At 40.1% G+C, this 72,089-nt stretch overlaps 1 long non-coding RNA gene across 1 annotated transcript; it reads right to left on the reverse strand.

The window, feature by feature from the left end:
• Positions 1-19,078: 19,078 nt before the first annotated feature.
• On the reverse strand, positions 19,079-47,468 carry LOC129205350 (uncharacterized). The gene is made up of 6 exons (XR_008576702.1): positions 47,428-47,468; positions 47,165-47,346; positions 33,728-33,814; positions 33,339-33,486; positions 30,050-30,167; positions 19,079-22,033 (listed from the first exon to the last, which is right to left on the reverse strand). It is a non-coding gene; the product is annotated as an uncharacterized LOC129205350 (long non-coding RNA).
• Between the last annotated feature and the right edge of the window lie 24,621 nt (positions 47,469-72,089).

Genomic DNA, 72,089 nt, shown 5'->3' on the forward strand with positions numbered 1-72,089 from the left:
TATAACCCAGCTGCTTTCTGCATAAGAGCTCTGTAGCAACAACAGTTTGAGGCTCCAAGTGCTCCTGCCTGGATTGTGGATTTACTTGAGGAGCGCTAGAAAAGAGAACATAAGTTGAGCCTGGTCAGACCAAAGGTTCCCTCAAGCCCCCAAGTTCAACTCCAACAGCGACCAGCAGTGGTGGCCTGGGGAAGAGTATAAGAGCAGAGCAAGCACATGGTGGTTCGTGCCTGTGGTGGCCATATAGCTCGTTGGCATACCGTCGCTGCAAGAGAACATTGCGGTTTCCCCTGTATTCTGCCTGGGAAGGAAAATTATCTCTATTCTTTTCAGGACCCATAAAAATGTCAGTCCGTCACTTCTGGATTCATTCCTATGAGAACTTCCTTTTTTTGCTTCAGCTTTGAATAGCCTGTGGCACCTGATAGAAACTTTTGTGGACCCAGATATTTACATGAGAGCAATCTTTCTCAGTGAAATTTTCCAAATCATAGAATCATAGAATCTTTAAGCTTGGAAAAGACCTCTAAGATCTTAAAGTCCAACTGTCAAAATGTGGAGGATGATTTCATTCACACATATCTAACTTTTCAAGAACACACTTAGAGTTTTAACTACCATGCTTTGTTTCAAGGCAAGCCATACTGTATTTTTGAGACTAGTGTGGATATACATTTCTGAAGTAGCCATGCAATGCTTGGCTGTCAAACTGAATTTTTCCATATTTTATGTACTGAGCCAATGTAACTTACATAGGGCAATATGCTATCTCCATATGTATTCGTATCTGGATAACATCCTTTGAGAAACACAAAGTCCAACCCTCAAGTGCTACCAGAGGACTCGATTTGAATACTGACTATACAGTGAACTGCTAACTATTCCGGAATGTACAGTCACAGATGAGCTTGTGTGTAACTGAGACCAAATCATTCTAGTTTTATGAATCATGTTCAGATTGAACTATTTTTTAAGATTTTTGATACCTTTCTGTTCTTCTCTCAGACAATCCCCACAGAGATAGTGTGTGATATTTTTCAGTGATTCAATGAGTCAGTCTCACGTGGTTTTATTCTTTCTTTATTGCAAGTCTGGATTATGAATTCAAATGTTTTGAAAAGTGTCTTTTAAGATATAACTCTTAGATAAATAAGTCATGACTCTGCTTTTGTTATATACAAATGCCTAGAGATCCTATATAGCTTTGTAGAGAAGTCATTAGTTTGTTAAATGTCTTTTTATGTGGGAAATACAGATAATTATTAGTGCAGTATTCAAAATCCAATTGATTTTATGCATCATTTCAAATTTTCTGCTGTGGGCTATATAAATATCTCTTCCAAAACAAAAAGGAAAGGAAGATTAGGTGAGTGTTGTTTAGCGGCAAGGAAGGAAGTAGTAAATAAAGAAGTAGCAAGTAAAGAAGCAAGAAGTGGGTAATAGGTTGCATATCCAAACAGTGTGCATACCCAAAGCATCTCATACTATCTTCATCCTGTGAGGCAGAAGTGATACAGAATGAACGCTATAGGATTGACAAGCAATTTAGAAGTCATACCTGAATAATTCATCAAGCAACAGCAACAAAAACATTCTGAACATGCAAATTTTGAAATTCTATTGTGTTTCTCTCTGTCACTATAGATACTCTGTGTGCATATATGTATATTATATATATAAGTAAAAAAATAAATATGTTATAAAAGTCACAGAAAGCATAACTGAGGACATACTGATATTTCTTTTTCACAAACTATTTTTCCATCTAATATTTTAACAGGGCCACATGTTCCTCTAACTCTAAGAGGTACAGTCAACATGTCTAATTTTAATTTTACAGAAAAAAACTTGATAATATTTAATATTTCATTAATTTGTACTTCAGGATCTTTCCTGGAATGACCCTTTTTCAAATCCCATGTGAAATGTGGGATTCACATACAGAAGAATGCTAACACAAAAGAATGCTAAAGACAGCCATTAGCTAGTACCAAAACATATGTAAAGCATTTTGAGTCCCAGAAGAAAGACTTATGTCATCAATTTTACTTTATTTCTTTTTAAATTGTTCAGCCAGCTGAACTGTAAAATATTGTGCTTAACTCTGTGTAAACAGATGATGAGTTAATACAGAACACTGGGATTCACAACCTCATTGAAAGAGGTTTGTTAAGTAAATACTAATGTGTGTTATAATTTTCAATTTTGTGGTTTTTGTTTATAAATATATATTTAATTCATATATATATATTCTATAATGTCAAAATAGCAATCACACACAACATCTAATTTTGCCCCAGATCCTTTGTTAAAAGTGCTGTGAATTTAAATTCCTATTGAAATTAAAGGCCTCTCAAGAAACCAAACTGTATTCCATGCAAATTACTGCAAAACCCAAAATCCCATTTTGGAGGCATCTGAAATTATCACAAATGGCTGTATACATGATACTTATACTTTACATATCATCATTCAAAACAAGGGCTTATATTTTCTATTACAGGCACATGCGTAAGTAGCTTGCAGCCTAAACTTTTGCAACAGAAAGGACAGAATTTTTTTAGGAAGTAACAGCCACCAGAAGGAACAACATTACAAAAAAAGATGAGAAGGGTCATGAATCTCATTATGGACAAATAAGGGGCAAATTACTGAAAAGAATGCAGCAATATAGATAGCAATAGCTGTCTCTCAGGAAAGACACCAAAAAGGCAGATTCCTTTCAAGGTAGCTAATAGCTGTAATATTTCATTAAAAGAATAGTAAAACAACTTCTCATGGAAACTGATTGAAAAAGGTCAATTTCTGCCACCTCATTGTTAATAAGAAATGGATGTTGATTTACGTCTATAGAGCAGTGATGCATTTCCTCCATCTCTCTAGAGTATGTGCTTCTGGAAAGAAAAACAAGGATAGCGTCATATGAAAACACATGTGGGACCTCTCTATGGTAGCTTTGTTTCATTTCTCCTTCTTAAAAAACAGTAAGAATATATGATAAGTAACTGAGAAAAATTAAAAGAGAAGGAGAAGTCCAGAACATGTCCAACTGGGGTTCAAGGAAGAGAAGCTATTTCTTATTTTTAAAATCTGCTTCTATGTGCATCTACACCTGTCTTACCATCCACAAAAGCATAGAGTAACCAGAAACTTTCAAGCAGGAGAAAAATAAAAAAAATAAGGAAGTACAGCAAAGGAATTTACATTTATATCAGATTTATATTCTCTTTGTGGTGTCACATTCAGACAACACACGTGGCTTCATTCCTTTAATTTAGCAGTGTAGTTTTTTCATTGTAGTTTCCCCTAGACTTACTAAGTTAAAACAAAATGCAATTACATTTTTTACTGGGGGCACAAATCACTCCCGATTTAAACTGTCTTGAAATGAGTGTGAAGAAAATATGACTGGTGGAGCTGTCTCAAAACTTAGGACCATACTATTTTACCTTGCACAACACTCAGTTATTTTACCAGTTAATGTTGGGACTTTGGCTACTAGCATGATACCGTCCTCAGTTAACCTGTCTTGTTCATACAAAGCCAGGTGGTCAACGGACAGCATAGTGGTGCATGGTGATAACCATTCTGCTGTTTCTTTCCTCTAGTGAATGAAAATTCTTTGAACGTTAACAGTCTTATAGGAAGCAAGGCGAGGAAGGCAAGGGTATATTAAAAACTGTGTGAAGACAGTTCCATTTTACTAAAATTTAATTTTTATAAGTCTCCACCTTTACTGTCAAATTACCATATTCTCACTTCTATGTGTTTCAGTTCTCATTTGAGGGGCACATATTTATAAAAACAAAACAAAATGAAACTCATAGTCATATAATTGCCTGGCAGCAAAACATGAAGAACCTCATCCAAGACTAATGTGGGCTTGAAATGTGAATTTTCATGGAGGTGCTGGAACAGCTCGTTTCAGTGATTGCAGGACTATGTGAACTTACACGTCTCACAGGGAAAATTGCCTGTAATACCACTCTTCTCTTCTTCTCTTCTCCTGTTTTTCAGGATCACACATTTCAGCACTGCCATATGTTACTTAACCACAATAAATCCTCCTCACTCAGGGGTTTATCTGTTCTGGGTACTTTGGACTCCTCAGTCACTGTGAAAGCCAAGGCGCCCACACCAAAGATCGAAGAGAAGGGAGCTTTAAATTGCACTGTACAGCCCAAATCTACCATAAAGCTTTCACAGTCTCCAGGCCATTAATTTGGTGTGGACAAGTGGGATATTAATATACTACACTTGCTCTGTTTAACTATAAAGCCATTAGCTGAGTCCCTGTGTCCTAACAAGCTAATAAAAGTAAAATGTTTGCAGTCTGTCAGTAAGAGACAAGGTCAGTTGCACATCTCCTTTCCTTTCCAGCATTTTCCAGAAGATCATGATATCAAGTAAACTCATAATCCTTCACACATATCCACACAAGCATCTTCTGAGGAGTTCAGCTATCCAATGTCAAAGCCAGGTTGCATCTGTACTATATACTTTGTCTGCCAGATTAGGGTAATTGTAAAGGAGAAAACATTTATACAACTGCTGCTGAATATTTGTGCATTATTTCTCCCCAATAGTGAAAACTTGCATAATTTGTGGAGACATTAACGGCAACTAAGATTGTAAAGAAAACTCCAATGATGAAGAACATTCTCAGGATATGAAATATTACTGAAAAAGAAAAGCAAAAACTGTCATAATATAAGAACAGGAGGCTGCTTGATAAAATTTAAAAGCAGTGACTTGAGGCAGAGTTCAAATGCAGGCAGGAAACCTCCCCATGCCTTGATTCCCAGACATTTGCAGAACTGACAAAGGTTCAAAGATAGAAGAACATCAACACTTGCAAAAGTTAAACTAAACAGGAGGATTATAAACTCCCAGGCTCACAACATTAGTCATTATGAATTCTGAGTTTGTTTCCCCATAGGCAGGCTGTCCTTTCATCCTGAAGACCACGTTAACTTGATCTGGGGGGGACATCTGATGCTGGCCAGTTTCAGAGATGAGGCAGAACAGCCTGAGCTCCTCTGGCACGACTTTGTGTCCCAGTGCCAGCGGAAGGTCCCAGATGGACGTATTGTTATTGCTCAGCCACTGTTATGGCCCCAAATGGTGTGAACTGGATCCTGCACCGAGATCCTTCAACCACGAGCAAAGCAGTAACCCAGCTCCTCAGTACCTTTGCTGTGGTGTGAAAAGCTTCATATTGCACATAAGGAAGGGGGGGAAAAAAAGAGGAAGAAAAGAAAGAGGGAAAAGGGAGGAAAACAGAACAAGATGTCAAACTGCAGAAAAGGGAATTGTTAATAAATAAATCATTCTTGAATTATTTCCTTTTTTCTTCTTTCCCTCTAGGTCACCAGACTTCATCACATAAATAACTACTGTTTTCCATCTTATTCATTTATTATTATAGTGAAGTGGTGCCCAAGTATATTAGTTTTTTCCAAGTCTTCCAAAGCTTTTACCTGTGCTTAACTTTATGGTACATGAAAAGTCATAGCCCCTTCAGTGGTACGGGCCCATGGAAAGTCCACCACAGACCAAGGTAAACTGCAGTTCATATTTTTCACTGTGAAAAAACTATTGACATGAGTTGAGCATCTTTTTCACTTAGCAATCTTGCATAATCAGTTTGGTTTATATTCATTATTTCTTAATTTTTTACAAGTATGCTGTGAAGACAAATTTTAGGCTGTGATTTGTTCTTAAAGCAGTCACAGTGGCTATTTGTAATTCATAATTAAAGACTGATAATTAGTTACCTAAATGGCATGGCATTATTTCTGCTTCCAGCTTGGAGGACTAAATCATAATAACTGGAGGGAAATCCTTTTTTGGGTCCAAGTAATTTCCATACAAGCATGCTTACCGGTACAATGACTATTTTGTGCTAATAATAAAATCAGTGTTTTCTAGCTTAACCGTGAGTGCACCTCACAACGTTATTCATGTCAGCATGCAGCGCCTGTTTGTTCACAGTAAGCTTTCCTGTGACTACAGCACTCCTGCAAAAAGAAGCTGTAAACACCAGAGAAGCGACTTTGTGGCTTATTGGCAAAATATTTGTTCTCGCTGGGCAAACAGTGCTACATCATTCACACGAGAGAAGCTGGGAGCGAGGAGCAGATTTACTTTCAGGAGAGCAGGCAGATGTCCCCGCCACCCCTTCCCCAGTCCCCAGAGCGGGGTCTGCCGCTGCACCGAGTGTACACGGGGACGGGGAGCAGAGCTCCGTCCTGCCGCCATGACAGGGTCTTGGGAACAACCCCAAACAACATTCCCCCCTCCTCCCGGGCCAGGCACAGCTTGTGGCTTTACCAAATCTACCCCCAGGACTCCTGGCAGAATTTCTAGCACTGGGGCCATTTTGATGGAGCCGTAGGACCATAGACACAGTTATAACCAAGTCAGTCTGTACGAGACCTTTATGTGTTACTACTGCATTTTGTCAATGGTGTCAGGGCACTCATAGGCCTCCCTGACAGCCTCCCCCCACCTGCCCACAGCCCAGGACCCCATCTCAGCCCCCCAGGGCCATCGGTCCTGGCCCCAGCAATGCTGCAGCATGGCTGGTCTCCAGCTCCCCACACCTCTGCCTTGCCTGGTCCCGGGCCCTGCTGAGCCCATGTCCCGGCCTGGTCCCCAGGAAGGTGCCCAGTGCCCAGGGCTGGTGCTGCCCCAGTGCTCCCCAGCTGCCCTGCTCCCGGCTGAGAGGTATGACCGGCCCGGGCTCCATCGCTGTGGTCCCACGGCACCATGACAGGCGGGGACATTAAAGTGCCTTGTTGTAAGGCCACAGAAAAGGAGTTGGCTTGGAACAGAGCTCAGCTTTTGTTAGCATTCAGTCACATATTTAAACAAGCTTAAAATCTAATGTTGACAGAAAAAAAAAAAAAGAGAACAAAAATCAAGGAAGCAGGGGTGAACTAATATGCACACCAATGGTGTCGGGAGCACTGGGCAGCGCATGCTGGATCCCAGGGTAAGGCAGCGCCACACCGCCCCAGTCAGCAGCAAAGGGGACCTGGCAGATCCCCTTCCCCTCCCGCCTGCCTCCTTCTGCTGCCCTCTGAGCTGTGCGGTGGGCTGCCCACAGCCATCCACATGTGCATGGACAAGGGGTCTGAAATAGTTGAGAAGCACATAACCAGAAAGCAAATTTCACTGCTTCAAGTGAACATGTGTTTCTCTGCATCTCCTTCCTCCTTTCCCTCCCCTTTGTAGAAAGCAATTCAGTGGGAAAATAACCAAATCTTCTTTTCGCAATCTCCCTGAAGAACAAAAAATGGAAGTATTTCTAACTTCTGCCTGAGACAGATGTGGAGAGAAGACAAACACCTCTAGAAATGGGAGATGAAGCAAATACTCCATACCCACATGCATGACAAACGACCACAAAACTCACCTGAGACTCAACCTGATTTTGAGATAGCTTGTCAGTGACGTGTGGGTGGATGGAGGAAGAAGATTATTTCTTTATAATTCATATTGAACCTGCAAAAAGTACACTCTTGCATTATGCTTTTCTGAACAAAGCCCATCATTAAGGCAGTAGCTAAAAAATAGTACGAGAACAAGAAAGACTCCTCACAAATCAATCCTAAAACTAGTTGCTCCCACACTTGAAAAGGCAGCTTCTGGCAATGACTAATACATACATATATTCTAAGGACACTTATAACATATGACAGCTGTCCTGTCCTGACATTTAGAAGCAGATGCTCAAACAACCCACAACAGGGAAACTTCCAGTGAATCATTAACTTCCTCAGGAAGCCCTGTATGATAAAGATCATTCAGGATCACTTTATTCCATTACCACGGAAACTTCTGCAAAAGTGTTATTAGCAACTCAATACTCTGTTCTTAATACTTCACCTACATCAGTCCACCGTCTCTCATATGAAGCAACACTCATAAGGACCCTCACCATCTTTTTCCTTCAGCTATTTGCACTCAGTAGCCATCAGACTGTCATGTTTAGCCCACTGTGTAAAGGGGGTGATGTATCATTGCAGGTACACTCCTGTGGTTTTCCTGAGATTTTAAGAAAAAGCCTAGTAGAACCAAAAAATATGACCCAGACTCACCTGAAGTTATGCCTCAACACAATGAAAAAAATGCTGATAGAGTTTTCTGAGGAAGATCACTTTATGCAATGGCGTACTCCAAATGCCAGTTTATACTCATCCCTGTAGATCCACTTCATACTCCCCTTAACAGGAAAATATGGTTCATTTTCAATTTGGCTTACCTTAATTTAACTTTCTTTTAAATTAAGATAATGGGCAAAAACATTAATGAAAGAAGATGGAAGTGAAGAAAATATACCACAGCAGATCAGGTCATTTCACAGAGAGTGGCTTGATCCTGATTTCATGAGAGACGTTATATTGGGAGAGAAAAGTGCACAAGAGCAAGATAAATTCCATTAAAAATAGTTCATCTCACCATCTGGACAGAGATTTGTTCCCTGATTCACTGGTCTCCAATTCTGAAAACTATGCTATCAAACTCCCTTCCCAGAACTTCCCAAACTCCTTGAGTAACAGTTTGCTTAAGACCTGTTCAGGTTTCAGTGTCAATATCAAGGATTAGGTTAGAGGAAAGAGAAAAACTTCAAGGGCACAGACTGAAAGGGGAATCAAATCCAAAAAAAACCAGGTACATGACAGCAGAAGCCACCAATGATACTGAGACGTGGTGTCGCTACTGGAGTAAGTACGTGGATGTGTTGGGTAGCTAGGAATAAAGAGGTATCACACATTGTTTCATTCTTCCTATTAGAAAAACATGTCAAAGCTTTGAACGCAGATACTTGCAAAGCTTGAATTTATCATTATTTGACTAGTAACTTGTACAACTCTGACAAGTAACGGGCAATTTTGAACCTCCCCCACCTCCTAAGCCCACCCCAGTTTGGGCCATCTTTCATGGCATAAGTGCATTTGGGACATAAACATGCCAAGAGATTAGCTAAACAAAAATGAACTGAAAATTAATTGAATCAAACACAATAACTGCAAAACCCTTTTTACCCTGCCAGATTTCTTTGCCTTACATTGCTGGGCAACGAAGAAACACAAGAAAAGTGGAGAGCATAATTTCAAATTTTTGTATGATCATCTCAAACTCTGATCTGAGGAAGCAGACAAGCTGGGACCGCTCCTGGAGCTGCAAACTCCTTGTCCGCTTTCACCTCATGCTTTCAGAGTGTCCATCTACAGAAATGGAGTTAAGAAAATGTGATCTTTGGAAAGGTATACTCTGTTATGGAAACTGGTGTGCTTCTTTTCAGAGATATTCTCATATCATTGTTACGATGCCTTAGTTGTTCACAGTATGGTGTCTTGCTATATATTTTTTCATTAACATCCCTAGGATTCCTGTGAAAGAGTCAGGCAAGGGTTGTAAATACTATTATCCTTGTTTTACAGAGGGGAAATGAAGACCAAAGGGTAAAATAATTTGATCCTGACTGTATACGGAGGTGGTGCTAAAGCCAGGATTTAAAACTCAGAGTCTTATAACAGCAAGATTCTTTCTTCAGCCTCATTGCTTCCCAGTGCCTCTCCTGAAGATACGAGAAGTGTAGCAACAAGAGTGTTCAAGAAATATTTTCTTCCCTCAGCTCCTTGCAACTCAACTATCTTCTAATATGTAAAAATTACATACACTCTTTGAAGACAATATACCTGCCAACTGAAAGGAATTTGAGTGGTCTAATCACAAAATTTGCAGTTATTTGATTATTTCTCTGAAACCGATGAAGCATGCTTTGATTAACCATGTTTGAGGATAGATCAAAAATGGCTAAGAGATTTTTGACAGATTTTTATCCAATTCAATTATATCATATACAGGGATAAAACTAAACCAATGTCAGACCTAAAGAGAATTATTCTGAGCTATACTTAACTGAAAAAAATGAAGCTTGGAATGAAAATGTAAAGCTATGATGCTATAATAGGGTGTTAAATGCTGCTTAATTACTGCCTCTTTAATGCTACCATACAGCAACATAGCATAAGGCTCTGTACATGTGTTGTAATAATCATTTTTTCACTTGGCAGCCATATAGATTAATAAACTTTTCAGCGTGCTATAAGCCTGTCTATCATATCAGGAAAAAAGGAAAACGGTCATGAAGAAAGAGGGTGGGACACAGTGAGATGGTAGGTGGGGGGAGCAGCTGTGTGTTTCTGGTGGGAAAGCTGAGCATAGGCTGCAGGAGGCCCCTCCAGTTTCAGGTCAACTTCTCCACAGTCGCCAACAAACTTACCATATAACCAAGACTGCAAAGAAGCAGGCACAAGAATTGTTTCAGGTGTTCTTTTTCAGTTCAGATTCCAGTCCCATAATACCTTCCTTTTGTCTTTACAGTACTACATGCTAGATCCATAGCATTTAGTAGTGCAATCCCATTGATTGTGTTGTACATTTGCCTCAGCCTAAATGATCACTCCTTCTCCTTTATTTAGCATTAATATTCTTTTTCCTTTTTCTCTGTAGAAGGAGGAATGTGACTGGGTATGCATCTTAGCATATCTTCTATGCCGTTCAGGTGCTAGTACTGCTCTCATCAATAGAGTACTTGAACTTCTTCCAGAACTGCCCCCTGCCCTTCTTCTGAGTCACTCAATAGTCATTAATGTTTAATGGCTAGAGGAATGGGTGCGAGATAAAAGGCAGAGAAGCATGCGCAGCAGATTTTGCTCTGCAGAGAAACCTGGTGACCCTTACTGTGTCTCTGTTTTTTTCACAGTGCAACCAGGAAGCTGGCTAAATCCTACTTAATGCAAGTGATGATGATTTAGGATAAAGCAAAACAAAACTGAAAAAATTATATGGAATTCCCTAACGGTATTTGCTCCCAAATGTATTATCATTTAGGCACTAAAGTTTTCTCTAAAGAAGATTAAACTTATAATGAGTTCCTTTTCAACACAGTGATACAGTATAACAGTCCAAATTTTAGGCAAATATATTTTATTAGGTTTCCCCCAAGATGGCCAGAATAGCATGCCTTCAGGACTTTTATACCGATTTTCAGGTTGCCCTTGCTTGCTAGGGAAACCTTTAAAATTTAAAGAAAAAAAATCATTTGTACGTTCTGCAAGCTGAGGAAAGAAATCCTACTTGGTGTGATTTGCTATAATGATAAATTTATCAGAAGCTGTTCATTTTACCTGCTGCAGAACTGCTCTTTGATGGCATTAATCTGCAGTAATGATTACAGGAAAGTAATTCAAAGCTGTTCAAAGGCAAAGGTGACATGATGCTTTCCATCTCTTTTCTGAATGCTGCCTCAGATTCTTCAATAAATTACAGATGTAGAGAGAGAAAAGATGGGCTATATGCAGCTGAATATTTTGGGGAATCTGGAAACATGGAGCAATAAGAGCAATACTTAGACTACATTTGCAATAAAATATGTGTTGCAGATTCCAGGTAGACCTTTTACAGTGAAAGGCACCGGAGTCAAAAGTTTTGGGGATGTTCAATATTATGTTTTACCTTAACTGTCAGTGATGATGAACCACAAATTAACAGTAAGTTAATGCATCATAATATTTCAGGTGAGGTGGACTTTTGAAAAGGTGGTACCTTTTCAAAATAAGAAGAGATTGTCTGAATGGTTGCAAGAGACCTCTGGAGCTCATCTAGTCAGATCTTTGAACAAGACTTCTTGGCTGCCAAGAGGCCAAGTTCCATAGGCTTTGCCTAGTTGTGTATGAAAATACCCATGGATAGAGAGTCTATGACTTCTCTGGTGACCTGGCCCAAAGCTGCACTTCATATTTCCAGAACGCTTTTCCTTCTATCCAGATTGAGTCTTCCAAGCTGCAGCCTGTGGTCATTGCCTTTTGTTTTACTGTCTCTTCTTGTTTTACCAAATGACTTCCCAAGTTATTAGAAACCAATGCAATATTGGTCCCTGCCTCCCACCTCTACCTTGTTGAGGAAGACTCCTAAATTGTGCGAGATCATAGGATTACTTACAAGGTTATCAGTCACTCAAACTGCCATTTTATGGTCTAGCTCAGGTGCAGTGTTCTAGAAGGAGTGAAAAACAACTGTGAAAATTAGGTTTCAAGTAAATATTACACCCATGTGAAAATCCATTTGCAACACCTTTAGCAGGGTCAAAAAGCCAGTTGTTTTGTCTACAGAGGCATTTGAGAAGTACTGAGGCTCTGCCCTGAGACACTGCACTGTCTGCACCCACACCACCAGCCCTTGAAACAGCTCTAGGAGGACCTGCTCATGTTCATGCTCTTTCTAGTGCTGAGAGGGATGCCATGATCCCACAGGCCACCCAACTCATGACTCAGCAAGGCCACAGAGAAACTCACACTCTGCTCATCTCCCAAGATTTGACACACTACTCCTATCCACCTCATAGCAGTGGTCACACTCGCCTCACCATCTGGTCCCAAGCATCCATCTCATGGCCTGAGTATATGCTGATCAGCTACAGATAGCCAGGCAGAGACTTCAGGAAGGAGAGTCACCTGAGGTCCACACATACCTTGAAAGCCCCAAGCCCACTATGAAGCCTGGCAGTGATACTTACACTGATACTGCTATTAACTGAAGTCATCTCCTGCTGTCACATCTCAGATATCACTATGGCCTGCCATCTGCCCAGCACCACATGAGGGATGGCACCCATGATCACTGACAACAGCAGCCAGCCCTCCAGCTTACACCATTTCTGGCCCTTGGCTAAGAGTTCGTATTGCGTTTCCTCCTCTGCAGGACAGGCCTATGCTTGCATGGAGACCTGAGGCGTAGGAAATGGTTGCACCTACCCACATCGAGTCCTCAGTCTGCTCTGATTTTCTGTGGGACTTGGGAGGATGGAAAGTAGAAATGAAGGGTCTAGCCCCTGTTAACAAGACATATGATCAAGTGAAGGAAATTTGATTTTCTTTTTAATGTAGTTCAGCCCAAAGCTCCTCTGGCCTTTTCCCCAGGTAAGGCCACATGAAGGAGGATCCTTTGCCACAACCACAGTAAGGACAGTACTGTCACGGCCTCACGGCCACAGTTCTAGAAAAAAACACTAATGCCCTTTGCATAGAGGAATTTATTTTCTGGGCGACTGTAGCATGCTCTGCAACAGTCAGTTAACTCCTGGATGAAACACAGATCAAAACTGGCTGCTTGCAGAGCCAAGAACACCAATAAAACCCATTGCAGCTGTGCTTCTTAAAATTAAACCTCAGACTAGCATTCTTCTGTGGCATCTGTATCTGGCCCTGTGAAAGCAGAACTTCACAATGCTGAACAGATTGTGATTCAGGTCAAGTAGGAAATCAGGATTTATCTTTCAGTTACTCATTAAACTGTCTGATTCCAAAAATATCTGGAGAAAACCATGCTGTACAATTAATATTTTCATTCACATAAATGATAGATACTGTAGGAGTGATCTCAACTTTTTTCTGCCATCTTCCCTCTGAGTCCTGATCCTGTATCTGAAGACTAAATGCAGGTTGAGAATCATCAACTCCCAGAAAAGGATCTGTAGAGAATAAAAAATGCGGCAACGTCAACTGCCTGCCATGTAAGCTCTCCTGCGTATTTGTTTGAAATTATTGCCTCCCGTCTTCCTCTCCTGACAAGGCCAAATTTTAGTCTTCTTCCTGTATTTATTGGCCAAAGAAAGTGCGGGGCAATGGTGACAAGACAGGACTCCCTTTGCAGAGGGATGAAGCAACTGTCAGGAACATTCAGGCATCCCAGAGCTGGGGAGATTGATACGGAGTTTGTAAAACATCCTTCAAAACTTTCTAACACGCACCTTGAGAAATAGAGGGAGAAAACAGTTTCTGGGGCAGAAGAAGTGTGGGGGTAGGAAAACTGCTGAGAAGCTAAAGTTTCTCTTCCTTACTGTGTTTCTACCTTAGACAACCTGGAGAAGTTGACCAGCTTTCTTGGACACCTTAGTCAAGGCATTGTCCAGCTCACCGCATATGCAGCAGAATGGTAATGGATATGTGGTGAAGTTCCTGCCAGAGTTAAAAAGAGAGAGATGTGTATTCAGCTCGTGATCATTACTCATCTGTCTCCATCTGTCTCAGGAGTTTCTGACAAAAGCGCCCACCAGCCCAGTGACATCTGACCAAGAATTCTCATGGAACAATCAAAACAGAAGTGCGTATGTGAAGATGCATATTGCTTTGCAGAAAGGTGTCACCTTTTGCAGGTGGATGCTGTTTCTGGTCCATCTGGATGTCTCTCCACTTGCAGTTGCCTCATTAAGTAGGTTTCAGTGACACTCTTGGATATACACACAGTGCCTTATCCTATTATTTAGTGATGTAGGGGTACCCTTTCAGAGGCACCAAGTTGCTCTTGTGATACACAGAAGCTTAGTAATGAGGCTGTGTATGTTGCCCAGGGAGGTTGGAATTATATGATCTTGAAAGTCCCTTCCAACCCAAGGAATTCTATGATTTGTGAAATACACACTTGGTATAGTAGCTTCTTGGTGTTGGTACATGGCAGGAGGGAGTGCTGACAGGGATTATCTTTAATGTCCGTCTAGAATAAGTGCAGGTAGATGTGGCACCTTCTGGTACAGGTGAACATGGAGCACCCTTGGAGGGGTGATTACTAAGTGAGCATCATTTCTTTTTGGCTATGTGCAAGCAGCCTGGGTGCTGTAACACAGCTGTGACTGACATTTACTTGTATGACACACCAGCTGGAATAACATCATCTTGCTCCTGAAGGCACTCTTGGAGTTCAAAGTTGCAAGTAGCCAGCGCATTTGGCTTTGAGTATGCTTAGACCATCTTGACCAATACCGACACAGCGAATGAGAATATGGGATTTGATTATTTCATTACTGAGTGTTGTCCTTTGTTTCAGGTGAAGTAGTCTGGGAAAAAAAAAACCAACCACAAACAAAAAAAAAAAACCCCTGCAAGGTCTTATCTGCAGTGGCACTGAACAAGCACAGTTAAAAATGAATCCAAGGGGAGGAATATTTACCAGTGTTCATCAATGGTAAAAATCTTCTCTGCTATAAACATCAGAGAAGGCAAGCGTAAGTAAATGCCAAATGTTTTTGAAAATCATGTCCTAAAGATTTTCTTTCAGTGCATAAGAAAATATATTCTTCCAATAACTACACCACTGACGATAGGATTGTAAAGCAGCAAAGACCTGAGGGAAAAAAAAAAAAGAAAAAGAATTTTCCTAATTAAACCACAAAGAATTAAAAGGTAAAATACCCACTTTTATACAATAGACACATGAACTGTTTCCAGTAATGACTAGAAGGGAAAATGTGAAGCCTATGTTCAGAGATTAGAACAGTTTTGCTAGGAAGATGGTGGCAAAAGAAAACTTAAGTTCTTTTTTTTTTTCCTAATCCATGTTGAGAATTTACAGTACTTGGAGAACAATGTGTCTGTTTTGCTACACAGCTACCTACAAGCATGCCAGAAAACTGTAGAAAGAAGGAAACAGAGGCATTTGGAGGATATGTGTGTTGACTGGAGCCAGTGTTTAAAATATAGAACAATTACTATCACACCATCACAGTTTGACAGTGCACATTTCTTCATAGAGCTAAAACTAGTAATAATGTCTAGGTTTTCTGCAGTATTTCTCATCAGAAGATCTCAACGTATCATTGACAGCAGCTATTACAGCTCAGCCACAGGCATCCCTGACAGCGTGTCCCTGACTGTCCATACTATCCTGGCCTAGGAGAAGTGCTGAGGCACTGTGCAGCCCTACATGCAGCTGCTGCTCACTCCCCTGGCAAATCACACTCCAACACACCCAAGGCAAAGCATGTCCTGAAGAAAATGGTGTCAAAATGTCATCAGGCCCACATCACTGCAGGTTTTATCAGACTGCAGGCACACCAGGGCTGGAGACCTCCCTTACTCAGGGGCACACTCGATGATAATGTTATGCTGATTCTGAGGGTACATTATGATCCCATCCTAGTAAGGAAAGGCAGCTGCAGTGGCTTGATAATCAGCGGTAGATCCATGTAGTCCCAGAAGTTTGATATGACTGTAGTATACCACAGGGACAAGTGAGAAGCTGAAAATGGAAGCCATTAGGAGATTTTTTTTTTTTTTTTTTAATGAGTAAAGCCCACAGGATTGGGTGGAAAGGAGGAGTAGTATTTTCTTTCAGGTTTTGATTTTGTCTTCTGTACAGCTGGATAGTTGGTGCTTTTACATCTAATGAAAATGGACAATTTTTAATAAACTCAGAGGCAGGCATGGCCCAAAGTCCAGGCTCAAGAAACCATAGAGCAGAGATGCAAGGAGCCCTTACATTTGTTTATTGCAGTTCTTCAGATACATGTTCATGCTGAAAGAACACTTTTCTTTCCTGCTTTGAAGGTATAGGCCAGACCATAGCAGTTCTTTCTCTTCTTTCTCTTAGCAACCAGTCAGTAAAAACCTTCTAGGCATATCTAATCTCAAAAGACACCAAGATTACAACTTTACAATACTGAAACATGACTATTCGTATTGCATAATTGCTCATATGCTCCCCTGCAAGCCGGGTCCTGCCAGTCCTCCATGCAGCACCCAGGAACCATTCAGGCGGTTGCATGTGGCATGACCATTCCCAGTGGGGCGGGGTGCACGATGAAGTCTTTTTGAGTATTTTGGGAGAGAAGATAGTTTAGGTTCTGCAGATGGGAGCTGTGCCAGGCCATTTGCCCTATGAGCCAGAGAATAGGCCTATTTTATCTGCAGCAGCAAACATAGCCCAAAAGCCTGAAATGACCACATTAAACGGGTGACCCATCTCTCAGAAGAGGCCTGTTGCACATGAGTATCAATGACATTAAAGAGAAAGAAGAGTGTCCATGTATGTAAATGTTTTCCCTGGTTTTCTATACCCCCAATGGGAAAGAAATAAAGGGAATAATTGTTGGCTGTCTTGCGGAGCAACCTCCTTACCGTTGACTAAAACAGCTGAAAACGAAAAGCTGTTTGCGTTATAGGCACAGCAGGGTATTACTGTACAGCAACTTGAAACTCGATGACTGGATGCTGTTATGATTCCAAGCAGACTTAGTAGTTTGGAATAGAAATTAGTTTTAACAGCAAAAGAATCACAAAGTAGGCTCCCAGAATCAACATTCTCATTCATGGATGTGGTAGGGTTCACATTCCTCACTGGCATATCCATAGAGATGCTTCTGATTTTGTTTATTCATACAGAAATGATAGCAAAACATCAGAGAAGGTTCTTTTCTAGAGAATCATGAAAAAGGTAGAGAGAAGTCAGTACACAAGACCTACGAGACTTCAGAAATGCAGGAGGCTTGCACATCTGTTTTGCCAATAGTACTAAATATATATATATAATACTTGATGCTAGTAAAAGGTGCAAAAATGTGGTTACATCTGTTCCCTTCTACATTTACCTCTTCTATCTGATCTTTATAACACAGGACACAGAATTTCCCCAAGTAGTTCTTCCACTGAGCTTATATGCTTTAGATGAACAAAAGAAGTGGTTTTTTGGATAAGACATCCTATCTTGATTTAAGGGTACTGAGGGAATGAGATCAAATTTCTCACTTAACCTTCTCTGTATTAAGCTAAACACACAGAACTTCTTTAGCATCCAGCTGGAAGACCCACCTTCCAGAAACAGAAAACTACTTGTAAACACTCTCCTGTGTTGTATTTATACATGCTCCTGTTTACTAACTTATTTTCCAAAGTGTGGACTCCGTAGGGTACACAGTATACCACAGACTGCAATGGTCTCATTATTGCAATAACTTTTCCACTTCTACCCACAGACTCCTGTTTGAGCATCCACAGGCACCTTCTCTGCTCTTAGCCACCACGAACCCATGTTCAGCTACAACCCCCTACAACCACCAGGTTCTTTTCTAACTCATCTTCCAAAACACTGTATCACACCCTATAAAATATTGATTACAAACAACAGGAATCTATGTTAGCTTACATCGCTTATCACTAAAAGTGTCCAGGTTGCTTTGTAGAACCAGCTTGTTATTCACAAGTTTTGTGCTTAAAGCAAGAGTTTTCAGGCTCTCCCCCCAAGTACAAGTCAGGAAAAGCTCTTTTGATACCCATATTGTTGGCTGATACAGATCTAGTATAAGCGAATCAGGATTTAGTATCCTGGAGTCAGGCATCTTGAGCCAAATTGCAATACATACTACATAAATATATTATGAGAATTAATTTTATCTCATTAATTACCATTCAGATGGTGTTATTTATATTTGAATCACACACTTTTTTGGGTTTAGCCTTGTGCAATAATAGACTTTCTTATCTGCATTAATGGCTGCTCTGCTGGATATCTTTACACTACATCAGGTTTTTTTCAATTTACTTTCACACATAAAATCAGCACCAAACCAGATATTTGTGTGTTTGCCCAAGCCATCATGAGGCATTCTGAAACTGAGTGGGAAATAAAAGAAAATGTTTTCCGTGAGTGTTTCCATATTTTGTTGGTTATTTAAGAGTGGGCCTTTTTAAAGAACACGAAAAAGCCACAACAAAAGAATGACAAAATGAGATATTTAGAAATGCTGATCTTTGCCAATATATTATCAATGAGTGAATAATATTAATGCTCTGTTAAAAAGCTATTGATTCTGTGGGAAAATATTGGTTCCCTGGAACTCCAGCTTCTCTCGGCTATCAGCTACTTTTATCAGTCTTGAAAATAATTAGGAAGTAAAAATCGAACCCATTTTTCCTCAAAGTGTTTGTAGCTGGGGCATCCATCCAGCAAAATTATCATGACAATAAATTCGAGTTGTCAAGAAAAAATTGTATGGACTGAGAGTAAGAAGACACAGAATTCCAAAAGGCAGTGACTGAGTGGTTTAGCAGTCCCACCACAGTAAAGTCACATTTATATGTTCATTGAATAACCAAACCAAAAATAAATACCGTTCAGGACCATCTTCAAGTATCTTTATTCTGCTTTACAATTTCAGAAAGTAGAAAAAATTGCAAATTTCAAATCTGCATAGAATGTTAAGTAATAAAAAGTACATTTATTTTTGCAAGAAAAATACAGGTTTTATTTCAGATAATATAAATTTGCATTGGAATAAAGGAAGGCAAAAAAGATGACCTGTAAAGCATATGCATCACTAGATCTGTAAAAGGAATGTACTGTGGAAAGATTACTGAGATTTCATAATTTGCCTTGGCACCAGAAGAGAGGAAATCGTGCCTGTTTTGAAATATCTAGAAATGAAAATTTAAATAAAACTGCAGCAGGTTACTCAAAATTTTAAAAGTTTGAAAGGGTGCTTGACTACAGTTTTCTAAATACTGTATTGCAGTATAGAATTAAAAAAATAAAAGGAGCAATAATTTCAGAAGGGGAATTTTTGAAATTTCAAAACAGTTTTGGTAATTTTTTTTAAGTTGCTGAATTTTTGTTAAATAAACCCAATTTCACAATGAATTTTGTATTCTTCAGAATCTGACAGATTGGGTTACCTAACTTTGAAATTTTTCTACCACTTTTGGAGAAGTTACAAAGTGGAAAGATTGCCACCTTTATTTTTCCTCTGGGTAACTTTTAAAACTTATCAGCATTTTCAAAATTACACAGAGGTTGGAAAAAGAGGGACAAACCTGATCATTCTCCTGTTTACATTCAGTGACAAAGAAAATTCAAAATAAAAAACCAAACCAAAACAAAACAAAAACAACAGAGAGCAAAACATCATTGCTTTCAATTTTCTATTTTAGTGCAAAAGCAAAAGCTGCTTGTTTTGCAGACCAGGTGCAAAAGGGTATCTTGACAAGTTTAAAATGATCTATTCATCATCTCTAGTAATTAGCTTTTGCTTTGCTTTTCTGTATATTATTACTAGAGTTTCATATACTTTTATTTACTTCTTATCCTCCAGCTCTTCTGCTTCATACAAATGCTATTCCAGTCCAGGTTTAATAATTAAGCTGTATTGTACAGTTGCTGCCGGTCACATTGCAAACTTTCCAACCTGTGCTGTGGATCGGTGACAATTACAAGTATCAAAACCCTATATTTAAAGTGTAAGTACAAGTATAATTTATGTAATTGCATTGTCTTTATATATGGTGATGACAAATAATGGGCAGATACAAGGAGGGGAAGGACTGCTTTGGGTGGCAAAATGGTAGTCAAGGGTGTGGTGTGGTACGGGTAGTCAAAGGGAGAAAATGAAAAGACAGTACGAATGACAGATGACATGAAAGAAAGTATGGGAAAGGAAGGACCAAGGAGAAGGGGGACAGAGAGTAACAGAAAGGAAAATTGTTACAGGGGTGATGAGAGGAGAGCAAATGTACGGGGTAGTGAGTTTGCAGGGTGAGACTCAAGCAGTCAAGAGCATAGTTTAGCAGCTGACCAAAAGAAACCAACAATTAAATGAAATTATTAACTGAGGAAGCAGAGTTGGCAACAATGTCTGTTTAAAAGGAAGGGAATCAGTAAAGTTACCATCTAAGTCAGCTACCTAGAGGAACCAAAAAGCAAGTAGCAATGAATTGATTCAGCAGATAAGTAGCAGAGAGCAGCATATCAGTGAAAGAGTTAGCTAAGTTATTTAATACGTCAGGTATCAATGGGAAAAGAGATGAGTCAGCAAATGGACAAATAAATAGATCAAGCAGTAGATTAGCGGTGAGACATAATGTAATTGGTGAGCATTAGCTGTCAGAAGCCAGGTACCTGAAGCAGTTTCCCAAACATGCCAGGTAACCGCAGCAGGACAGCCTGATGCCTGCAGGGATGCTGCTGCCCTGGCAGGGTGCCTGGTGAGCGCTGCTGTGGGGCTGAGAGCAGAAGTGGGATCAGACAGCAGCAGTGAGTATTCGCTTGCTTCTGGTAAGACAGGGGGAAGGAAGGGGCAGCAAAAGTGCTCAACAGGGGTTTTCTGGGTCTCTTAGTTTGCACGTGCCCAGCTTCGTGCCTAAAGATATGTAACAATTCAGAGCCCCCACACTGCGATGAAAGGGTGACAAATGGGAAACAAATTAATCTTGCTAGCACAACCTTGCGTGCTTACTGTACAAAGAAAGGGCCACTCAGTTGTTAGCCTCATATCCTGTGATGTTTTATCAAGCAAAATGGAGAGCTATAATTCAAGCTGCACTTCCTTTTTACCAGTGCTCCTTCCTCCCCATAGGCTTAGCAGAGGGGCTGAGCTCATTTCTGAGCTATTTGTGGCTTCTGCACTAGCAGATACATGCACAAATGTCATGAATTAGGATGCCTCTTTGGCGCATGGGGCAGCAGAGAGGAGAAGCAAAAATGATGTTTACCAAGCAAAGATAAAATAAATATAGTTTGATGTACTGGTCCACATGTTGTGCCCTTGCTTCTTGGCTAATGGTTGTTCTGCCTTGGGCAAAGATGAAGAGTTGAAGGACAAGAGAAAGTAAGTTTTTGTCAATATATTGTTATTGGGAAAGCAGAGAGACCTGATGAAGGACAGCTGGGATGTGAGGCCATTCCAGACAAGTACAGGGAAACTAGAGGAGAGAATGCAAGAAGCTAGCAAGGCTAGTTTCTAAGAGATCCAGTTTATGTATTCATACAAACACATAAAACTACTCTCCTCTGATTATATTTCTTTATGCATAAATAAGACTACACCCCCTATTGGAATGAAATATCCAACAGATCCAGCAGTCCAGTTTCTCTGACATTTTAAACACATTCATTTTAAAGCCTTGAAAGTCTTTTCATCATGTCTTGAAAAGGGGTGAAGCAGAGGGAAGCTTTGCATGTTCCTAGAAATTACTGTCACCCTTGTTACTTATTGGCTGTTTGCACGCACTGAATCTTCCAAGGCCTCCCAGACCAGACTTCTGAGCACTTGTTAATAGAAATGGCAAATGACGGATGCCAGTGCTTGTTTTGCATAGTTGCATACTCATACTTGTGCGCAAGATCCTCTAGCTTTGCCCACACTTTCGAAAGAAAACTTTTGCCTTTGAAGTCTCATAAATTCATTCAGTCGTACCTTCAATATACAAAAGGAAGTTAAATGAATGAATGGATAAATAGATGAATCTTCCATTGCTCCTATCTGTGATAATTCATTTTCCTTAGTTTAAAATTGTTTAGGCTTAACACCTCATTTATTGGCATATTTTTCTACTCGCTTTTGCTTTAACTATACCTTATAGTCAGTAATTGCTCAAATTTTAGTAGGGCACTTGTACAGTGAGGCAGTAGTCTTGGTATGGAAAGCTGTTACAAATTAGTTCACTCTTGTGCAAAAGATAAACATCAAGTCCACTTCTTTATATTTGCAAATGTCAGCTCTCCCTTTTTTAAAAACTGGAAGGAGGCTGGTACTTCTCCTTTGCTTTGGAAATTTCCTGGTTTTTTTCCTGCCATTAGCAGTCCAGAGAGGCCATTTGCTCAAGATGCTAAGGTGTAAGTTTATTAGGTTTATGAGGACTAAAATTTAGCATATGCGTCCTTTTATTTTTTTGAAATTTGGAGGTTTGGGGTTTTTTTAAGTTCTGAAATTTTAGAATTTCTCTATTCCATCTGCAGTGGGTAGGTACTTTCTCTGCCTTCAGAGAATCAAGAAGGACTGCATGAATAACCATGGAGGGGAGGAGGCTGACATCTCCCTGTCTGGCTGACCACTAACGACAAGAGTCCCTGATCGAATAAGAAGAGTAATTGAATGAGATGGTTTTGATGAACTTCAACAGCATTTGAAAAATTAAGTACAATAAGATTTAATATAGAGCAACAATAAAATAAACACAACAATAAAAACTGCCATTAAATATAAAAACGTATACCTATAAAATTTGAGGTTGGCTAGGATTTGCAGACCAGAGCACGGTGAAGTAAGACAGTAGAGAATTTTAGGAGAGCTATGAGAGAGTGGCAATATAATTCATAAGCATCTCAGGAGCATGACTCACACAGTCTACAAGAACTACATTTTTATGAATTTCTATAAATGACCATATTTAGTATTGTTTAAAGATGAAAAATAAAGCTTTCCAAAGTTATATGGGTAAATGTAGATATATTTTACACATTACTAGCTATATGTACAATGTTCCTAAAGATTTTAAAAAACACGAATTCTGGGAAAAAAATAAAGACAAAAAATCTGCTTCTACAATTTATTGCAGAAATAAGCTACAATAGGATCACAGTGCATTATTCTTCATCATGACTGCAATCACATGAAAACTGCATTCACTTGCTAATGCATTCCTTGGATGTAAATTCTTTGTTGTTGCAGCATGGTTACACTTTAGCTTGTTTTCATTTAGCTTCAGAAAACAAAAGAAAATTGGAGTTTTAAATTTATGTGTCCTTACTCTAGGAGGAAAAGTTCTTGTTGGAAGATAGGAATTTATATGCACTTACTTCTGTAATTTTTGAAAGATATGTCTATGCTTACGTACGTATTTTAAGTCTGAACTTTCTGAATACCTTCTCTCTCTCTTACTGAGTCTCAGACCCTGGTGCTTCTCCTGTCACAGTAAGGAAGGATGATCCAAGAGGAAGAGGGTCTGGATATCCTGGAATATCTCAGTTCTATCCATCCTCCATCTCCAGCTCCCCCCATAAATTTGGGAAAGTTCACTGGTCTTTCGGGTTTTGCCCGTGCTGCCAATCTGAGTGGTCCAATCCCATTCCCAAGCCCAGACGCACCTCCTACCCATGCTGCAGACACAGGCTTCTTAGGGGATGTGTTGTTCCTCACATGGTCTGGATGAAGACAACCATATTAAAGCTGCCTCTGCCACCCACACACACTTTTGCCTTCCAAAGCACAGTGTAAACACATGAAGCATGAAGAAAGCCAGGCTCCCACATAGAAAAAGATAGGAAAAAGGCAGAAAATAAGAGCCATGGGGCTACGCATGTTTATCTGCACTGTAGTCTCCTTCTACTACCATGGAGTCGATATGATTTCTCCACTTGGCAGTGCCCTGTAAGGAGTTCTTCTTGCAGTGGCATAAGAACTTCAGGCACTTCAGCAGTAATGACTTTGTCTGCGCACCTAAGCTAGATCATAGCTGTGTCGGAACTTTTCAAGCTTACTTGCATATAAATAAAGAAAGAGTGCTTCTCCTTTCAGAATTCAGGCCTCAAACCAAACAGCTATTGTGCATGCACTTAGTTTCAATCGCATGAGAAAAACCTCTAAAACCACAAAGAAAGGTCCCAGTCTGAAAAGGGACTAAAGTTGAATGTGTTTCTTGTGCATGAGCTCTCTGTTGACGCTATGGAGAATATGTTGAAGGTGGTAAGAGGACCATCCATGGTTGCTGGTAAAGCAAGTGCCTCACCTTGCAGGGAGGTTCAATTTACTTTTTTTTTCCGCCAGGCCCCTCTCTTTTATCTCCTGTATTTTCACTCCTCCTATCTGCCCCCTAATCTTTCCCTCAAGGTCTTGACTGCTCTGTGGGTTGCTCTTTCCCCCCCCCACACCTCATATTGTTATTTTCACCTGCTGATTTGCTTTTCAGTGATGAAGTGTAACCTCTGAAGCAACAGAAGACCAAGAAACCCAGTAAACTATGTTCATTTAAAAACCAAAAAAGCCCCCATCATTGCATATACTTACATGGGTGAAAAATAAAGTACTATATCACTCTACAATAGACAAAGCTAAAAGTTGAATAATATCCCCCTCTCAAGAAGGGCCCATTAGTGAAATAAAACCCAAAGCCTTGAATGCACTGCAGGGCAGTAGAAATTCCTAATGCTAATATGAAAAATAGGAAGTGTTATAAAAGCAAAGCAGTAGAAGGCCTAGCGGGCAAAACGCAAGTGATAAGATTAATACTGAAATAGGTGCCGGAGTAACTGCAAGATCTTAAGGGACACAGATCTAACTGGTAAATTAATATATACAAATTTCCCTACTTAAGGGAACAAGAATTCCCTTCCCAATGCTGGATGAAAATAGACTGGTTTGACTCACAGTGTTATGTAAAGATCTTTTTTTACCTTTGGAGAAATGCAAACAGGGAAATTTAAACCTAAAACGTTGCTCAACCTAAGAGAATTGAGTTCTGGGTGAATGGATGGTTGGATATAGATAATGTATTATTCAGAATATTATAAACTTGATTTTTGGCTAAAGCAGAAATAAAGATGCTTTTTGTTGAGCTGGAATGCCGATGCACTTGCTGAAACTGTTTCTGACTTAGAAATAAATCAAGTGAAACAATTTGGCCATGGTAAATATGCTAATAAATGTCTGTACAAGTTTGATAAAAGTCCTCTATGTTGCCAGTGTTTTAATTTATTAACTAATGTGGCTATGATGACTAGAAAATGAGTATGTGAAGTAGTTAAACAAGAAATACAGAAAGCATGTTCAAGGAGCTGGCTCTTCAGAACACTTTTCTCAGGCATGCTTCCAGATGATGTGCTACCATGCTTTTTCCAGGCTCTGTAAGAGTAAATAGCAGTTTTAACAATAAAAATATTAACTGCATTTCTTGATTTCTTTCCAAGAAATTCTATGATTTTCAGTAATAGTTTTGATGCGACTAAGAGACAAGCCTAGCACATAAAGCAAACTCGGTCTGACACTTTGACGCAGGGCTACTTCTGGGACAGAGCAATTCAGGGCATTTCTTCCTCGTTGCTTGAGCTCAAATCTAGCCCAGAGTGACTTTATCTGAACTGGTGCATACGAAGGGTATACCTTATTTATCCAAACTAGCCTTACCATGGCTTGCCTGACTGCCAGGGGCGAGGTAATAAAGCTCAGAAATCCTGCCTCGACCTCTCTGTAGGCATTTGGGCTGTTGGCCTTTGTTGGCATGGGCTCCACGGCAGCCATAACATCAGAGCAAAACTTGAGCTAGTTTCAGGTTAAATGGACTGCGTTTAATATTTTTCACTACAGAGTAGTAAAGATATAAATATACCCTAGGAAAAAACATACAAGTGTTCAAAAAAAAAAAAAAAAGTAATCCAAAACATTTTAATTAACTCCTGTTTACAGATGCCAGTTGTAATCCACACTGCCATTTTGTTTTCACTGATACACAGAGAAAGAATTATTTGTGTAAACTGCTGCAATCTGAAAATTGTTTCAAATCATAAATGCTTTTTAGAATTCATATATTTGTGGCAATTCATGGTCAGCAGATAAAAGACCAGCAAAATTCATGAAATTAATTACTCATTGTGGATTATTTCACCCACTGCTCCCAAAATATGAATCAAGAAATAAACTTATTTTCATAGCAACCTGAAACAAAACAGTGTAAGCAGATGAACTATTTCTGCTTGCAAGCACATTTCCGTGGTAAAATATCACCTCATTTAGAATTAATTTATAATATAATTTCAACTACGACAAGTCATTTCAGTTGAAAGTCTATATCTGTGCTCAAAGCACAAAACACACATCTGTCTTTAATAAATATCAGTAAAGCCCTAGTTGCACTTAGACTGCGTGTACAGTTTTCTTCAATGACAAGCAATAGGGTAGAAGATCTGGCTGGCTTACAGATGGCAAAGCTTGCTTGCATAATTAACTTCCATCTCTTCCCCTTCTTTTTTTTTTTTTCACTCTATGTACTGCAAACATTAATGGATAGGAATTTCAGTGTTAACCTTACCTTTTAGAGTTGGCAGAATATTTAAGCAACAAAAACTATAAAAGGCGTTTTAGTGGGAGATTTTTGCTTTCATTGTGAGACAGGATTTCATAGAGAACTGATGTTTTTTCCCAGTCCCAAAATCTTGCCTTTGATCATGCCTGTCTAATACTTCTGATGCATTTTCCCTGCATTTTTTTTAGCCTTCAAAATGTGTTACTCCAGCAAGACATCATTACAGTCTTTGAACTTGGTGTCTTCCCTGCAATTCTTCTTTATCAATTTCCATCTTCTTTATCAATTTCCATCTTCTCTCTTTTCTGTTATATGTCTCTCATATGTTGAGATATCTGGAATTTTATTTAATAATTTCTTCATGGTGGAAGCCATTCACTTCTTCAATCACTCATGTGTGTGTGTGTTTCCACGAATAACTAACTATAGTAAAAATTAAAGGGATAAATAAAAAGATGAATTGATGAAGACATGTGGATTATTAAAGGGCTTAGATAGTTGGAATAACCCAGTAATAATGAAATGGCAAAGAATAAAATCAATGCATAGACTGGAAGATCTCCTCTAACTATAGTGGTAAAGAGTGTTAATGAAAGGGTGACTTGCACTATTGCTAGCAAAGAAAATGTCCGTGCTAGAACAGGTCATTAACCTGCTACAGAGTTTGTTGTGCTGACTGTCCTGTTTTCTCTCATGGAGTCTGATGGACATGCCATCACTTGGTGAATTTGCATCAACACTAGAAAACAGAGTTGCGACCAGCCAGAAGTGGGCTGACAGAGGACTTACAAAACTGAAGTATATTGCTGATTGTCTTGCTTTGAATATTCTATCAAAGTAGCATGTGATGCTGCTTTGCTGGCTGTTTTTATTGTTTGCAGGTGTAAGATGTAAAGGTCATTGTTCTGAATTCATAGAACTCTTTCTGCATGACACATACTGCAATGTCCTGGCAGTTGTCACAGTGTAATTATGTCTTGAAAAAACAGGTAAAAGCTCTGCTTGAAAACATTCTTAAAAAGAAATCATATAACACCCCCACAATAGTAACTGAGGGGTAGGCACCTAAGAAATACAGTTATATCCAGGAAACCTTACATAAACCATGATCAAAACCAAATAAAACAGACATAACTATGAAGAGAACATTCAATGCATAATATCACCTAAATGTGTCATGCTGGAGAGTTTCTGAAATGAAAAGGGTTTTAAATCTAATTTAAACTTGGCTAACTCCAAGGACCTTCCAAGGTCATAAGAAAAGCCCCAAAATGAAAGTAATGAAACTCTTGTGTGAAATTCAACATTGAAATATAAACTAGAATATGAACTTAGACTTATTTTAACGTCTAATTAATGTATTTCTCCATTTCTGTTCCTTTATGATAGCTGAGGCTATGCTCTGACTCCTGTTCCCATAATTCTTGGTCCATTAAATAACTGTCTTTCAGCATTGTTCGCTCACTTGGAGCTGGAAACTTAAAGCTGCACTAATTTTATATTAAGGAAACAGAATCAGTCTTCAGTATTTCTGACTCTTGCTTTACAAAGAGCATGTTCTTTGGCCGTGCTTAAAACCTTCCTTGAGGTCTTCAAAGAGCCTTGCACCTATTATTTTTCAAAATTTAAACCAAAAAAAAAGAGACAATTTTAATAGCCAAGCTAAAAGCAAGTTTACTGTATTGTGAGGACCCTATCTTCTCAGCTGTGAGGATTTGCCTTAGATTTACTTGGTTGCAGTTCTTGTTTTTTTCCCGTTTAACTTCTTAGAACTCTTCCTTAATATGAGGGCTTAGACAAGAGGGGAGCTGCAGTCATGCAGCTTTATTTACATAATGTGATATACAGCAGTAAGATCTTGAGTTTATTTCTCATTTTGGAAAGGAAGTTAATATATTTTGTTCTTTCCTCTGGACCTTCTCAACATAGCACCACTGAGTGATCAAACAGAGCTAGTTCTGCCCTGGCTTGTCTACATGGTCATAGCAAAAGGGGAAGGAACAAGGAGCTTTCCCCTGTGGTGCGTGGATCGGATGGACTCGCAGCCCAGGTGCTTGGGGGAACACAAGCACTGCACCCTAATTGCTCTACTGGAAGCCAGGGTGGTCTGAGGAGGGAGGGTGCAGCCAGAAGCGTGATGCAGCAGCCTTCATAGCCCCTTCCCTGTCACCGTGCATGAAGTATCAGAGTACATCCAATTCATGCCAGGAAAACTCTTTCAAATACAAGTCCATGCCTTGAGGGCATGATCTATCTCTATATAATGTTTTCTTTATAGCTATATTATCAGCAAGTTTCCTTATCCTGACTGGCCACTCAGCCCTGAATGGTGCTTGTGCTCTAAGTTCCCACATGACCAGGTAACAGGGAAATGCAAACCACGCTTAGAGAAAGAGCCAAAAGAAGATAAACTTAGACCCTTTTCCAAGAGCCTCCCTCTCATCCATGAAGTGACTGGGATACAGAGAAGTTCAGCAACTTCCGCAAAGAGGGAGAGGGAGGGCTTGCTAGTGTCGCGCAGTCTCATGTGGATTGCCCCAGGCTAGCCCCGGGCAAACAATACGTCTACACAGCACTGTGTGGCAGAGCTCAGAAATGCAACTGCAAACCTGAAATCAGCCTTGGCAGAACTATGCTCAGGCTTATTAGCATAGCCGGTCTGCAAGGCTAGTTAGCCAAGACACTGTGCTGTGGCTAGACTGCTCCTTCTGCCAGGGCTGGCCTGTTCGGGATGGGTAAGGGGTGCATCTGGCTTCGTCTCATAGCACAGACTCCCCCTGTCATTCACACCGAGTTTTGATGAGGACTCAGGTTCCCCGAATGCTATCCATTTACTCCAAGTACCACCAAGACCTCTCTATGGTGACAAGAAGGCAATTAATAATCAAAGTATCTCTATGCTGCAGGCTTCAGAAGAGTAGAGAAATTAGCAAGCGAGCTGTAAAGAGTTTAGCTCAAGTATCAGAAAGAGTCTTGTCAAGCACTGCAGATTTCAGCGCAGGCTCACTTGGAGATCAGGTGCTCTAGCAGGTCGTGGTGCAAAGGCAAACAAGGTTCAGGCACATGAGCTGCTCAGCTTTCCTCTGCGCTGCTCTGTACCCTCCAGCTGAGGTTATGCCCCAAAGATCAGATGCCTGAGAGCAGGGAGCCACCCAACGCTGCCTCTCCACTGAGAGGATGCACACACAACTCACAACATAACCTTAAAATCTCTGTCACAACTTCCAATTTGTTACCATTAAGGATCTGGGAAGGAAACAGAAAATGTTGTGGTAGATTAAGGAGATTGTGAATGCATAACCATAAACTCACACCAGCCTGTTTCATCCCACACTTAGTGAAGCATCAATGTTCTTGCTATTTTTCTTAATGTGTAGAATATAATCAGTTTTCAGTGCTGGTGTTAACTTACGTACTTGTGCTAGGATAGGAAACATCATCAGTCTTTGAGAGCATCAGCATGCAATGGCCTCTTTTTGGTCTTACTTTTCCCTTTGATTGTCTTGGATTTCTTTCCTCTTGTGTGAACTTGACCTGGAAAAAAATATGAACTCTTCCATAACTCAAACACTTGACATCATCATCATTCACTTCTAAAAATTTCTGCCTTGAGGAATTCTAATTTCTTTGTAGAATAAGCACATTTTGTCTTTGACTGTTTCTTACAGAATATTTATGCATTATTTTAGGGCTAAATCTACGAAAGTGCCTAATTCCCAGCTGACTGTCCATTCTGCATCTTATATTGAGCCCCTCTTTCCCCTTATGCAATAGCTCAATTATTAGTAAACAGATTGAGGTTCAGGTCTTTGTGACCTCTGCTTGCAGTGTTAACCTGTGGGCTATAGCTCACTCTGAAGCTACCGTATGGAATGGTATCTCACAGTACCTCCTGCTGAATTATTCCACTCCTCATGGTATGGTGAAATGCGGCCGAGGAGAGGCTCTGAGCTCCATTCTGCATAGCTGGAAAAGTCACACAGGAAAATGAAGGCCAGCTGGACCTTCAATGAATGTTTGCCACCTTAGGGACTCTGACACAGTGGGGCTGGGCCAGCTCTGGCAGGGAAAGGGTGCAGAGCTGAACAGGGCTGCTTGGACAAAAAGGTCTTAAAGGTACTTCCCTGCAGGCTTCCTTCTTCTGCACAGCCACCGAAAGCTCAGCATCAGTCTCATCCCTGCCTTCAGTCTCCCAGACTAATGCCACAGCAAGGCTGAGCAAGAGGAAAATCTATAGAAGCGAGCATGTGGCTGTCATCACAGCAGTGATGGTCATGGTCAATGGCAGTTAATCGTAGTCTGACAAACAACTGCACTTCTTATAACTTTCAGCTGTTTTTCTACAGAATTGTACTGATTTTTCTTAAAGTAATTAAAACAATAATTATATTATGAAAACACTTTACAAGATAATCTCCTCTTCAATTTTCTTTAATATTTTCTGGGGAATTACCATGGGTAACATAGAAAATAGGTAATTGAATTTCATTTCTATTACCATTTTGACAGCCTGAACTCTTTCCCAGGGTGACAGATTTAATTTCTCACACATGGCTTATATTGTTTTTAAATGGAATAATAAGTGGCATGATATTGTTTCTTGCTGTGGCATCTAAGCCATTATTTAGCAATATATCCAAAGTATTTCATCTGAATTGATAGCCATTAAAATTTTCAAAGCAGAACCTCAGCAGGGATAGATTGATACAGCATCACTGGAATCAGCTGTGCCATACTGACTCGCACAACTCAGGATTTAGCCTGCAGTATCGCTATCGCTTTTTCTTTCCTCTCACCAAAATTTAGCATATTTTTCTTATTGATGGTCTGGACCAAGGCATGGAAAAAGCCCTTGGGGGGGCTGTAAGCCCAGCCCTGCAACCCAGTGAGCTACACGAGGGGTGAGGCATCATTGTCACTTTGTGCTGAAGACAACGGGAGCAGAAGGTGTTCTGCCTCTTTCCAGCAGCGCTCAGCAACTCATACGATTTGGGCTGCAGGAGCAACCTTTGTTAGCGTAGCTGCCAAGGACATATTTACAGCTAATTCCAGAGGCACCAATGTTAGAGTAAATCAGAGCAGGGAAAAGGGAGATAGCTCTCATGAATGCCTCTTTCCAACACAAATTTGAAGGCTAATAAGCATTACATAATACTGCTGCTTTCAGTTCAAAATCAAGTGGTTTAATTCACCTCTGAAGTAATAGACCTGTATTAAAATCCTCAACTGTGGATATAAATACTTGCTTTCTGCGCAAGTTAATAGGTTTTCTGCATGCAAGGGTAGAGGAAGTTTAAGAAGGTCATAATTTCCTACTAGCTATATTAAGAGAGGGTCACTTGGAGGTGCTGTGCATCCCAAAATGAGTTGCAAAAGTTCACAGGAATCCCTTGATAATGACATTGCCTTTTGCACTTCCATGATTCTGAATTTTAGTTCTGTTTTCCAGAAAGGAAGTTTCTGGCCTATCTACTACAAAATAGATGTAAAAATACAGGTTAACACAGAGCAGAGTGTCTGATAACCAAGTTTGAAAGGAGCAAGCTGCTATAGCAGAAAACAGGCAAAGCCTAAAATAAATATATAGACTTAATGACAACAAGTGTAAAGTCAGCTCTTGTGTTGCATTCTTTTTGGCTCAGTTCCTGAAAATAATTTTGTGATAACAAAATACGGACTTCAGCTTTTTGGTTTTGGGGCAGACAAGGTTATTTTCACACTATCCCAACCTTGCTAAGGTGAAATTAAGGAGCTATAATTTTTAACCCTTTAATTATTGCAGACACAGCAGCTACAGCAGGAACTGCACTTCTGTACCCTCCAACCCTTCCTCTTGCAGCCTTCAACCCATACCTCACAAGGACCTAACAGTAGCACTGAATGAAAACAGAAGTGAGGGCCAGCCTGTGATGTTCTGTTGGAGCTGTTGTGATCTTTTCTCAACCTGGTAAAGCAGAAGACAGTAGGTATAGAGGTTATAGATGGGGAAGCTGCTGGAAGGATGATGATATGTCAAGTGGGAGAATAATACTGTGGGGCTGGTGATGGAATTAAAGTATTTATCTCTTCGAGATGATAGTAATAACATCCATTGTTTCTGCTTATCCGTATCATTGAGAATATGCCTCATGTGAGAAACTGCCTGTCCTTCTTTAATAGAAGGTAAGAAAATGCTTTAATATTTCACCAGAGTTAGTACAGCATTTTGGAAAATTTTGTATAGTCAGTGTGGACAAGGTGAGAAACATTTTGGAGGTTATATTGAGGAATGCTGGCAGGATTTAAGGAAGTGGTTACTAAAGGATGTAGAGTGACTGTAGAAATGTTCCAGAATGTGTAATTGCAGCACAAGCCCCCTGGCATTTTGATGACCCCTAAAGGTACCGACACACTTACATAAAATCTACTGGAAGAGAATGAAAATGTGTACATATTAATAGTTAGCTGCATTTTGGGGAGCAAATTAATCTCCAGCAGCATTGGTAGGTTAATCAATGCTGTTCCACAAAGCTAAACCAGTTCTTGCCAGGAACAGACCTCATCTGCCCACACAGGTGGTCTACCTTGACTGTGGCAAATAGGACAGGGAGCTAATCAGGTTTTAGAGCTCACAGTAGCATATTTACTTTGGCCTGAGGTTATGCAGATGTCAAGCAAAACAGCCATTTCCAAACCAAAGGAAGTGCGATAGAACTTCATGGCTACCTTGGCTTGTCTCAGACAGAAGTTTTGCATAGCTGGCCTCAGTTTATCACTGTTGAATTCAGGGGGATTTGTAGAGGTCTTTTCTTGCAGCTGGCAGAACGTGTCACATTTGTAATCAGCGTCTAGTACTGCTGCAGAGGAGTTGGCGCTGAATGGCAAAAAAAATATTTTGAAAGAGAAAAATCGGGATGAAATACATAAATGATGAAATATAAATGCAATATCTTTGTGCTTTTGTATTTGCTGGGTTATAAGAATGCATCCAGCCTAAACTGTAATGAAGCTCCTCCCCCGAACTATTATTAAGAAGTCCAGCATATAAACAAGTATGCTATTCATAAGCCAAATTTCATAAAGCAAATGAACAAATGTAAAATAGACAGATTTACCCTGAAGAGTCTGCAGTCAGTGACCTGAGTACTTATCAGAAATTACTGGCTTTCCTTCTTCAGCGCATTCAAACTCCAAGAACACATCTACAAGAAAGCATAGGGGAAAACTTGAGCATGCAGCGAATCAATAGGAAGTAAGCAAGAAATGGCTGTGAAGTAACTAGGAGATAAGTGGATTAATCTGGCACAAAAGTTGGCAAGGTTTTTTCTGCTTGAGGTTTACTAGCTGAGATTTGAACTGAACATGGAGTCTCCTGTGGGGCGTTTAACCTCCTGGAATCCCGTTTATCTCGGGGAGTAAAATGGTCAGTTGCTTCTAAAGGAAGATCAGTAGCCCAGAAGATTTGCTACAAGCTGCCATGATTCATTAATTGTGGAGGAAAATATGCCAGTTTGATATTTATCTGATTTTTAATTATGGTTATTTTTACATACAGCCAAAGTAAACCTCAAAACTAAAACGTCACTTGAACCAAGAAATCAAAACCTAGGAAATCTCAAAATGAAACATGGACTTTTTTTCATATATTTTTGATGTTGTATTTAGTGATTTTGTTTTATTCCCAAAGGAAGAATTTGATAAAATCAAAACAAAATCACAAAGGGTTACAATGTTGATGAGTCTATGTTTTAAATGTAAACTTTGACCATGTTAAAAACCACAGTAGTTGTAAGAGTTACTAATGCACAAAGAGTTATCGCCAGAGTTAAGAGCAAGCCTGTCTGACGTGTGACTGAGGAGGTCCATGTACACCCTTGGCACATTAAAGCCTGCCACACGCTACACCAGAATCCTTGCTATGCAGTGCCTGTCCACCTCCTCTGACTAACTGGTTGGAGCATGGTTACTAACCAGAGATTGCTCTTCTCTTCATCCCTTGCAGGTGGCACAGCACACAAAGGAGAAAACCATTATACTCTCCTGAGTCCGGGGGCAACAACTGCGTTTTGCTGAACAGAGGACCTTTTCTTCCTTCTGAGCTCATGAGACAATGAGCTACAAAGCACAATCTGGTCCTCTTTGTGGAAGCAAAGTAAGATACAGAGGAAAGAATTTACAATGCTGTTACACTCAGATCTTTTTTTTTTTTTTTTCTTAAATTTGATGAGAAGATCCTAGGAAATTATGTGCTTATGTTAATGTAACATTAAGGTTGATAAATCAAGTTCTCAAATGTCATGAAATGCAGAAGTCAGGCTATAGGCTCAACCTTTCCTCTGGCTCTTTGCCTCTTTCTTTATATAGAGTCAGTCTTTATGCTCTTATAAATTATTTCTCAGACTACAGAGGAGTCAGAATAACACAAACTGGAATTCTCTACAAAGCTTTATAAATAGTACACGCATGAAAGAAAACACTGTGCAGCTGGGCTATATAAGGAAAGGAGTAATTTACTCACAAACACTTTCGTATGTTCTTCCTTGCATTTCAGTTTGGCATGATCATCTCTCTGTCTTGATCATTTCTCTGCCATTATTCATGCACGGAGATTTTGGCTATCATTGGTATTGTGGAGGTGCTGTCCCTCCCAAAGATACTGATATTCATGTGCAAATGAAAGTATTCATATGTGAATACAAGTATTCATTTTTTCCTGCCAAGACTGCCGGCTACTGAAGATAAGCCGTTCTGGCCTCAAAGGAAAGAAGAGGAAAACCGTAGAGGTAACAAAGTCTTTAAGGCCTTCTGCTTCCTGGATAGCCCTGACTGAACAGCTGTCAGCAGTAGCAGGGCAGAACTCTGTGCAAGGTTGGATTTGTCTAGGATCCCCCTTACAGACACAATAAACAGTGATTGCTGGATGGCAGCCATCCTCCAGTGTGGCCAAGGAAGACAATACTGACCGTTTGCCTTACTGCCCTTTCCTTAGGCACCAGTCACCCCACATGACATCTTTCTTCTTCTTGCACTGAGTAAACCCCTCGCAGATCAGCAGAGGAGGTGTACTGTAAATGTGGCTGTTTCATACGCACAAGTGTACAGCAGTTCCATAGGAGGAGGGTGGCTTGCAGAGTTCCATCTTCTGTCAGAATCCCAGCCCAGCATTGACACTGTTTTCCCCATAATCTGCCTCAAGCTAGGGAAAGTGCCATGATGAAGAGCAGACTGTGTGGCTGCTCATGTGTGTGTGCAAAATATCTCTTCCACATGTGTAACAAAAACTGTGTTGAAACATGAAGATTTATTTTTCAAAGCAGGATATTATTTGCTGGATGAATGGCAAAGAACCTGGAAGAAGACATCCCCCGTGATGACAGTCTTATGCAAACAGTATTCTCCAGACTCCTTTAGAAATGTAAGTCTCCTACAAGAGGGAGACAGACTAAAGATTGTGAATATATGGATAGATATAGACTGTCGTATATGGACTTTCTAAAGATTGCTTTCGAATTATCATTGTTATATGATTAATTTAAATACAGTGTTTCAGCAAAGCCACCTACTTTGTCATGTAGCAACTATAGAATAAAATTTCCAGGTATGATTATATATTAGTCCTTTTCTTACAGTGTGCAAATGCTTCTGCCTTTAAATGGTGCAGCTCGGAACTTCTGGTATCTACTGGGGGAACGCAGAGTGCACAGAAGCAAAGTATTTTAGCTTCCACCACTTTAAAAAATATAAATGGGAACACTTGAGACACAGTGATTCACCAAGGTAACTGCATTATAAGATTGCCACAAAACCAGCTTTGTAACGCAGTGTTAAAAGGGAGATTATATAGAGGACACCAGAGGACATGATTCCTCCCTCAGCACTGATCCACTGACACAAAGCCTAAGAGATTGGGTGGGCTGCAGTCCTTAACTTCTCCCTCCCTGCACACCAGGAGCTCCACACCTGGGGCCAAGAAGTCCCGTTCCTGCCATTCACCCAGGTCAGCCCACTCACGCAGTGCTGTGCCATGGTGGAAACTGGCCTTATGTCTGGAACACAGTCAGAAAGAAGAAAGAGAGAAGGAGAGGCTTAGATGCTTGTAGCAATCAGATCTGGTTTGCGTACCACCAGGCTTCCCAAGATGATTGTCCATGAAGCTGTCAGGAGATAAATAGCACCTGAGCAGGCTGTACTTTTATTTCTCAGTATGTCAAGGAATATAGTCCAAAGGATATCCTGGATATACCCCATGTAAATATGAATGTACCAGATTAGAAAGAAGTCAACTGGTCAAGGTTATTACCCTGGTTAACATCCACTGAGATTTATCAGGCTCCCGACAGCAATTTTCATCACACAAGTAAGTGCAGTATTATTATGTCTGTGACTGAGCACTCTTGAAATTTTGATAGCTTTCAGTCAGATACTTATCTCTGGACACAAAGAGAAATTTTACAATTGTAACACTGCACAGTTGTCTCAGCTTTAAATAAATTATTTCAACTTTAGCCAAAGATTTGATGCACACTGCTTTATAGCAAGTACCTACTGCATGCACGTTTTGGAGTGGTCTCATATTACTTTGTGGAATTATATTTACATATTGTTCATAAGGCTGTGTACTTGTCCTGAGGATATATTCAAGGTGAAAACCTGCTCTTAAGTGATGTGGTTTGCATTTTGCATCTGTATTGGAGGTCAGGAGGGAGAAAGACACCTCCGGGTCTTGGAGGGCGGCCACAGAGCCTGTTCCAGCACGGCCAGGGTGAGGGCGAGTGAAGAGCTGGTAGGGCCTCCTCCACCACCGTCATACACTGGTGAAAGTAATGAGAGCCTGTGCGTTGCATGAGGAAAGGATGCTTCACCACAGAAACGAAGTGTCACGAATTACTTCCTGTTCCTACTGAGTGCACTGAGGACAAGCTCTTCTCTGAGGCACAGTGGTTTGGGTACTTCCACCAGAGTCATCATTTTGGGCATTACCCATGGTACGATTTAGCCTAATGTGAACAACTCCCTGGCAAGCCAATTTTTTTTTTTTTACATAAGCCTGTTGGTATATCATAATGTTATATTTAAGTTCCCTTCTATTAAATGCAATTCTTTGCGTCTTAAATTATTTTAGACAGTTTCCTTTTACATTAACTAGAATTAACATTTACATTGTGATATATTGCAAATGACAGCTGTTGGAGCAACTTTTTCCCCCAAGAACTATATTTCCTACCAGCCAGCTAACCTCAGAATTTTGGGGAATTATTATATAATGTTGTTTCCAATCAAAATAAATGTGTTCAGTTTTCCTATAGGCAGTGGCATTAAATAACAGTTACACAGCTCGGTCCTGTTCCAACTAAAATTGGTGGCAAAACTCCCACTGACTTCATGGGAGCAGGATTTAGATCATGGTTGATTTACTTTAACATTCATAGAAATTATGGGTTAACCTCTAAAAGTAGGGAAAGTTTGGCCACATAAGCCTCCAAAGACCTAGATATTTAAAAATATCTGTTGCTGCTACTTACACGTCATTCTGTATACTTTCAGTCTCCCCTTCATACACTTTCATTAATCTCACAGAAAGATTTGTGCATATAGTGAAAACAAGTGGAATAATTAATGCTTATTTTTAGGGGCAATTGCAATCAGCAGGAAGGGGAAGTTTACCTACCCTCTTTTCTCCAGGCAAGGAAACCAATCTTTTGAAGGTTAGCTGCCAAAGTAAAATCTAGAGAGGGGCTTTTGCATGTTTAACCACACCTATGCACAAACTTAAAACTCCCTTATTGTCCCCCTAGATCCAGAGGTGTCTAAATTACCCAGCCTCTTAAACAACATCCTATCTTCTTGTGCCAGAAAAAAATATTTCCAGCTGTATGATGTCTGGTGTGCCATTTTTTTTCAGAGATTGTTGCTATTTTCAGCTGTGAATCAAGCTTTCCCTGGTCAGCTCTGCCATTCCCCACTCCAAGGAAGGAGGACTGTGAGAAGTCGCTTTACACAGAGGAGCCCTGCACTAAGGAAATGTGTAAGTCCTGACCCACGCTGAGAAGGTGAGGAAGTTCTCCATGCAATTCCTCCAAACCCTTTTTAAGAAAGAGACTTCCCTCAGGAGAGTTCGTCCAGGTTAATCCTTCCAGGTCTCCACAGCATCTTGTGGAGGACAGTGTTACTCAACAGGAGCAAAAAGTTTCAGGAGACTCTAACCTTTAAGATCGCATAAACTACCTCATTTCTGCAGAAATCCCGAGAGACAGCATACCTCCACAGCATGAGTCCCTCCCTATTTTTTCAGGCTTCAAGGAAAGGGATGGTTATTTGTTGCAGGCCCAAACGAACAGCAAATATCAATATTTCTTGCCTGACTCAGCTGCTCTACTTAGTGTATTGATCTGCCCTTACCTTCCCATTCCTATTCCTGTGCACTGAGGGAGGACAAATAAGCAGGTTCACAGCATTTATTTATGTCAGCTCACCCCAACGCCCGTCCCAGGGGCACAAGAAGAATTCTTATTTCTTCCCTTTCCTTTGCAGGGGTGCAAAATGCAAGTCACAGTCTAGCCTGCCACACTCCGCTCAATGTTCATGAATAAAATATGTGAATGTAAAAACCTGGGAATGTTATTAGAAAGGGCACGTGGGGCATAAGTTGCCTGCAGCCCTGCACGTCACAGTGCCTCCACCCGTACTGCCAGCTGTACCTACCCACAACTTCTCCCCTTCGTCACAGCTGCATCCCGCCCCGGTTGGTAGCACAGTGACAAAAGACGTGCAATCTCTTATCCCACCAGGCACATCGCTTACAGGAATAATGTTAGGAAAAGCATAAGAATGAAAAAAAATCAGATTTTTTTTTTTTTTAGATTCAGATCAGTTAATAATATCACTTTACTGTCTTAGAATCTGAATTCTTTGCTACAACTGAATAAACTGTAATACGTGTTTTTTAAATGTCAGAAATCCCTTCTGTATTCAAACCGATAAAGAATAATACTAATAATTTTCCTGTAACAGCAGAAGAAATACTTGAGGCAATAAAATACTACAAAAGGATGTTTTCCTCACCAAACTTTATAAAATCTTGAAGGCTTAGTGGATCCCAGTTCTTTTTCAATAGATGTTTATAGAAAATGAGGAAAAGGGCCATTTTTAATATTTTCAGGTGCAGCATTCTTACAATGCTAAGAATCTTTCACAGTAACCAGATAAAGTTCTTGCCCTTAAAAAAATGCAGTGGCTTTGTAACTAAATAATGTTACCCTTCTGGTCAAAATAATTCACCACAGAAATGGTACTCAGTCATGAAAAGCAAAATTAGAGACAAAAATTATCCCCTTTAACAACATTTTGTGCTAGTTCTGTTCCACAATTATTAGAAGTCAATGCAAGGAAAGCAACATAAAACAGACACGAAATAATAACAAAACCTTGTGCATTATAATTACATATATGATAACAATTCAAAACTCAGACCAAAAAAAAGTCAAGTCCTTCCACAGGAAAAAAAAAAAAAAAAATGAAAAGGAATATTTTTAGTTTTCTTTAATTTTATAGTCAAAAGCTAACTCCCTTTTATTTACTGTTCCATAATATCCTAATATTAATGCAAAATATACCAGGACACTTACAACAGGAATTGGTTGTACTATCATAGGATCATTCAGGTTTTGCAAAACACGAGTTCCTCATGATACCAATGTGACTATGACTGCTTTTAGACATTGATTTCGATTTACCTTTGTAATCATCTTAATTTTAAATGGCAAGAGAGAAACCTAGCAGCTTTTAAAAAACGCCAGCTGACTGCTACAGGTAGAGTAGTCATAAAGCACAAATACAATAACTAACGGGGGGCCAGAATTAACCCTGGTGATATAGCAGATGCTTCAAAGTACATTGTTTTCTTTCAATTTAGGATGCAGAAATTCATTTAGAAAGAAGAGGTGAGGAACCAAGATTTCCCACTCTTCTCAATTATTGAAGCATCTTGAATGTCAGTGGAGCTATGTACATTTAAATTGTTGAGTCTTTAGCACTATTTTTTCTTTCTTTACCATGAAAGCAACACTTCTAGGTTAACTGAGTGTAAAAAGATTCTGTACTCTTCCCGAGTCAGAAAATAACCTGAAACAGCTCCAAAAGAACTTTTCAATTAGTCTCAACATGCAGTAAAATGTGCAATCCACATTTTAACAGTATTTATTAGGTTTCAGTTAATGTTTCTATGGGTAACAACCACTAAGTGTGCTTATTCATCAATTTACACTCTTCTACACTCACCATCAAAAAAAAACAAATTAGAAATCTCCCCCTCCATATTTGCAGTGAGGTGTGTTAATTGATATCTCCCCCCACGGGTGCTCAGTCTTTACTGAGTCTACTCAGTCTTTACCATTTTATCCAAAAAATAATTATTTCTATAAAATTGGTGTACGTGGTGTACCACATTCTACTATTTAAAAAAATTAGGAATGCAGCATTGATCCTAGCTTTTTTACTTTTGGGAATCTCCTCCTGTAAATTTACTCAGAAATTGCGGTAAGATATTTCCCTGGAAGGCCACAGATTTTGGGAGCTGCAAACAGCCTGTGGGAAGCTGGTCCACACAGAATCTTATGCAGGACAATTTCACTGTTCCTGCACTTGAAATGCTTCCTAGCCCTTCCCTCCAGTCTGCATTCATTCAGATGAAATGACCAGAATGAGGTTTGACCAAACAGGGGGAGTCCCAAAGCCTGCATCACTCAGCTAAGCTCTGCTGAAGTCAATGAGCCAGTTTATCCTGGCTGAGGTACTGGCCCCTAATTTCTATAAAAGAATTCATCTGCACATTTGGTACAATAAAACACAACAAAGCTGTGAAATTTCCATTTCCAGATTGGATAGGTCTGGGGGGGTCGGTCATGGATGGAAGCATCCCTGGTCCCAGTGCCGGCAGGGGAGGGAAGGACCCCTCTGGTGCTGCGCTGGGCATTACCGCACGAAAGGCAGCGTGTGATGCCCTAGCAAGTATTAATCTGGAGTGCGGTGTCTCTTCTTTTCCTCTGCTAGAGCAGCACCTCCACGTGTGTAAATCAACTGGTAGCCCAGTGCCGGGTACCAGCTCAGCCATCCACCAAATACAAGCTTCACGCATTTATTGATGCCTTGTCTGCAGTGCATTTAAAGGCCAGTATGGATTACCTTGACTTGATATGACCTGGAAATTTCTGTCAACCAAAAGTGCTCAACCTGCATGTCATTCCTCAAGCTAATGAGAAGCATTAACTTGCATAAAGGTGCCTGTCAGCTCCCTTTCCTGCACCCTCTGTTTATGGTATGTCTTGGGAGTTCTTGTATTTCATGTTCCTAATATAACTTTTACAAGTGTGAAAGAACATCTGATGAAAGTGCTTTTGTTATCCTGATTCTAGAAGAAGATATAATCAATCACAGACCTCCTTCTGTCTGTTAATAATATTTTTTGTTCAGATTTTGTTTATTTATTTTCAAGTTTTTGTGTCTGTTGTTGTTTTCCCCATTTCTTCCTCTTTCCATTTCTTCAGTGTGGATCAAAAGAGAGATTGCTAACAACATTGCCTATTGCTGGTTTTGCTCACAGAGGTGACAAAGGAAAAAAAACTTGACAAAAACCCACAAATTCTCCATTAGTCAGTGTTCTCATTTACACCAGGCTTAATTTAAAACCATATTTGTATTTGAGATTGTGCCAGTGTAAATGACTACACAGGTGCAGAGCAATACAAAGTCTGCCCTAAAAACAGGGATGTTCAGATCATCCATGAACACTGTTACCCAGGAGACCACTTTATGCAATGAGGTTAGAGGAAATGACTGCAAGACAAGTCTCACCTTGAGTTAATGGTCCAACACACAACAAATTTGAAAATTACAGAGGAAGAGGTGACGATACGTGAGTCCAATTGTGCATACAACTGAAAAGACAGAAATGCATATAAATGGGCTCAGTATTTCAAACCTCAGGGTAATACACATGGGATTAACCTCAGATAATCTACCCCCTCTAGGACAGACTGCTAAAGGGGTTTTTTAAATTTATTTTTGAGTAAAGCCACCCTTGTATAGCTTGTCACATCACCACAGCATTGATTGCAGTGTGACATACACAGCTGGATCACTGGCGGTGCAAGGATTGAAAGTGTGCTGGAAGGGGAACGCAAGGAGTAATTAGTGATGTAATCCACTAAGTGGTTTAAAATCCAAAGGGAAAAGACCACTGGGAGTGAAAGCAGAAGGTGGCTGTCTTTGCTTGTGCCTGAGAGACACTATGGAGGTGGTGAGCTGAGAAGAGAGGTTTCTTAGGAGGACGTGGGCAGGGATGGCTGGGCCAAGCCCCTCCATGGAGGTGGGACTGGGTGCAGGGGTGTTTTCTGTGGACCCCTCCCAACCACATCTAGCTGTGGGGCAGACAGAATCATCAGAGGGATGACCGGGGTGGGTGGTGGGCTGGCAGCAGTCTGGCTGCTGGGGGATGCCTGCTCCAGGTGAACCACAACCTGTCCAGGACCTCACAGGCAGGTGGCATCTCGCTCCTTCACCAGTTTGACCTGTTTTGCCCAGGTCAATTTACTACTAATTCACTACTTTACCCCTCAGCCAGGGGTAGTCACAGATGGGTGAATAAGTCCCTCCTCTTCTTGTTCCAGTTGAGAGAGTCTGTATTTTCTCATCTCTTTTATACTGACAGTTTTATCATTTTGGGAATATCGCTATTCTCAGAGACCATCTAGAAATCCTCTAAAGAAAATATTGTTCTCTTTCTTGAATGCTTTCCCTTCGACTTACTTTGCTATTCTTCACTTTTACCACTTTTGCCTTCTTTCTCTTTATTTGCTCTGTATACCGTATCAGTATTTCAGCTCATTTTCTTGTACTTTGATCTCATGTGCTCATTCTCACAACAAATGTCATTTCCAAGAACCATGATTTTGGGGTCCTGACTCTCCTATCTTTTTCTTCAATGTCCAGAGTCACAATACTTTTTCTTTCTCTTTTCAAGTCTCTCTGCTTTTCACTTGATTTGACTGCTCCTGTTCTTTTATGCTTTCCTTGCCCTAACAATCCCTGATCCTGTCTCTCTTCTGCTCCACGTCACTTTTCTTTTGCATTTGTGCTGAAGTAAAAAAGGGGATAAAGTCGAAGTTGCCCTCCACCTCACCCTTCAAATCCTTCTTGACATGTTTTACTTTTGACCCCTTTTCACCCAATTATGCAGTCCTGCCCTGTGTCTCCTACTGAATCTAATAATTCTTGTTTTCACAAACTTTCCTTTACCCTTTCACCTCCATTTTCTGTCCTTTCTTCAGAAGATTTTGCCTTCATGTCCCAGTTACCAAGGCCATGAGTTCTAATACCAACTTTGAACATCTTTATTCTTGTATCACCTCTTAAAATATTTTAATCAACTAGTTGTGATGTGAAAAATCTTTTTCATTGTTATTTAAATGTAAATATAATTCAAACAAAAACATCTTGTGAATTAACTTCTAACAGGTGCATTAGACATATGGAGTTCAATATAAGATTAAATGGTATTTTGATATATCCTTTCACTTTATTACGAAAAAGGGTGCTTCAGGTTCACAGGATTATGAATTGACAATCGTCACTAAGAAGGGTGTTTGTTCTACTTTGGGCTTTTTTAAGCAAACCTCTAGAGAGTCCCCTGGGATCATTGGACCTAAGACTGAATGAAAAGTTACCATTTATTTTACTCCTCCCTAAGCCCCAGCAGATGTCACAGACTCTTCATATCTGACCCTATTTCGCTTGATTTAATACGTGTTCTCAGAGGAATCTGCTGTCTTGAGCCTGGCGGAAAAGACGGTCGTTGCCCCTGCCTAGCCAGCGGCACTGCGACCTGGCACTGGGAGCCTGGGTCTGGTGGAGACTCCTCCTGAAACACAGGCTCTTCTCACTCCAGACCAAGAAGCAGTTAAGCATTTTAATCACAGCAAATAACTTCAAGAGGGCAACCCCACCTTCAAGTATCCTGTAGCATAGTTTTTTGGAAAATCCAGGTACATAGATTGTTCCAGATACCGGTAATAAATCAGATGGGGATCTTCTGAACATCAGGCTAGCCCGTCACTCCCTGGGGGTTTTGCTAATGCAGAAATGCCTGAACTTCACTTAGCCCCATCCGTCCTGCCCTGTTCATCCTCCCTCGTGCCGGGTTAAATCCCTCGGGAAAGCCAGGAGCAGAGCGGTGCGGCACAGCCCCGGGCAGGGGGCAGTTTGGGAACCCCAGTCAGGATGGGCTCGCCCACCAAACCACGGGACTGGGGGCTCCGGGTATCTACGAGGTTGCACAGGGCCTGAAAATGAGTCTGATGGTGCTTAAGGGTTGTCCTAAGGAACCTAAGTTGCCTTGTAGGTACAGGCATGCTGCATGTGGGGTATTTCACAAAAATGGCCTGTTTTCCAGGATACTAAAGGATACTCGATAAAGTATGACTTAAGTAACTTCAACTATGAGAAGATATCCACAGTGTGACTCTCAAAGTAAAACATTTCTGGCTTGGTCATCAACACTTCTAAACAACATTTTGAACAATTAACATTTTGCAGTGTTCCCATAAGACAAATAATTTGTTTTCCATTAAAGAAGCACCCATTCTAAGCCACTAATGCTGCTCACTGTTTTTTTCTGAGCAGTTATGAACACCCACCTAAACTCTGAGGATGTTGTTGGCTTCAGAAAGCAATGTTTCTGAGGGAAATGAGGTTTATTTTTCCTCTGATCTACCTTGCTCAAAAGAAAATAAATGCTGAAAGTGGTTTAGCGCCATAAGTAAAGCTGTGGAAAATTAACACTGATGCTGAAGTTTTCCATCCCATGAAAGTCTAGATTTTCAGCCATGAGGGATAAAACTTATTTTCAAGATAACGATGCAGGCTGAGAATTTTTTTGGTGCAGATTCTCCGAGGTAAATCCCCCTGGGAGTAATGCTCACATTGGAAAAGAGGACGGACAGATTAATTTTTCTGTATTAACCAAGTAACTGAGTGTTTTCTCAGTATTTAGAAAAGTCAAGTAGTTATATGGTTGCTATTCATTGACTTCGGGATTAAGTGTTCTCTCATATACAGTATTTCTCAGGTTCTTGTGGCTTTTGTAGAGTCTGTATTGATTTACTGTACATTTCATCAAAATTTCTCATGCCACATGTTTTTGCAGTCTGACAGTTTCAGCAAGTAGACTCATTGCAAACCTGCATCTCCTTAGAATGCAGCCCTCCTTCCACTGGCAATAGTAATGTTATAGAATAACAGTGATTAGTCTCTGTCACTGTAAAGCGCTTAACCCATTTTTGCCAATCCAGCCTCGGTTTCCATGGAAACAGAAGACAGTGACACGGAAGACAGAACTTTTTGGTTTTTTTGCTTTTGTTGGATTTCAGCTGCCTTCCAGCTTCATTCAGAAAGTCCCCCTTCCTCCATACTTTTTTCCTTAAAGCTATAGATTTTAGGATTCGGGAAGATTCAGTCATGTGAGGTTTTCATTTTGGTGCAATTGGTTTTAAAGAAACTTTGTGGCCAGCAAATTTTGATGGGATGATAGACTTGAATACTGAAGTCCTGGGTAAATTCGCAAAGTGGTCTGAAGTCAGTTTCTCAGGGATAAAATGAAGCCTTGGTGGAGCCTGTTGGTGCTGTAATTTAGCAAGAGTAGGACAGATACGAGCTATTACCTAGATTATCACTTTTATAATATTAAGATACAAGTGTAGAGATGACTAGAAGCATATACAATCAAATTAGATTTAGGTTATTATGTGCTTAGAAGGAGGCTTTTGGCCTTTCTGAGAAAATGAAGATACTTCTTTAAAGCCATGTGAAATATATGAATATCTCACCCCACTGCATTAAGGACTGTTGAAAGGATATCTTATCAATTAGATTGCCCTGACTTTAGGTGAGGTTCAGAAAGCATGTGTTAAAATTTGAGAAATTAAATATATCAAATCAGACTAGTTGTCTGTCTGTATAGACAAATACTTTTAAAGGTCACAAAGGTGTACCAATCACAAAGTATTATTTAGCTCACAGTAATGCTAAAGACAAGTACTATATTCCAAGAATGAAGAAGTTGTGCTTCTTTTCCATGCAAAACTTGTCCAGAAATAAAAATGTGATTTTTTCATCAATTTTTTTTTTCTTACCAGTAATTTTATGACAAAAGCTGTTGCGGATAAATTAGATACCCAGAGTAGCTGATTCACAAAATTTTCTGTTCAAAGGCTGACTGATCATATAAATCACTAACAGAATAGGCTGACATGTTACCCAGACAATGAAACAGGTCTTTCTAAAACAGAGGAGACTGATTACTTCATGGGGTTTTGATTCTTTTCTGTTTTGGAAATATATATGAGAAATAAGAGAACATCCACAGAGCTGGATAGGGAAGTTCAGAAAATTGATTTTAAAATCTTTTTCCTTCTCCTTTTCTTTCTCCATATTTTTAAAATGCATTGTGGCCTACTGAAGCCAAGAGGATTTGTAACTTTTATCATTACCTCTCTTATTACCTGCATTACGTACTGTATGGGAATGCTCACTGTGGACTAGCGTTTCTCTGGGACAGGTATAGCACAAATGCATGGCTGTTCTTGCCTTGAAAAGCTGATGACTTTGATTTCAGTGAACATCACCTTGGTGCTCAGGTGCTGTGTTTCATCTGTTATTGTTGTAAAGTTGCTTGTTTTCATCCCTGACAGGGGAAAATAATGCAACATAGTCAATATACATATGCCTTTTTTTTACATCCCCAAACAATAATTTATTTTCATACCTGTGCATGTTCCTCCATAAACAGCACATTGTGACACTTTATCCTTGTTTCACTGTTCCTAAAGAAAAACATCATTTTAAAAAGTCTGCTCAGGCTCCCCACGCTCCCTGAGAGCAGCTGCCCTGGCACAGCAGCACAGGCAGCCCAGCACGGCCGCGGTGCCGCAAAACACCGTCTGTGCTTTGGCATCTGACTTCGGGCCATGGGGACCTACCCGCGAGAGCAGCATGACCCCTCTAGAAGTGGCACAGTTTTAAAATACATCAGGTTTTTCCTTTGTTATCATAGGAGAGACTTACAGAAAGCACAGCTCCGGCCTTGCCAGTCCCATTCCTGCCACCCCAACGCCGCCTTCTGCCTCCCTCCGCGTCCCCTCCAGCCACCCACTGATTTCTGCGGTTCGGCGTGGGTCGTGGTGCTGCCCCAGGTGTTACCACCACCAACGGAGCAGGAGTCTCACCAGCCCAGAAGCAAGCCCTGGCTCAGAGCAGCCAGAGCTCTTTGGTACCGCCAGAGATGCCCCAAACCCTGGGACAACCACTAGCACAACGCTGAGCCCTGTGGCACTGGCCATCTCTCAGGCATCTCAGAAGCTCCCCAGCCTCCACTGCAGGTGCCACCAAGGTTTAAGCAGCTGTTGGCGTGTATTTACATCGTTAGCAGCGTCACTTTGTTAGCACAGTCATTCTCACTGCTGACGGGATGCTGCTTTTCACACCCTTGTCCCTAACTGCTTTAGTCACCCTGCAACCACACATCAGAAGTTAAATAATTGGATTTTTCTGATGAATAAAATAAAATTCATCCATCATATTTATGTATACAGAGAACAACTAGCTGATAAGATGATGCTCAATCTGATACTTTTTTCTTTTTTTACAATGATACTCGTTATCACCATGGACTTTTTACTGGGACCACCAATTAATTTCACAGAGACAAATGAGCAACAAAGATACAAATTTTTGCTGCTGGCACCACGGGACCCATTTCAGCTAACAAGGTAGTGGTGAAGTCTTTCAGGTCTCTTTCCCAATCCTCTCAGATGTCTAGACCCACAAATTTTATTTTAACCAGAGTAAAGATCTCATCAAATATATTTATTTTCTTCTACAACAGCTAAGCATAACAGTTGGCTTAGCTAAAATGAGTCCAGAGTTTCACACTGGTGTTTTCATAAAGGGAACCATCCCAGGTCCATTCCCTCCTTTTCACCATTCTTGTTTTACAAGAAGAAGGATGTCTTTAGAAAGTAATACCATGGGATCTTCACAATAGGTGTTGTGCAGTGGTATCACAGAGTATAATTTTGGGAACAGATTCTTACAGTCCTTCCACCCAAGTAAGACAAAAGCAATTTGCAGAAATATAGGTCTAAAGAGGATCTTGCAAGATTACTTCATCCATCTTTGCACCAAGGTAAAGCGGGATTGAGTGGAGCTATTCAGTGGAAGGGAGTAAATATGGCACAATGATGTCCTTCAGAACAAAAATTGCTATAGGGGTGGGAACATCACACTGCAATGCATTTTTAAGAGTTTCAGTGAAAGTTTTTATCTCAAGGGTAGTAAAGATTCAATATATTAAAATTTGTACTGTTTGGAGTAGGTTATATTTTTATTTAGCTAAATCTTAATGCCAGTGAAAACAAAGCAACAGGGCATACTCAGTAGCAGTTAAATAACATGCAGAATGTAAATTAAAATGGCTGACTGAAAATGTAATATTTTATGCAAAAATATTTTCATTTTACTTGCATATTGTGAGATACGAGCATTCTTTTTTTATATGTTGTCTGCTATTTAGATTTGAAAGAGATGAGTAGATCAACATAAAATTAAAATTTATGCCAAAATTTAAAGTTTAATGCCACCAGAATTCTTAGATTACAATAAATATATGATTTTAAAATGTCTTATCTTGTTTTCTGTGGATTCTTATGTTTTTAAACCAAGACATTTTACCTGATGAGAATTCAGCACACTGATTCCTTTTCTTCAATATGCTTGTTTAAAGTATTTACAACGTGAATGGGGATAAACTTCTGATGGCTCAAAACTTATCCTCCTAGGGTTTTAACTGAGGGATTTTGGTACTGAGTGTTATGAGAACAGCCTGCTGAAAACTCATGACAAGTTATAAACAATCCTTCCCAGAGGATATCATTTTTTCCATCACAATTCTCTTGTGATTTTCAGAAGTCGGTACGTGATCTAAATTTCAGCTCTGTGACTGACTTTGTGTCTTTATTCTGGCTTGTTTTCTCCATTTTTCTGACTCCCCTAACCTTCTTGGGTAAACTGTGTGAAAGATAATTTAGGCTGGCAGCTCTCTGTTACTCCACCCAGCGCGTTTCTCCAGCACCCATGCCCTGTCCTCGCTCGTACTGTACGTGAAAATTTTAACTATATGAGGCTTGTCTCTACGATTTGAATTTAGAAAGGAGTTGATGGGCTTCCAGAAAGTAAGACATCTACCTGCACCAAGAGGACTGCAACACCAGTGCTCTTCAAGGATGTTTAATAGCTATGAGTAACCTTAATTAGTGAGAGGAAACAGGAAAAAAAAAAAAAAAACAAAAACATCAGGATGGACATCTGGTGCAGTTTCCTGATCCCTACCTCTTCAAAATGTAACTTGCAGGCAAAGCCTGTAAACTGAGTACTAATCCTCCTGCGTCCTAATGGATCATGCGCTGTGAAGAACACAACATTTTGATGACTTCCCTCCATGTATAAACAAACTCCATCTTCTGTTCCTGTTTATCTTTAAAATAAAAAGGTACTTAGCAGTTCATAAGCCAGAAAACTTGCCCATTAGTTCCCTTACTGCTACAATAATGCTGTCTTATGTACGATGAAATTATTTCTACAGGAGTCAAACTACAATTACAGAAAAACAGTGTCTGTATAGCGACAACAAGCAACTATCAGAAGAGGAGGAGGAAGGTTGAAGAGTTTTTGCATTCTCTGAGTGTGGCATCAACCAGCTTGGAGGAAGCAAGTGCTGAGCAAGCTGAGCTTGGAAGCAAGCATCCGAGGCGCTGAGATGTCACAAGGCATTAATTTCTGTCTGAAGTAGGGCGATTCTGGTCTGAGTTGTTCTGTCTCTAAGTTCCCTCCGCTGAAGGTTGTTAGGACTTTATTTCCTGGACTGCATGTCATGTTATTTTATTTCAGTCTCCATCCAGTATTCAAATTATTGTCTTAGCTTAAGCTAGTATTTTTATTAATTAATTAGGCACACTTTAAAAAAAAAAAAATTGGCACACTTAATTACCCCCAACTTGTCCTACTTCCTATGGTGGACTAGTAGCAGAAGACCCACAGCATCCAAACTGTCCCTCATCTCATGAGAATTCTGGTGAAGAATATGAAACAGCTCGTAAATGAGAATTACTATGACATGCTCCAGGTTGCTGCTCTTTGGCTTGTCATTTTTTTATGCATCCCAGGAAAAAAAGCATGATAACACATAAGGCAAAGTATTCCTCTTGGGAAAAAACTCATAAACAATTATGATCTGAAAAAATACAGAGGAAATTATTGGCAGCTTTTTAGAAGCTCTGTTTTTAAATGTGTTGGTAGTACTCTTGGAGTTTTCTCCAAGCATTTTTCTTTTTCTTTTTTTTTTTTTAGGCTTTCCAGTCTGGAATTTATTAATGGTCCAGAATAAAGTCAGAGATAATCCAGCAAGAAAAAAACCCAAACAAACAAAAAAAAGACAAAACCAAACAAAAAGCCCCACCAACAAACAACAATCCCCATAGTTATAACTGAAGCAAATCTGAATCTCTAACTCATGCCGAGAGCATCCTCTAATTTCAGGTTAAATTACATGTATACAGCTATTAATAGTTTCCATTAGTGAGCACTAAATAGCTCAACAAAACATCATTTACCTACACATAGATACATATTTTTACCTGATTAATTTAATTACCATGCTTTATTAAAATTGAGCAAGTAATTAAAATATACATCAAAGGTGAGTCTTTATGTCCTTCACACTCTATTTACATTTTGTTGGGAGCAAAAGTCATGGCTACATTTACCTATTGCCTATATATGCACCATTTTTTCCATTTTTTTTTTTTTTTTCTTTCCCTGGCTTGGTCAGTGCAGAAGGAGGGGGAGGAGGTGCTCCAGGCACCGGAGCGGAGATCCCCCCGCAGCCCGTGGTGAAGGCCATGGTGAAGCAGGCTGTCCCCCTGCAGCCCATGGAGGAAGGATGAGGGGGTGTAGAGATTCCACCTGCAGCCCCTGGAGGACCCCACGCCAGAGCAGGTGGAGGCACCTGAAGGAGGCTGTGACCCTGTGGGAAGCCCACGCTGGGGCAAGCTCCTGGCAGGACCTGTGGCCCCATGGAGAGAGGAGCCCAGGCTGGAGCAGGTTTGCTGGCAGGACTTGTGACCCCATGGGGGACCCACGCTGGAGCAGTCTGTTCCTGAAGGTCTGCACCCCATGGAAGGGACCCACGCTGGAGCAGTTGGTGAAGAACTGCAGCCTGTGGGAAGGACTCACGTTGGAGGAGTTGGTGGAGGACTGTCTCCTGTGGGAGGGACCCCAGGGTGGAGCAGGGGCAGAGTGTGAGGAGTCCTCCTCCTAAGGAGGAAGCAGTGGCAGAGACAGTGCGTGATGAACTGACCACAACCTGGCGGGGGGAAAGTGTTGTAAGATTCAGTTTTTATTTCTCGTTACTCTACTCTGGTTTGTTTGGTAATAAATTAGATTAATTTTTCTAAGTTGAGTTTGTTTTGCCTGTGACGGTAACTGGTGAGTGATCTCTCCCTGCCCTTATCTCGACCCACGAGCCTTTTGTTATATTTTCTCTCCCCTGTCCAGCCGAGGAGGGCAGTGACAGAGCGGCTTTGGGGGGCACCTGGCCTCCAGCCAGGGTGAACCCACCACACAAGCTTTGGGTTTGACCTTATTTTTCTATAAATGCTTTTCTTTCTGAGGGTGTTGTCATTCAGCTTGAATGCTTTGACTTGGTTCTTTTAAGTGAATGATTTCAGAATTATGACTTAGAAAATAATCTAAGAAAATTTGGATGGTTAATTAACCTCCTGACAAGAAAGAAGGCAGAAAGATTAAAAACATAAAATTCTACCTTCAGGAAGGATCTTTTTTCTTTTTGCTTGTAGAATAATAGATTTTTAGAAACAAATTTTAGTATGCACTTAATATTTCTGCTTCTAGCCTAGGCAAAGACTGATGTCTGTTCATTGGCTTTCTTTCCAGAAAACACCTTTCTTGCCACGAGAACATGTGTAATATACCAAGCGTGCACTTGAAACTCCCTGAACAGGAAACCCATTAATGGAGTTAAAAAATGTATTAATTGATTCCTGTAACTGGGCCATCCATCACAAGAAGACAAAGAGCAATGTGAAAAGAGGCATTCATTTGTGAATTGGGAAATACTTTTTTGTCTTTTTACTGGTTTAAGTCCTTATTATTTCCAAAGACAATATTTTTTTCTTCCAGGTACCTGCCACTTCTACTCAGAAGGAGACACGTACCGTGGAGGGTGATGCTGTTAGAGAAATAGTACAGCATGCTCTCTTTCTGTGTTGGTTTTTGAAACAAAAATCCGCATTCTGAATGGGTCATATGCAGCTAATTCCCAGAGAAACCAGAGAGATTCAGGTGCTTAAGTACTAATTAAAGATACAGTCCATGAGTCTATGCTCCCAAATATGGAATGGAAAGAAGACAAATATTTTAGTGCTTGTGGATTGTATTTAAAGAACAAAAAAGGATCCTGTGGTAACTTTGTCTACTGGCTGTTGGGTTTTAGGTACTCACCACATTAAGTTTGCTTTTGTTGCAAACACCTCAGGGTTTGCTTAATCCAGATCTGGAAATATTAGTGGGATGAAGGTTTCGATGTTCTTCTGGAGAAGACCTGCTTAGGTAGGAAAATAGGCCCTTACCCAGCAATAACCCATACTATTTTAGCAGAGAAGTGCTTCAGAGCACATCTGGCAGCTCTGGTACGTTGCTGTTACAGAGATCAGAGTCACGATCAACGTGTTCTTTTGCTGGAGGAAACATTTATGTCCAGGGGTCAATAGGAAAAATCCTCCTGAAAATACTTGCCCCAAAATTTTCAGTTATCTCTGCAATCAATGCTGTTCCCAAATTTTCTGCTCTGTATTTTGTCTTGGACTGAAGCTGTCAAGTTCTCTGCCCAGGCTGAATTTACATCTTCCTGCAGTTTACACCTTGTAAAAATCATCGAGGCTATAACTATCAACTTGAGGGAAATAAAACCCGGAGCATAGCAACTAATCAGACAAGAATCAGAATATTTCAAGCAACAATTCATGTAAACTTGGCCTTGAAAGACCTGAGTGAAAACCTTACGTACTTATGGCTTCTGCTCAGCAGAGTTTAACCCTGGTGCTGTTTGTCAGGGTTCCTTGTACCTCGCCGGTATCAGCAGATAACATTTCCCTAAAGACAGCACAACAGACCATGCTCAGTCTACGAGGAGGATTTGAACCTAGGATTTTAAGTGCTAAAAGCACTAACCTTGACTAAAAGCAATGAGCTTCTTGACTTGTAACAGCTCTTCAGAGGCTATCACAGAGCTACCAAATCCTGGTGCATCTACAATCAATTCTACTGGTTCTACAGTTCTCAAGAATCACGTGTCAGACTTCTGAGTATCATGCATTAGTACATCTGCTGCTTATGCAGATCATCCACATAGGACTGGTGGCATTTCCATTAGTTGGACAGTACAAAAAAGCTTATATTTCAGAGTCAACACTGACAGGCATCTTGATAACAATACTCAAGCGACAGTTTTCACATTTGTCATAGTAAATGTCCCAATCCTGAGCCAAGTCAAACTTACTTATAAGCAGTACATCCTCTGCAATGGGAAGTCTCCAGGAAATTGCTTCTTGATAGTCATTTTCCAGCCCAAAACTCTGCAACGAGGCACTCTCTAAGAGCTGCCTCAAATTTTTAAAAAATTAGAGTTTGAAAGGTGGAAGTTGATCCTGGAACAAGGTAAAAATGTGACTATCTGTTTATAGGATAAACAAATGTCCCTCTATAAACAGTACTTTCGGAGAACCAAATCAGGAATATGTAGCTTCATTGTACATGGCAAAGTACTCCAAGCAGACCAGGGAGCTGGCTGGAAGAGAAGAATGGAACTTGGCAAGCACCGGACAGGCTATCTGGAGCCAGGGATATTTATCATCACCACATAACTGAAGGTCTAAAAAGTATCCACATGCAAATGGAAAATTAAATTACAAATCAATCCTTAAAAAAGAAGTTTCCAGGAATTTTGATAATTGCAGATTTATTATTGTCCCAGGTTTTATCATCATTATTTGTAACAAATAAAATCTTTAATTATAAGAAAAAAATAATGGAATTTTACCTTTTTTTTTGTGTGTGTGTGTGTGTTCATCTCAGATACCATACCTATTTTCTAAAAGTGTGTAAAAAATTTCTGGAGAAAGAGGTCTCATATTAGGTATCCGAAAACTGAAGCATGCATAAGAACCAGCCATACGTAAAGAACTTGGCTTACTATTGTGGTTGCCACAATTCTGTGTGTTAGTTTGCAATATATAGATTCACTCTCCGTAACTGATAGCTTAAGATCTAAACCACACATTCAATCAGCAAGATGTCAAGATGTGCTGGAGTAACAAGAAATGGCATTACCTTAATCTCAGTTATCCTGGTCTCTTTTCCACATTATGTACTGTTAAGAGAAAGTTAGTTCAGTGAATACCTCTTATAATATTGTCAGCTTCCTAGATCTGATTTAGATTTAAAATTAATAAAGTTTACATCTCTGACAGGTTACAAAGAAAAACTGGGAAACAGAATCCTGGCAGCTTCCACACACAAGCAAAATAAACAGCACTAAAAACTTCTTTAGAATTATATCTATCTCTTTTTAAACCAACTTGGTGACATTTCAGATCTTGGTTAAGTTGTATTTTGGGCTTTTGAAAAGCTTGGAGTTTAAAACAAGATTGCTGCAGCTTCCCAAAAGCGGTTACTGTGGACGAGGCAACGCTAACATCTGGGTGCCCCGTGAGGGTGCACGGGGAGAGTCTGGAAGCCTGGAGCAGCAAGGAACAGAAAGTCCTGCCGTTTGTGGTGAATCACGCATGTACTTACTGACTCTGAAAGGAGCAAAGTTAAGGAAGTTTGAAAGTTATAGAAAAATGACAGAAAAATAAGAACGTAGTTCCAAAGGATGATAACTGCAGGTAAAGCCTGAAGTCATCGCTTTATGAATAAACCTGCTGCTGCTCACTCAGCGTTCCCTCTCCTTGTACACTTACTCTGACACAGTCCCTGCTCAGAATTTACACCCTTTCTTTTCTCTGTTCTCCTGGAGATAAAAGCCTAATGGCATTAATGAGATCATAAGGCATTTATTATGCCATAAACCACTGAAACCAGCTTTGAATATTTGAAATTTCTTTTTATTTGCAGACACTTTATTAGAACATTAGCAATGGTCTCAGTAGTTTTAATGTCTCAATTATTTGCCACTGTTTTGGTTTGAGGTGAGTTTTTTTGTCTATTTCATTTTGGATAGGGATTTTTTTGTTGGGGGGTTTTGGAGGGTTTGGGGGTTTTTTTTGTTTTGTTTGTTGTTGGGTTTTATTTTCAGATGACCTAAAGGAATAAGGAGAAGAGGTTCTTGATACAAGATGGATGGCACTGAAGCTATGACAGAATGAAATTTTGGAAAAAATAGAACCCAAAGAACTTAACTCTACTGTAGCTACCCTAATCACTAAGTTTTGTGAATGTGATACTGCAGAACTGAGGATAAATTACAGGGCTGAAGGTGAATTTTCTTATATTCTTTGCCTTGTGAATGTTCCACAAACACCAATTTCTACTGAAGTGGATTTATCCCCCTTCTTATCATGTATTCAGCAAGTTACTTAAGCACGTGCTTATGTGCTTTTAATTACATTGGTTTGATGGATTTAGGTATAATATTCCAGTAGGTTCTAAAAATATTCAAGTACCTGAGTGCTTTGCTGAATGAGGTGACAGAAGCAGGAAATGTAGGCTAGAAAGGTATGTATACTACTTAAGCAGCAAAAATAAGCAAGAGTTAATTATCATCCATATTCCTATATGTATAGCACTGGTGGGAGTACAAGACTTGACACCTTGGGCTTACCACAACCAGCAGCTAGTCCTGAATGCTACGATGGAACTTGAGATTTCTAAGAGCACACAGCTGATCCTGTGTTCATCTCCAGTTGATCAATAACACATACACCTTAAGCCTACTAATTGTCCTACATGACCTGGGTCTCAGAATAATTGAAAGCATTTCAAAATTCTTTTTTTTTTTTTAATGATATTTTACTTAAGTCCAGAATACCTGATGCTGTAAAATAATCTAATGATTATATGGTCGTTCATGTCATTCAACTATTGCTTCCACTCTAGTGAATCTTAACTATCCTGCCTTTCCCCAAAGCGTCATGGATTTCCCACTTGAATTTAGATAGAGAAAACATTTTATAGGATAGCATGAAATTACTTAATTTGGTTTTATTATACAATATATTTTTTAATCCTGAAAACATAAAGTTCCACACACAATTTTAATTCCTTTATGTCTGTTCATTTTAAGACAGATGTCTATCTTTATCTGTTCTGTGCATATTTCTACAAATAGATAAATTAACTATGCTTCTCCACAGAATGAACTAAAGGGTTTGTCTTCACAGGTGCAGTTGCTCAAGAAAAGAAAAACATAATTTTGCAAACAGAGGCGTTTGTTGGTTCTTTTAAAATTATTTTTTCATATTCTTGAAATGGCATTGTGCTATTGAGTCTCCTAAGCTCCAGTACCATACATCAATAAACATCCTAGGAACTGATGGGCAGAGAAAGCCTGTCAGTCATCCTGTGTCTTGCTCCCATAACGTAAACAGATGCCTTGCAGAAGAGCCCATTTCAAGAGGGAAATCACTGCATCCAGGACAACAGAAGCACATTTGCAAGTCTGGTTCTGGGAACATAAGTCATACAGCATCAGCATCTTGCGTGCAATAAATAACATCTCTGTAAAACCCCCTGTGATCTAACTATGCTTTCTAGACATTATGACAAGACTATCAAGGAGCTGCTAAACATTTCAGTGCTGTGAGCCCTGAGCCTTGCTGTACTAGTAAACCACAGCAAAGAAAAGGACGCAGGTTGCACGCCTAGAATATTCATCTGTGTTTCCCAAGCTTTGTGAAACAATATATCACATCACAATGCTTTTTGCTTCTGCATTAAATTAGAGGACAATGATGATTTTCATAGTGATTGCTGCTAGAAACAGTGCACCCAATAGATCAGCTGTGTAAAAAGTGGGTGAGGTTTTGAGTCCATAAAGGCACATTTTATGAAGCCTAAATTTTTATTACAAACAAATGAAAATTTCCATATCATTTAGATTTACAAACACAAATTTTCATTGTGTAATTAAAACACAACTTTCTAATTATAAGAGTAAAAAATCTGCCATATGATCTTTTTCCCAAATACATTAACAATAGAGTAACAACCATGGTACATACTGACAGGCAGAATTTGATTACCAGAATCAGCTATTTTACCCAAAGCCTGCCTCCCTGAAACTTTATTTCAGGAACTGAAGCATCATTTCCCAAGTACTATAATTTTATGGTGTAATAAACATTCCAATTGTAAATATGAGATTCTGGAAAAAGCTTTTTAAAATGTTGTTTAAAACATTTACTTTTTCCACACTTAATATCTTCTTTTTTTTTTTTTTTTCAAATCACAGTTAAAAAAAAGGTCAGTAAATTCAGCTCCCATATGGTTATATCACTGCACTTCCCCCATGAGTAATAACCAGGAATAAAGAAGCAAAAAAAAATAGAAGGGTAAAGTGAGAATGTTAAGGCCTGCCACTTGTTTTTTTCCACTGTTATTCAAGACCTACAAAATCTTCAGGTTTCTAAGAGATATTGTCTGGAGTAATTTAAAATAGATTCTACTAGTCTCTATAATCTAGATCTTCAGTCAAACTGTGTCTTAATAGTGTCAATATTCCACTGAGAGTATCAAGCACCACTCAGTATATTATGCCTGCTTAAATGCCTTTTTCTTCCTGGCCACTTAGCTTTTGGATACGTTTAGTTAACTTATTTCCGACCCTGCAGATACTCCACATCAGGATACGCCCACTGGTATTTGTTTTCAAACTTCTCAACATAATGGGGCTTTAATTCTAGGTAAGGCTCTGGATGATACTGTAATATAAAAGCTAAAACAGAAATTACTGTAAAACTTGAGTAGTTTTAAGAAGTTAACCTTGTGTTGCTGATTGCTTCAATTAGAAACTGCTTGGATCTAGCTGAAGAGTTGATTTGCACTTCCATGCTTCCATTGGCTTTCCTTTACATCTGTTCAAGGACTTATGGAGAGAGAAGGCATATCAGAAATCGTCGTCAATATTTCAGTCAGTACCTCAAAACTAGCCACCTGTAGCTAGGAATTATGAGATGTGACCACAACACAGAAACCGAGGGGCTTTTGCCAACCAGGATCATAAATCCCATACATCCTCTGCAGAGTTTATGCCTTGCCAGTATGTAAAGCTTTGAGATGCATGACTCAATTTCATCAAGTGGCTCAGCCCCTCTATGACAAGAGGCAAGTGGAGGGCAGCAATCACACGGAGGAGGTGTGAGGAGAGTTTCTCTGACTTTCTCCATTGTGACCCAGACTCGGTGCCTTGGCCTCTCACCCTTCCCGTTGTCCCACGAAAACATCAACTATCCCCCTGCTTCCTCCGGCACCTTATTCCGTGGTCAGTTTAGGAAGGTGATGGCAGCTATTCCACCAAACGGATACCCTTTCAAGATTTAAAAAGTAGCAGATCAGTTCATTAGGTGTCGACGATTTCTGAGACACCAATTCATACACACACTTTGTGCAGCATTTATGCAGTAAATGCAACATCTTCAATGGTTCTCTGCTCAGACAAGGCAGAAAGCACCTGAACTCGTGCTGGAGAAGTGCCACAATCCCTTTTTCTTCCTTAAAGTTCACACGGGGAAAAAAAAAAGTGATATAAGTGATAGCTGATGCCTCAAATAGCTGGAATACAAAAATTTACACTGGGCTGGTCCCAGCTACACAGAAACATGTCCATTCTAGATTCTGCTAAAATTAATAGAACCCCCAATGGCAAGCAGATAAGAGGAGAATGTGAAAGAGGTGTGACCAAAAGTCTGACCAGTTTAGAAAATAAAAATATTGTAAAGTTTACACAAAGCAAATTATGTGTGGACTTGCTAAATGCAAATATTATGGACATTCAAGGAGATAGCACATGTGTTTTATGCTAACCAGCACGATGAATTACACTAATTGACTGCCCTCAGGTACCTCCATAACCTCCATACCTGCTGCTTCCTTTTTTTTTCCTGCCACTACTGAACTGTGATTGAAAAATCAAGTTTTTTCTTGCAGTCTCGGAGCCGTTCAAGGCCACTTTGTGACTTCAAGTTCTTTTACAATTACAGCCATCCAGCCCGTAAATTTAGAGATACATGAAAAGTGCTGAAACAGACAAGGTGTGTCTGCCAGTTCTGCAAAGGAGGGATGGTCAAGTCGTAATGATGTACTTCACATAAATTCCAGTGCTCTGATGGCTACGCTGTAGAAAGCTCACCAAAAGAGATTGAAAGATTAGAGAGAGGAGGCAAAGGCAAATTTTGAAGTCTTTCACATGTGTTCCAGCTAGTCTGTATTTCAGTTTAAATTGACAGTGTTCAGCTCTGTGGGATTCAGAAGGCTGTGACCAATCGTGGTGCTATGGTGAGAGCATAAATTGCACTGAGCTTCATTCAGCCAACAATAAAGGCTTAATCTTAGTTTTTGCTGTAGGTCTCCTCAGACTCACCCTTGTGCAGGTCAGAACTGTAACTGCAGGCCCAGACATCTTCACTTTGCCATCAGCCAAATCAGAAAACTCAGCTCCAAGTCTTCTTGGACCGCAGGCTCTGAGCTCAATATCCAAATCCAAATTCAGTCAATTGCAGTGGTTTTAATTTGGTTTTGGGATTGATTTTTGTTCCGGAAAAAAGATTAAAGCTGCAAAATACTTCTCAGAAAAAGGTCTGGGGAAAGATTCTGATTCCATCTTAATTTTACGGACATAAAAGCTGACCCCTTTCAAAGCCAGCAACATCTGTCACAAAACAGGGTGCTATCACTTTTCGACTTGCACAAACTCCCTGAAGGGGACAGTTGGTGCTGTAAAGCAAACATCTCCTGCCCCAACAGGACATGCAGCCCTGAGATCTGTACCCAGGCTCCCTACAGAGCTCGTGGAGAGCAATGGTGCCTTGCCCTGGCCAGCAAATTGACTGGGAAGCCACCAAAGACCACCAGGTTCATAGCAAGGCCTGGATCTTGGCCTCCTCTGCCCCAAAGCAACATCTCAGCCATCCAGTGATCAGTTCTCCTAGATGCGTCTTGCTTGATTTCTCCTAGCTGAAATTCCTCCATGGAGAGGTGCAAAACAATCCTCCTCCCTTCACCATCAGTGCCCTACGATGTTGGCAGGTGACTCAAACCTTTCTTTCCCCTTTTCTGTTCCTTTCTGCAGAATGGTATAGTTTCAAAGGGAAATACAGTCACCTTCCCCTTCCTGCCCAGGTGCCTGGATTATTACCCCCAGGGCAGTACACTCTCTTGACTTTTGTGGGATCTGTTTTAAGTCTTCACTCCAAACCAGAGCTCAAACCTGAGTCACCATGAGAGGCGGAGGGCCACCGGTGCAATGCAGCACTGCCCCCCCCCAGCACTGCTGTGCTATATTGATAGTAACCCCTGTGCCACACGGCCAGAGGGCCACCTCAGTCCTGCAGCTAAAGGGACACCTAGTTTAAGACTCCCACAAAGCTTTAAATATTAGCTAATGATGGTGATATCAGGACCTTAGCACAGCTACCGGAAAAATGACTGCTCACAGATTTAGGTAGCTGCTGAGAGAAGGGTTTTGAGATAATCCGTGGTGCCTAAATATGGTGCTAAAAGTGGCAATTGGATGTACATTTGTGGATTGAGTTCTCAGAGCACTAATTCAATCAAAGCATTCATTTTTTGCAGTTTAAGTTTACACTCACCCAGCACAGTGCCCCCAAAGCCAACCAGAATCATCATGCACCCAAATTTGGGTACATGTCGTCTAAGCTCTTTGCAGAATCAGGACTAAGAGAAATAGCTGTTGCTGACAGTTAAAAAACATTCAAAAGCACATACAAAGCCATTATTAATATCGAACAGGAAAAACCTACACAAAGAAAAGAAAAAAAACCCCCACCCTTAGGGCATGTTAAAGAAAGTAGCTGGACAATAGTTTTGGACAAAAAAATGCAGAAAGTTCACTTTTAGTGATTAGTGATGCAGATTATTGTCCATTTGCTGGTTTTGCTCAAACTTAATTTCTCACCTCAATCGCCACAATATCACGTTATAAGAATCCCAGGGGAAGATCATATTTTTCACATTTAGCAATATTTCTGCCTTTGTACACACAAGAAGTTGCAGTTTCTGGTAAATCTGTTATCTTTATTTCTATTTTGAAGTAATTATAGGTTATTAGTTGTCTAGGTACACAGTACACTCATTTTTATTGTTTCTCCTGCAAATGTCTAGGGGTTTTTTTCTTTTTTTTTCCTGAAACATCTCTACCCAGAAAAAAAAGAAAAACCCCAAGGCAGTAAAGGGTGGACAGTGGAAAAATGTATTTTTAGGAGATTTTGGGTAGGAAAAAGCAGATCTGATTCAGAGCTGACTATCCAAACCCTCTTGCAACCCTTTATCAGTGTTTTAAGCCTGCACCAAGCAGTGGATGTTTGATAGCTGATTATAAAGATTCTTATTTTTCCAAATTAGCTGTAAAGCAGTTTTAATGTATTCCCTCTGTTTGCTCGTACAGCCAGTTTTTATTATTGCCACCGTGGAAAGAAACTAGTTTATCTGTGAGTACAGATGTAGTCATTTGCAGAGATGGCAAACCAGAAAATAATTGCTTACCAATGTGCTTTCTTTTGTTTGTCCTCTTTCAGAGAATTCCTTCTGGGTTTATAGATGTGATCATGAGTTACTGTTAGGACTACAGTACAAAAATCCAGCACTGCATCTCCTACATAATAACAGCTACTCCCCACTTATCACTGGATAGGTTATGGGGAGTTTGGGGGCTTTTGTTTGTTGGGGTTTTTTTTTAAGACCTAAGTTATTCCAAACTTAGACTTTACTCTTAGTTGCTCACAAACCCTGACCTTACTGCTCTAGCAGACAACGCAGTGATGCATGCCAGTGTTGGAAATGTGCAACTTTTCTTATCTGCTTTACAGCTTTCTTTTCTATTACCTGCTAGAATAGGGACGACTGTCGCAATACAATTAAGACTCCTACTAATCAGTTTGTTCATCCAAGCTATCTGCTAACATCATATACTGGCAATATAAACAGGCTATTACCATGGAGAACATTTGCTAAACAAAGCTATAATTAATAATAAATGAAACTGAGTTCCCAAATACTTAAATACAGTAGTTATTAATTATCATGTGGCCCCAAGCTATTTGTGTAGACTATATAATTTACAGTTCTGCGTGATCTCAGCTGTATTCCCTGAAGCTTCCAGAGCTATCTTTTGCATAACTTTAAACTCCAGTATGTTTGGTTGTGAAAGTTTCTTCTGGCTTTTGCCCCAACTCTCTCCATTATAATGCCAAGAAATGCAATCTTGTATTTATGTGGAAGAAATTACAACTTTTAAACACCAGCATATAGCAAATGCCAGAATTATAGCATGCAACTGAATTAGATCTGGCTAGCAGACCTGTTTTTGTCACCTGTCATACACAATCAGCATCCAGTTGTACAATGAGCAATTCTGAGGTAGCCAGTGCTGTCCTACATATTATTCAGTTAAAAATTATTAACAGGTCTCTCTTCGTCACCAGGCAGCTTTACCAGCCAGTTTCCAAAGTACTATGTAATTTAAATTCTTGTTACACACAGTATCACTTCTTTGGAAAATTAGATATTCTATATAATGTAAAAGCAGATATCTTTCCTACTAGAGATCACAGCTTCATCATGGACCCACAGGCCATGCAATGCCTTCAACGTTTATGTGCTCACCCTGAGAGGGGGACCACGTAATACTAGGCTGCTGGTAATACTAGGCACACTACATTTTTACAACAGTGCAGTCCACAGCTCCAAGATTATCACTTGCTTCCACACCTTCATTTCTCACCATACTTCTTTCAAATGATTCCAAGAAGTCATAAGCCTTCTCCTGGAGGCCTACCAAATTTAGAAGCCAGACTACCGACAAGGTTGTGTGTTTTCAGTGACAAAGACCAGACATTTTCAGAACAGATCTGTTCATATTTGCCTGGTGACATAAGGCACTGTAAGGACTCCAGTGTAGAAGGGAAAACCACCGCATCCAGACAGGCCAGCCCCACCAGCATTACTCACCTCTTTCTGCCAGCAGACCCGAGATCTCTTTCCATCTCTTTCACTTCCCTGAGCTACAGAGCTCCTACTGCAGTTCCCAGCACCTTAAGTCCTTTTTTAAACTGTATTTATTCTGGTTTTACATCTTCTGACTGCCTTGCCAGTCACTCCCTGAGAGAAAACACCCAATGGGTGATCTAGCCTACCTCCAACTAACTCTATTTCTCTGTCCTTAGCAATTCCATCATATCACCCAGTCTTGCCTACATATTCCACACCCATGTCTCACTTCTCTGTCCCACTGAAGATATTGAATTGCAGTATTAGCTTGACCCAATTAAAAAAAGGTCAGTGAAACAATTGGACTACTGAATTTTTTTTTAAAAAACCACAGTTCTCCACAAATGCCTATATAATTTAAAAAGGCATTGTTTCCACAAAAAGCTGCATCAGAGTGTTATCTGCTACCCCATAATGTTCCCCATTAATTTTCTTTTAACATGATTAATTTCCAAAGATGAGTTAAGTTGGTAATAAGCATGGTAATTGCCATTAATCATATAATGACTTCTCTATGTGGGAGACTCCTGCTGTTGACCTTGCCAATTGTACATGAGAATTAAAGGCAACCTTCATCCCAAAATAAATACATGTAAGTTCAAATTCTAGCCCTTGGAAATGCATGTATTTAACTAAAAGTTGTAACAGAATCTTTGGCCTCTGTGGCACACCACAAATGGCAGACTTGAAATTGTCTGAGTGTAATGATGGCAACAGTGGCCAGGTGCTTGCTGCAAGCATGGTCTGAGCCTGTAACTGGATGGTGATAACTGTCAGGTGGTATATTGTGGCTTATTTTGTGGGGGCTTTGTGGTTTTAAGCTATGTATTGCTAGGGACTTTCTTGAGTAATAAAAACTAAATAAAAGAAGAAAAAAAAAAAGAAAAAAACAAACCTCAATATTTTTGCATATTTTTAATAACTTTGACTTTTTTCCAAAGATTAAATCTAAATACCATGCAAAAGAGACAGGTGAAGGGATTGCAAATCCCAAAATTGCCAACAAAGCCAACAAATGATTGCTAGATTTCTGATAATGACCTCCTATCATATCTGGAAATCTCTCACTGGCAAAGCATTCCTGGTTCAGAAGACTCATCCTCCAAACCACAGAAGTCTGGAGTGGAAAAGACTAAACCTGGGGTCTCTGCTCCCCACAGATGTCTGGTCCTTTGGCACTGCCTCCTGCCCTGTGAGGGTTAGAGCCAGTACCAAGATGGCTGGTCTAAGTCACCATCCCGTGTTCCTGGGAAGCTACTACTTGCACCAGGGAACACCATTAGACAGGAGTGGCAATGACAGCATCGATGCGAACTCTTATGGAGATGAGGTGAAGTGAGGTATGAGGTGCCTTCCCAAAAGGAGCTCCACACAGTGATGAGAAAATATTCTGGCGGGTAAAGTACAAAGACTTGACAATAGCTCAGACACCCCAGTACAATCCAAAATCACAAGAGAATGGAGAATTTGGGAAAATGGAATTTTTCCAACTGCAGATGGAAAATACATTTTGTTGTGATCAGGTACCTGTCAGAATGTTTCCTTCTGTGGCCAGGGGTGCAAATAATATAATACAGCAGATTTGGAACAATCATGATGGACACTAACCCTTGAGGGAGGAAATTAATAAATTTCCTTATGGTGCACAGAAAAATCCTTGAAATTTATATTTTGGCATGTGATTACCTGTTTGGAGGTAGATGATGAGAAATTCTGGCAGAATTTCTGCCAGAAGTCAGCTGAAGAGGGTGGCTGCTAGCAGTCTGCTGGTGGTGGTATTCAAGTTAGGCAAAGATAGCACACACTAGCACGCAGAATTAGAAACCTTTTCCTTGTTAATGGAGGAAAATAGTGGCTTGGACATTAAGTGTGTAGAATGCAATCAAACCACACGGGAGCTGCCACTCTAAATTAGGTCCATACTTCCTCTTGATGAATATGCTGAATATCCAGTACGCTGCAGCTTTACTATCCAGTGCATGGCGTCAGAGCTTTTCCTTTTTCTGCAGAACACCAGACAGCAGTCCTGTCCAAAAAAACTATTTCTGCCTTTGTGTGTGTGAGAAAAACTCTAAAGGCACAGCTTTTGTATCTAACTTCTCTTTTATTTCTTTTGAGTAGCCTTTCAGTCAGAAACTGCAGACATTAGTTGTAAGTAAGAAATGTCTATTCTGTACGAAAACCTTTCTGGTCATATGATTCTTTTACATATTGTCCAAGGAGCTGACAGTCTTTAAACAACCACCCCAATGTTCTCGGCGGCACAAGTGTTCAGCAGTTAGTTATATCAGCTGGATCATATTTATCACTTATATTTCTGAAAATACCTCTGTGGTAGAACTGTTTTTACAATATTATTTCCACAAAATTTCTATTTATTAGTTCTGCTTTTACTTTTACGTCTTCTTCCACTTAACTAGAAATGTTAATAGTGTGGCAGGAAAGAAATCTTTCCTCTGTGCAGGCTGAAAAATATTCATGTGCCTTTGTGTATCTAAAATTGCACAGAAACCCAAAGAAACCCCTATGATGCAGTTGTTTTCTCACAAACAGTATTTTAAAATACCTTTTTTTTTCCCTATTTTTTCTTTAGGAAAAAATATTAGCATTTCTAGAGTTTGTTCAAAACTAGCCTTCAACTTGTTTGAAAGATTTCTAAGAAGGAAACCCTGGTCCCACTAAAATCAATGGAAGTTTACTATGTGACAGCAATGGTGGTAGCATTTCACTCAGAGTTCTTAGCCACTGCTGGATGAATGTTATCTGAATATCTGTCGTGGTTTAACCCCAGCCGGCAACTGAGCACCACGCAGCTGCTGGCTTACTTCCCCCCCAGCAGGATGGGGGAGAGAATCAGAAGAGTGAAAGTGAGAAAACTTGTGGGTTGAGATAGAGACAGTTTAATAGGTAAAGCAAAAGCTGCGCACACAAGCAAAGCAAGACAAGGAATTCATTCCCCACTTCCCATGGGCAGGCAGGGGTTCAGCCATCCCCAGGAAAGCAGGGCTCCATCACACCTAATGGTGACTTGGGAAGACAAACACCGTCACTCTGAACGTCCCCCCCTTCCTTCTTCTTCCCACAGCATTATATGCTGAGCATGATGTCATATGGTATGGAATGTCCCTTTGGTCAGCTGGGGTCAGCTGTCCCGGCTGTGTCCCCTCCCAACTCCTTGTGCACCCCCAGCCACTCGCTGGTGGGGTGGGGTGAGAGGCAGCAAAGGCCTTGGCTCTGTGTAAGCACCTCTCAGCAGTAACAAAAACATCCCTGTGTTATCAATCAGCACTGTTTCCAGCACAAATCCAAAACGTAGCCCCTACTAGCTGCTATGAAGAAAATTAACTCTATCCCAACCAAAACCAGCACAATATCACATCCCAGTATCAGGCATGAAGTACAGATATAAAATGTCCTTGGTGTTACTCTGCATAAATTAGTTATTTTTTTGTACCTGTTGTCATTTGTTAATGTTAAAAGTTTTGTCGATATTTTCCCATAAAATAAAAAAAAAAAAATCCCTGGAAAAAAATATGTATAGGCATTTTAAAATCATCTATGCTGTTAACTAATCTCTTTTATAACAAAGTAAAAGCAGGAAGCATAAAAATTGGAAGCAGTTAAAATATTACTCCAGAATGACCCCAAAGGAGTGATGAGTATGTCACTATTTTGGAATGGGAGTTTTCTTAGTCTGAAACTCTTTTGTTAAGTTCTGAGCTTGAAATTTATAGTTTCTGACACTGATCCACAGGATCTCACCTTTTCTCAAGGTACATTTTGGGGATGAATGGGCAGTCACATTCTTTTATGTCATCTTCCATCTCATGAAAAAAAAGTGTCTGTGCCGACGTCACTTTGTTCTATTTCCAGGACATGTCGTCTCAGCAGGAGGCTAACTGCGAGATATAATCTCAAAATACCTTGGTTATTCAATTTTTTAAAAATATTATACCCTTCACATCAGTAACACAGACAGGTATTTCTCTGTCACAGGCAATGGCAGCAGTCCCAGAAGCTCTAAACAGCACAGAGAAAGGGTCAAGTGGTTCAGTCCTGAACAGACTTCTTTCTTCTTCCACTGGTAAATCAAATGTTTATCTTTATGAATTACAAGTCACAAAATTTCCTAGGCCAACAGTCGTGAGGGTCTAAAGGTCTTGTTCCACATGAGAAATCATAAAGAGAAGTTAAAAAAAAAAGAGAATTTGCTAATTGCTTGGCAGCTCATTCAGGGAGCAGGATGCTTATGTCCATAACGCATTGGGTATTGACCCTACTCTCTGTCGGTAACTTGACAACATGCTTGGGCTCAATAATACAAGAAATTAGTAAAACTTCAATGTTGCTAAACCTTTTATTTTGGTTCTCAGCTTTTTTAAATGAGATCACTGTGAAAGTCATACATTTTTGCCTAAAAACAATCTCTGAAGACAGTCAGAGGATTTGTTTTCATATAACTTTCTGTATTGATCACCGGATACTCCTTTGGTAGACGATTTTAAAAACCATTAGTATGCCATAACTATAGGTGAAGTGAAGTACACATTTGTAGTTATTCTTAAAAATTAATAAATTAAATTGCATAAATTCCATTAAATGCACTGGCCTTGCCCTATGAAATGATAAAATACCATATAGGGATGTCATCCCTGGGGGATTCTGAGATACAGGAATTTTTCTCCTTGATTAAGTTGCTGCAAACTTAAAGAAACTAAACAAACAATTATTGTTATATTATTTGGTTATTTGGTAGAGGAGACTAAGAGATGGTTTCAGTGCAGGCAATCATCAAAAACAAGTTTTTAACAGATTTTGTGTACAGGGAAATGAAGGAACTGAGGCAGCTATTGCCGCCTGGTAGCATCAGAGCTGTCTGAAGCCAGGTCCCTGCTGTGCAGTTTCCCCCTGAGCACAACCCAGTTAATTCACTTTGTGCAGAAAAGGCCTAAAATGTCACCTTTACTGATCTCACATATTTGGATGGGATTTATTGGGTGTGTAAAGGGATAATAATATTAGAAGGTTGTGTCAACTGATATATGATATTCAGGGACATCACTCCCTGGCAGGTTTCTATTTTATGTAGCGGAGGAGAAAGGCTTTTGATCTGTGGCTGCCTTTGTTCCAAGCACTTTATCTGTTGCTTCTGCACCAACTCTTACTAGTGATCTGGGTTTACACAAAAGCAGGATATAGTCCTTCCGTAACTTTCAAATAACATTTTCCACTTATACAATAATAGCTGACCTCTTTCCAACATAGGGATGCACAGCAACTTAGGAAATATGACACATATATGACATAAATATGAAAAATACTATCTTATTTTTAAAGGAAACATTGATCAGAATTTAAAAAAAAAAACCTATGTGCATTTTGGGATCAACACATCATTTGCAGGGAACTCTGAAATCAAGGTGAATGTCCAGCAATTTCAATAATATCATCCTGGTTTTCAGCTGGGATAGAAAACACAGCCAGGACAGCTGACCCAAACTAACTAAAGTGGCATTGCATAACATCTGATGTCATGTTCAGCATATAAAGGGGACTGGCCAGGGAGGAGTGGTGGCTCCAGGACTGGCTGAGTGTGCGGTCATCAGGTGAGAAATTGCATTGTGTATCACCCACCTTGTATATTCTAAGTACTGTTGTTTTTTTCCTGTCCCTTTGCTGTCCTAGTAAACTGTCCTTATCCCAGCCCAGGAGTTTTACCTTTTTCTTCCAATTCTCTTCCCCATCCCACCGGGGTGGGGAGAAGTGAGCGAGCGGCCACGAGGTGCTCAGCTGCCAGCTGGGGCTAAACCACGACAAGTGTAAAATGGCGCTTTGGCAAGATTTTTTCAGTCTCTTCCAGATGCCTTTTATCTCATCTGTCTTTCAGAGACAACAGATATTTAAACCCAACATTATCACATCAAGACCTAAACACATAACACTCATATCGTCTTCCCAAAATACATAGTGGTCTCTCTCACATGAGTGCATTTAAAACCAAACTTTATTTAGATCTCACAAGCATGTCTGGCTCAGTTCACAAGGGAGACAGAGGGCAGAGGTACCGGTGGAGGTACCGACGGTTTCTGTACTGGGGTGTTACGTGGGTGCTCAGATGTGAGGTTGGGCCCCTACCCCTGCCCAGCTCACTCTGCCTGTGCGTCAGATCCCGCTCTGATCCAAGCCAGGAGCAAGGCTCCAGGTACAAGGCCATTGGGAAGAGCAGGGGAACTGCCTGGACATCATCTCTGCCTTCCTCACAGGTACAGTGTTTGCATCTCATTACACAAAACCATGTTTGAGCATAGCCCTGAAAAACAACATAAGCACAGGCCAAGTTTCCATTTGTCAAGTCTAGCAGGTCCCTACCTGTTGCTGTGGGACATAACATAGGACAATGGTTTCTCCTCCCCTTGTGTGCTGAGTGCTTAACCTGAATATAGGGTGCGTATGTTCAAACTCCACAGTCGACCTTCCTTGAACTCGCGTCTACATGACAGGAGATCGTATGCCATGCTGTAGGCTTTCTTCATCAAGTCTTTTTCCTACTGAACCTGCTCTACATTGGGTAAATAACCAACCAACCAACCATCCCACCGTGAGAGCAGCGTGTGGAAACCAGTGCTGTGCATCCTGGTGCTGTGCCGTAACCACTGAGCTGGGGACCTGCTCGACCTCTCCCTGGCCTCAAGAACTATTGGCCCATGCAGCTGGGAAGAGCTTCAAGAGCAGGGATTCAGGGAAACGCACCGCAGCAGTTAGAGGCTTGGTAAGCGGGCATGGTGCCGAGACATAACTTCAGCCCCTCAGGTAGAACTGGTCTCTTCTGAATTGCAGGGGCCAGTTGTGACCCTTAATTTTAGTATTTGGGCCGGTCCAAGGCTTGCCACCCTTTCAGAAAAAAGGAGGAGGCCCCAGCAGTTTGCAAGGCACTCCCATAAACAAACCCACCCTGTAATAAGAACCAGTAGTTGCACTTAAAACACTCTGTTGGTTTTGAAAGATTAGGACTGTACTTTGTATTGTGAACATGCAAAAACCCTAATCTCTCGTAAGCTGATAGAAAAAAATATAAGTGTAAAGCAAGTGAAGGTAGGAAGGCAGATAAATTCCATAATGAATATTCTCCACTGACACAGGGTTTTTTTAAACACATCACCAAACATCCTATTTAGTTAGTCACAGACATTATACCAGGATCAGAAGTACTGCATATCCTTGGAAATGGCTTACGATGTCAAATTCAACTCTAGTGCTTCTACAATGTTGTTACAGATAGGTAGGTATTAACTACTCGGTAAAAAACTCCACTGAAGAGGTGGAACAGAAAACTTTAGAAACTTTTTGTATGCATATAGAATTTTTTAGCAACTTGGTGGGTTTGTCAGAATGTAGCTTTTACTGGTAGACATGATCATTACTGAAGTACAGGCAAATCAAATTTGCTGCATTATGCCGTTACCCGTAATTGAGTAACATTGCAACTGCTATAAGGATCCAAGCACTAGACTCAACAAATTTACAAGATAGTCTTACAGAAAAGAAATGTGGGTTTGGCAATAAAATTTTCTTTTTTTCTACAGTTAGCTGGAACTCAAAAATTCTTGACTGCAGTGCTTTGGCTACTAAACAATTACACAACACAGCAATGCATGTGGCTGTAGTTTGGTAACTTTTATGCTCAGCCTAGAAAATAAAGAAGGGACTTGTTGCATATATATACATATATATATAAACTTATGATAGCAATTATATGAAGTGAATGAGAAAAAACATATCACAGCACTAATACACTTTGGCCTCATCTTCTGTTCCAAACATGATAAAGACAACTGCAGCTATGAATACAGGTGCTTAAAGCAGCCTTGTGTAGTTGTACACCTGTAGAAGGCTAGGTACGTGATGAACCTTGCAACAAGGTGCTCAACGTTAGGGAGTTAATAATGTGCGTTATTAGTATGATGCAAGGTGTAATACCTATAAATCATTAGGTGGGTTAGGAGTTGTGTGGCAGATCTGGAGAATCAGAACTGGATGGGGATGGTTCTGAAGTTTTTCCCACAAGGACAAATA

The sequence above is a fragment of the Grus americana genome, chromosome 3 (assembly GCF_028858705.1).
Source record: "Grus americana isolate bGruAme1 chromosome 3, bGruAme1.mat, whole genome shotgun sequence".
Taxonomy (NCBI): domain Eukaryota; kingdom Metazoa; phylum Chordata; class Aves; order Gruiformes; family Gruidae; genus Grus; species Grus americana.